The sequence below is a fragment of the Schistocerca nitens genome, chromosome 6 (genome assembly GCF_023898315.1).
Source record: "Schistocerca nitens isolate TAMUIC-IGC-003100 chromosome 6, iqSchNite1.1, whole genome shotgun sequence".
In the NCBI taxonomy this organism is placed as follows: Eukaryota; Metazoa; Arthropoda; class Insecta; order Orthoptera; family Acrididae; genus Schistocerca; species Schistocerca nitens.
This window is the reverse complement of record NC_064619.1, coordinates 680,456,363-680,528,451: the sequence shown is the minus strand read 5'-3', so window position 1 is coordinate 680,528,451 and position 72,089 is coordinate 680,456,363.

Below are 72,089 nucleotides of genomic sequence, written 5' to 3'. Positions count from 1 at the left end.
ATGGACTAATTTACAGACTACTGGACTGCAATATCTTATTTCCAGAATGCCAATAGTTTGCACAGCTGTTGTGAGGGCCAATGGTGGAATTTTGAAGAGGCCGAAATTTAAACCATACTGTAGTGTAGCTAATGGGAGAAAGAAAATATTTCTTTTGTTCGTCTGTTTAGTTTTTACGATGTGTTTGCACATTGAAATAAAGTATATAGTTTGGTCATGGGTTTTCGAAAACCTTTGATGGGTAGCGTACATGCTATGTCCACCAGCGGTACGACACTCAGACATACAGAGATGGGGGCGAGTTGCACGCCACTCAGGAGGCAACGAGTCAACGATAGCGTCCAGAGACTCGTTTCATGTGTCGGTAAAACGTGACTCAGATGTAGCACGTAAGTGGGCACCCAACTGCCAAACGGAGATAGAAGTGGGCGCTCAATTCTCTCATCAGTCAGTATTCGCCAAGTGTCAGCAATAGTGTCAACAATATCCTAAGATACCACGTCTGCCGTTGTTTTTTTTTTTTTTGCCTTTATTGAATTTCTATTGCCCCTGAAGGGTGTGGGCTGACAGCAGCTTATTACGCTGCTCTGCAGCCTACAGATTTTTTAAAACGTAAGAAGAAGGTAAGAAACAATAAAAAAAGGCGATAAAACAGTGACTTAAATTGTAAAACGGCGGAAAATTGGGGAAAGTTAAAACATACAGCAAAGGGTTGGCAAAGCTAATAAAAGACACAGGAAGCAGACAGGTAATATAGTAGACAGACAATTAAAACACATGGCGACAATCTGGTTTCTGTTCGCAAGAGATATAAAAATCACACCCAGCGACAGAATGATGTCCGTTCGCAACACTTCGAAAAGACACACAACACTGAACACTCACTGTAAACACTGCACTAAAATGTCAGCACAAAGATGACGCACCATAGCCAAGGGCAGGGGGGGAGGGGGGTCGGGGGACCTGAACAGATGAGTGGGAGGGGGAAAACAAGGAGGGAGGAGAGGAAAAACGAAAGGGGCGGGGGAACCAAAGGAGGTAGAGGACTCATAAGGGGGGGGGAGGATCAGGGCAGACGCGAGAGGGAATGGGAAAAGGCAGAGGAGGGAAATGCAAAAGGACTTGGGGAAGAGAAGGGGGAGCTGAGAGAGGGTAGGTGGGGAAAAAAGAGGATGGAAGTGGGGGAGCGAGCCCAGGAAAGGATGGAGGAAAGTAGAGGGGGGTGAGGATCAAAGTTAATAGGATAAATGGAGGGAGAGAGGGCATCACCTGGGAGGGGGAGTTGATGGAAGCCACCTTGGGAAAGAAGATGTAGGGTGTAGAGATGGAGCGTTGGGGGAACACAACAGTGAAGGCGTGGCAAGGGGCGGGGATGGGAGAGGAGAGGAGAGGAGCAACCAGGGGGTGTCTGCAGTTGTCGGCAGTAAGAGCCAAAGTGAATGTTCTACAAATGGACGAGACGAGTGCGTAAAACAAATCAGCGCTAGTGAACACTGAATTGTTGCCATAAACTGTATGTATACATACTAGGCGGAAACTGACTCTATTTCGAATGTTACACTGTGGTCTGTATACACTGCAGGACGTTAAACATTAATCGGTGCGCTCGCATAGTATCCTGAAAAAAAAAGTGATACTTCTACTTTCCGCCGCCAGGTGAAAATATGGCGCTGTTCGGCAGAATGTGAAATGTTTCCTGTTTTGACGTCAGTATCCTGTTTGCCGCTTGGCGCCGAATGCTGATTTCTTTTGTGAAGAGACTGTTGGTGTAAAGGCTTAAGATGGCTGAACTTTTATGTATGAAATGCAAAGATGTTGAGAAGAAAGACAGTGTACTCCCAGTAAAGTTGTTTTATGAGAACGGCAGCAACAGCAACGCTATATTGTGGAAATATCGTAGTGTGGAACAGATGGGGAGAGAGAGCATTTCAATGAACGGGCTAAAGAGTACGCCATTCCTATGACAGTTGTTAAAGTCGCTATCTATAGCCGACCGTGCAGCACAAGCCTCAAATTCTGCAGCCACTGATCGAGCTGTGTCACGATCGTTGTCTCTCCCACGGTTAACAGTTCAAAAGATTTTGCGGTGCATGCTGCGCTGGTATCCCTGCAAGGTTTATATCGTGCACTAAATCCCTACAAGATTTATATCGTGCACTAAATGAAGCCCAGAGATATGCTACAACGCCGTGACTTTACCCTAAGTTTTATGGCTCGCATGGATAGGGAGGACATGTAGCCAGGGAATGTTCTTTGGATAGGTGAAGCACATATTACTCTGCATGGTGCTGTGAATGCATATGGACTCTACTCCGCAACACGTGCAGGAACATACACCACGAACAGCTTACGTGACTGTGCAGTGCGCTTTTGCAAGCTCCTCGGTCCTTTTTCCTTCGAGGAGATGACACCACTAGGCCGGCCGGGGTGGCCGAGCGGTTCTAGACACTACAGTCTGGAACCGCGCGACCGCTACGGTCGCAGGTTCGAATCCTTCCTCGGGGATGGATGTGTGTGATGTCCTTAGGTTAGTTAGGTTTAAGTAGTTCTAAGTTCTAGGCGACTGATGACCTCAGAAGTTAAGTCGCATAGTGCTCAGAGCCATTAGATAACACCACTTGGGCCCGTTGGTGGACAGCGACATCTGCACGTTTTAAACCTCCTTGTGCAACAAGAAGAGAAAGAACGCAACTGTGTCCACACTACTATTTTCATGCAAGATGGTGCTACACCACACGTCACTTGGCAGGTGAAAGATTTGCTTCACGTACCTTTCGGTAACGGTCGCTTCATCTCTAAGCAATTTCAGATGTCTTACCGTCCAGATCCCCCGACGTAAATCAATGTGGCTTCTGGTGTTGGGGATATCTGAAAGATCCTGTGCATCAGGTTTGCATCCGGACTCTTCCTGATCTGAAGGACAGCATATGACGACATATCGCATACACCGGATATGCTGCGCGCAGTTGTCCGCCATTTCGTGTTTAGGGTGGAACATGTTGCTGAGTCGGGAGACGATACTGAAGACGTGTTGTAACTTGTGACCGTATCCTAATAAACGTGGCACAACAATCGTTATCGCGTGTTCGATCGTTCCTCTCCTTTTCATGCACCAACACCACATTCTGTCTACTTACATTGCCATATTTTCACCTGCTGGCAGAAAGTGGAACTATTATTTCTTCAGCGTATTCCGCGAGAGCACTGATTAATGAACATACCTACGACGTTTCAGCGTCGGAAACTGCAGCTCTCGGAATGCCAGCAATTTAAATATAACCACCCAGTACTAAAGTTGTGCAATATTTCTGTTAATACATTATTGCGAACTGTTTCTTATCTGTGTTGTCATCAGTTTCCGGTAGCTGTTACCAAAACCTGTTTGAACCTGTGACGACACTCTGCAGTTGCTGTGTACAACCAAGTGGCTTGGGCTGTTTTCCTGTCAAACTTTATTGCTTTAGACCAAGAGTACCTGAGACACGTATAAACTCAGACATTTTATTTACAGTATGTGAAGTTAATCGGAAAACAGTTTTTTAGAATCTTCGTATTGTAAAGATTTAAATTTTCAAGTTACGGAAAGTACAAGGTTCCGTTCAATTAAAAAACAGTTTCTGCTACAACATAATACATTAATACAGTCTACTGAACAGTAAGGTGGTTTATAAGGACGTAGCTAATTACATGAAAAGTAAGTTAGTTAGTGAAAATGAATATTAAATGAAACAAGATGCATCAAGGGAATACGTAAGTCCAAAACTATAAAAATTTCAGTTTTTAGGCGACAGAGTAAAATTAATTTTTAAAAACAGCATCGGAGATACTTTGCTTAAAGTACGAAACCTAATGCATGAAATCTATTCGCAGTTGCGTGTATGGACAACCACCAGCTTCATAATAGAATGACGACGGCGTAAACTAACAAGTAGAAAATGTATAACCAAAGAAACATATGAACGAGGATCTGCTTAATACCCAATAGTGATGATCACTGTCAATTTGATTGGTAATTGTAGGGGAGAGAAGATTTCGTGTGCATAGTTGAAGGAAGCAACAACCTAAGTCTTTTCTAACAGGTAGTTTCCTATCACGAAGGACAGTGACACTGAATATATATATACACGACAACTGCCTGTGAAGAGCAGTGCATTCTCAGCCATTTATTACCTTTATTCAAATCTATTTGAAATTTCGGTTTGACGGTAAACGTCAAAACAGATAGAACAAGAAATTGGATTAATGCTGTATAAGCTCAGATCTTACACAGACGTATCTCGTACTCAATAGTCAAAGCCACCAACCAAAATATAGAAACTGGAGTACGTGCAGTAGTGTCACAGTGAAGCGATATGAACCACCGTGTCTAAAATGTCACTCCCTTCTGCCCTACCATGGGAAACTTGAATTACGGAAATCTTCAAATTCGTGAAAGAAGTACTTGAGTGCCGGTACTCCACTTTTGTGTGCGCACAAGGCAAAATAATTTCAGCTCATCATGTAACAGGAATCTGCGAAACAGCATCAAGTTTCGGCCTAATGGAACTTGGGAGTTCAAATTTCAGACCTTCACTGGACCAAGTCCGCCCGAGTGACATTAATGATTCAGCTGCCAAGACCTTGAGCTGAAAGATGTCCCGCAACATGTTTTACTGTTACGCAGTGTAATTACGTTTCGTGCTCCATGCAACGGCATACGCTGAAACATGTCCGCTTTGGACCGTAATTTACTTTCCCAGTTCCTACTCCACAATTAGAACTAAATGTACCACGCGACAATGAGTGTCCCACCATTGAATGCAATTTGCATGGCCGACTGTACCACGCGCAGGCATTCTCACATCGAGAGCAGTGAAGGAAGGAACGTAGAATAACGATCATATATGTCGCGATGGCATTAACTGCGTAACGTTTGTCACCGATAGTTGGTTTCACAGAAAACAGATATTATTCGGAACAGAATAAACGTCAGTATATTTCAGACAGTGAAATCTTTTTCGATACGGCTGTTTAAGTTTCCATCCGTTCGATTTCATTTCGATATTCCTTGAATACACTTGGTTTCTTTGCATAAGACCTGCCGGCATCCTTCTGTCACTGAATCAGCGTTCAGATCTGAATTATTTCGAGCAATGTAAAACCTTATGTTCTGAAATAAAGGGAGAACAAATCAGAATTTTAATAATGGTCGGTAACATTACACGATCCTAAGACTGGAAAAACAAATAACTTAGTACTTTTGCAGCCTGCCACTCTTTACGAGGTGTCAGTATGGAGAAGAGTTTGTACCTCTTTAATTCTGGCGAATTTTACATGAGGACTAGACATGCACGCGACCCCTCCCTTACCTACCACCTAATTAATGGTGAAAGGAACTGATGGTGGACCCTGCTAGTTGAAAAAATATATAATTTAATAAAAATCGTAATATGCTGAGTAAAAGAAGGGAATTTTATCATAATAAGCGACAGGAAAGGGATTCTGCATCTATCCACGAAATGATATGCGGATTAAATATTACAATGAGATAATTAGAACACAAAGGTACTTGATCGTCTACAAAAACAGTAGGCTAAAGGACAGGGTATACGGAACTGTTATCAGAATAAGAGTTGGCTCGAGAACAAGGGGCTCCTACTCTCTGTGATCCAATAGATTGACGATAACTACTGGAGGTCGTAACGAATCAAATATCGATCCCTCGACTATAATGCTGTATCGCAGTTAGTAATGAGAGCTCAAATGGGAACACATGCAGAAACAAACAAGGTGGACTTGTAGCAAAGCGAGTGCGTGTGCTGCTGAGGACTTCCGTATAAAAATGATAGGTCCTGCAATGCCGGAGTCCTGAAACATGCAACATGTCGTCGGTAGGTAGCGTTCTGATGATGTAGGCGCCGACTCTTGCTGTGCACCAACTCTGTTTCGACCCGTGGCCTCGAATGCTGTCCGAGAATCCTAAGTTCTGCCCATGTGGCCGAAGCAGAGAAACTCCTGGATTAACGAGGATGTATCTCTAGGAAGAGACACAGCCAAACCCTGTGGGTAGAGCTGCGAAAACGCAAAGTAAGAATCTGGGTCTTAAGTAATACACTCCTGGAAATGGAAAAAAGAACACATTGACACCGGTGTGTCAGACCCACCATACTTGCTCCGAACACTGCGAGAGGGCTGTACAAGCAATGATCACACGCACGGCACAGCGGACACACCAGGAACCGCGATGTTGGCCGTCGAATGGCGCTAGCTGCGCAGCATTTGTGCACCGCCGCCGTCAGTGTCAGCCAGTTTGCCGTGGCATACGGAGCTCCATCGCAGTCTTTAACACTGGTAGCATGCCGCGACAGCGTGGACGTGAACCGTATGTGCAGTTGACGGACTTTGAGCGAGGGCGTATAGTGGGCATGCGGGAGGCTGGGTGGACGTACCGCCGAATTGCTCAACACGTGGGGCGTGAGGTCTCCACAGTACATCGATGTTGTCGCCAGTGGTCGGCGGAAGGTGCACGTGCCCGTCGACCTGGGACCGGACCGCAGCGACGCACGGATGCACGCCAAGACCGTAGGATCCTACGCAGTGCCGTAGGGGACCGCACCGCCACTTCCCAGCAAATTAGAGACACTGTTGCTCCTGGGGTATCGGCGAGGACCATTCGCAACCGTCTCCATGAAGCTGGGCTACGGTCCCGCACACCGTTAGGCCGTCTTCCGCTCACGCCCCAACATCGTGCAGCCCGCCTCCAGTGGTGTCGCGACAGGCGTGAATGGAGGGACGAATGGAGACGTGTCGTCTTCAGCGATGAGAGTCGCTTCTGCCTTGGTGCCAATGACGGTCGTATGCGTGTTTGGCGCCGTGCAGGTGAGCGCCACAATCAGGACTGCATACGACCGAGGCACACAGGGCCAACACCCGGCATCATGGTGTGGGGAGCGATCTCCTACACTGGCCGTACACCACCGGTGATCGTCGAGGGGACACTGAATAGTGCACGGTACATCCAAACCGTCATCGAACCCATCGTTCTACCATTCCTAGACCGGCAAGGGAACTTGCTGTTCCAACAGGACAATGCACGTCCGCATGTATCCCGTGCCACCCAACGTGCTCTAGAAGGTGTAAGTCAACTACCCTGGCCAGCAAGATCTCCGGATCTGTCCCCCATTGAGCATGTTTGGGACTGGATGAAGCGTCGTCTCAAACGGTCTGCACGTCCAGCACGAACGCTGGTCCAACTGAGGCGCCAGGTAGAAATGGCATGGCAAGCCGTTCCACAGGACTACATCCAGCATCTCTACGATCGTCTCCATGGGAGAATAGCAGCCTGCATTGCTGCGAAAGGTGGATATACACTGTACTAGTGCCGACATTGTGCATGCTCTGTTGCCTGTGTCTATGTGCCTGTGGTTCTGTCAGTGTGATCATGTGATGTATCTGACCCCAGGAATGTGTCAATAAAGTTCCCCCTTCCTGGGACAATGAATTCACGGTGTTCTTATTTCAATTTCCAGGAGTGTAGAATGAAACGGTAGGAAGACCGAAGTCATGCTCCACAAAGATTCCGAAAAACTGCGACTAAGTCGCAAGGCCGTCCGATTCTGACAAAGATCAGATCCAGAATCCACCTACTCCCGCGCGACGCACGAGCGAAGCCAACGTTATTCAGCTGCCCTCTACCCTCGAAAAGCTGCGAATCATCATTCAGCGCTGATTCCAAAATTCCCAAATTCGCCAATAGCGACTGTTCCCTCCACTTCCGTGCAGAGCTTTATGACGTCAGCTAGCCTCAGTTTAAGTTGACCAGTCATGCCTCTGATATTTATCTGGGGGCACTAAACTTGCTGTTTGACTGGCTACGAAAACAGCATGCCAAGAGCACCGGCCATTTGGCGCCAGACAGTCGGACCAAGCAGGGCATCATCCACAAGAATTCCCAAAATCATGAAGACAGTCAGTCGGCGCCAGCAGTCTTCGTTCAAGACGCACTAGAACGGTAAACACATAAGCTGTGTTGACACTCAGAAGGCTCGCAGGTCGTTTCGCCGTGCATACAACAGGCGAAACCCGACCGAGGTCAGTCACCCTATCAGGCACTAAAGCCCATTGTGTACGACCCTCTCTGTATTCGTGGAAGTGTAGAACCCCCCCTCCCCCACGAAAACGCAATGTGTCGCTTTCTCCAGTGCTCGCCTCGTAACAAGCCCCACAAAGAAGTAACAGAGAAAACTAAAAGCAAGAACACATACAGTTCCCAACGTGAATATCAATCAAGTGAAAAGTAATCTTAACTCTCAGTACAATTACTCCCGTCAGAATAACTTTATTCGGCTAGTTACCACCGTAAATTGATATAAAAAATTAATAAAACTGATGAAAATGAAAGGCTACGTGCAAAAAAGGCATGCACCCTCTCATCTTTACTTGCATAATTAATTAAAGTACTGTATCTCACATGTAAATCACACGCAACAAGTATTTATATTATTCACTATGACGTAAATTAAGTATGGGGATTCAATATCAGAACAAAGAACTTACGAAAACGAGATAGCATGGACTTCCCAGGATCTGATTTGCTCTGTACAGCGCAGAAATAAATTTGCGCTTTTCGAATACAGCCAAGAAACCATCCAAACCAGGAAAAGAGTAAAAATGTAGATTTCAAAAGCCAAATAGTGACGGCTGGTACCACTCCTTCTTTGTTACAATATTTCGCTTGTAATAACTTACCACAAGAAGCACATAATGGACTATGCATTTATAGCCGCAGCTGTGAATCTAGCATTGCAAGAGGCAGAAGACGTGCATCCAACGAATGCACGCAGTGATCATTCCCCGGTGGCTACGGAGAACGAAATTTGTGACGGAGAAATTTTCAGTCGGCGAACATCAGACACGTCCAGTGCGTTGTCCCCTAGAAACACCTTTCATTCTGTTAGGCTATAAGGAGGCAGAAGTGTTGGCTTTGTCTGCATATTTTCTCTATTTCTTCACATATAGAATTACCTGCTGGTGGATGTTGAAGAATGGACAGAGCTTATGGTGACAGAAGACTGGCGGCGCTCACCAATATCCAGCCTGGGGAACCTGAGTTCACCAAACACGTACCCAGCAAATGAATGCTCATCCTCCTGAGGGGAAGAGGACTGATCAATGGTTCAGGATCTTGTAGTTGACCCTGATCCTAATATAGCATGCTGCACATACACAGGAAAAGAAAGCCACTACTACACCACTGACAGGAAACTGCAAAAATCTTGGAGTAACTATCTAGAGCGACCTTAAGTGAAGTGACCACATAAAACAAATAGTAGAAAAGCAGATGCCAGACTGGGATTCATAGAAAGAATCTTAAGGAAATATAACGCATCCGTGAAGGAAGTGGCTTACAAGACGCTTGTTCGACAAATTCTTGAGTATTGTTCCTTGGTCTGGGACACTTGCCAGATAGGACTGACAGAGGAGATAGAAAATATCCAAAGATGTTCAATAAACGCCAGTGGCAGATGTTACAAGAGAGGCATTGTGCATCATGGAGAGGTTTACTCTGGAAATATTGAGTGGCCCAATCTGGGAAGAGTCGGACAACATAGAACTTCCTTCTAATTATATCTAGCGGAATAACGATGGATAAATACGAGAGTAATTCAAAAACTAATAGCAAACTGTAAGTATTAAATGCAATTAACACGTCAGGCATTTCGAACTCCCGAGAAGTGAAGATGCGAGCTTTGAAAAGTTCTGCCATATACTGAAAGATGGCATAACAAGCTGAATAGGAAAAGCAGTTGAAACAAAATGACCATGTCCCTGGCTGTGAGCACCAGACAAGAATGGCGAGCATAATGCGACTTTTGCGGTCCCAGGGCGTAAAACCTCTACACACAGCAGTTTGTTGGAAAGGTATGGAGACAGCTGCATTAGTGAGAGAAGAGTGTATGAGTGGGTAGGTCCCTTTACAACTAGACATACGTCAGTCACAGATGAGCAACGCTCTGGTCGTCGCAGCACAGCCGTTACTGGCGAGGATGTGGGATGTGCTAACGTCATGATTCATGATAATCGACGTATTTCTGTAGAAGTCTTCTCTTTGTCACTGTAGTGGAATTCTCCATGGTCTTTAGTATGGATAGGGACTATGACTGCTGTGTGCAGACGCGAGCTGAGTTGGTAACACCCCAGCTCCAGGCTGTGATGACTTCGGTTACACAGCTTGCATCTGCTGTGGATGGGCATGACGGTTGTGGGCCAGCCAAGGGGATCCAATGGACGCCCAGCACAACTCACGACTCCGCAGTTCGTTCACTCCAGGCGCCAGTCCAATTACTGATCGCACTGGCGTTGATCTCCCACCTGTGATTGGGACTTGACAGGCGGCCACACGTAAGGCCTCCCCAGTTCGTCTGACAGGTTCCAGTTGCTGTCTGTGGCTGACACTATAGCTCAGCCAGATGCAGTCACCTGTCCTGTTTCAGATGAAACCTCTCAGCCTGCAAGATCCTGGCAATCACAAAGGGTGCGATTATTGATAGGTGGGAACTCAAATATTAGGGGAATTATGCGGCCCTTGGGAACGTGGCTGCCAAGAAGGGGAAGATAGCCAATGCGCACTCTATGTCCATATGGGGTGGAGCCATTCCATACGTGAAACGGGCCCTTCCGGATGCCATGAAGAGCACAGGGAGCAACCAATTCCAGGTGGTGACTCACGGTGGTACCAGTGATGTATGTCGCTTTGGATAGGAAGAGATTCTCACTTGTTTCGAGAGCCTAGCAGAAGTGGTAAAGGCTGCCAGTCTTGCTTTGGAGATGAAAGCAGAGCTCACCATTTGCAGCATAGTCGACAGGACCGATTGCAGACCTCTGCTATACACCCGACTGGAGGCCCAGATGATTCTGCAGCCATGTAGGCTGCAGGTTCTTCGACTTGCGCATAGGATGGTTGGGTTTCAGGGAATAGATCACCAGTCCACTACACGCAGGGATCGGCTACACCGATAGCATGGGCTGTGTGGCGTGGACTGGGCGGTTTTTTTAGCTTAGAGGGTCTCAGGGAAACACAGGAAAGGTTTCAGTCTCAAAGGGTTCAGGTCGAACTCAGAAAGAATGTAGTTCCAGGAATCGTCGGTATACCAGTTGTAAGTTGTCGTAGCTGTGTTGGGAATGTACCAGAGCTCCAAGCGCTAATAGAGAGCACTGATACTCGTTATAGGCACTAAAAGCAGGAGATAATTTCAGCTGAAATTTTTGCGAGGGACCTAACGGTGTTCAGAGAGGATAAGCTAAACACAGTTGGCGGTGGCGTGATTGTTGCTGTTACGAGTAGTTTATCTTGTAGCAAAATTGAAGTAGATAGAACCTGTGGGTTAGTATGGGTAGAGGTCAGTCTGCAGAAACTTGAGTCTAATGTCAGACATGTACCTCACTCATACAATTATAGTTGGTAGTGACTTCAATTTACCCTCGACGTGTTGGCGAAAATACGTGTTTAAATCCAGAGGTACGCATGAGACACCGTCCGAAATTGTGCCAAACGCATTTCCTGAAAATTATTTCGAGCATTTAGTTCATGAGCCCACTCTAATAGTAAACGGTTGCGGAAACACACTTAACCTCTTAGCAAACTAATAATCCTTCAGCGAACAAGCGAACGAGCATCGAAACAGATACAGGGATTAGTGAGCACAGGGTTGTCGTAGCGAGACTGAATATTGTATCTCCAAAATCTTCCAAAAGTAAACGAAAAATTTACCTATTCATCTCGTTTGACGACTTCCTGAGAGACAATCTTCAGATCTTCCAAATGAACGATATAAGTGCAGACCAGATATGGCTTGAATTCAGAGAAATAATATCGACTGCAACTAAAAGATTTATACCAAATAAATTAACAAACGATGGAGATCAATCCCCCTTGGTACACAAAACGTGTCAGAACACAGTTGCAGAAACAACCAAAGCATGGCAAATTTAAACGGATGTAAAATATCCAAGATTGGCGATATTTTACAGAAGCTCGAAATTAAGCGTGGACTTCAATGTGAGATGCTTACAATAGATGCTACAGCGAAACCTTGTCTCCAAACCTGGCAGAAAGTCCAAAGAGTATGTAAAATACGTAGACGGCAAGACACAGACAATGCCTTCTCTGCGCGATAGAAATGGTAATACTATCGATGGCACTGCTGCCAAAGCAGAGTTACCACACCTAGCCTTCCGAAATTCCTTCACCAAAGATGACGAAGTAAGTATTCCAGATTTCGGATCAAGAACAGCTACCAACATGAGTAACTTAGAAGCACATATCCACGGAGTAATGAAGCACCTTAGATCACTTATTGAAAGCAGGTCTTCCGGTCTAGACTGCATTCCAATCTGGTTTCTTTCAGAGTATCCTGCTGAAATAGCTCCTTACACAATAATCATATATAACCACTCGCTCGACAAAAGATCCGTACCCAAAGACTGGAAAGTTGTACAGGACACACCAATATTCAAGAAAAGTGGTAACAGTAACCCAGTAAATTACAGTCCCAAATCATTAACATCGATATTTAGCGGGATTTTGGAACATATATTGTGTCCAAACATTATGAATTACCTGTAAGTGAACGGTCTATTGACACACAGGCAATGCGGACTTAGAAAATATCGTTTTTGTGATACACAACTAGCTCTTTACTCACACGAAGTGTTGGGTGCTACCGACAAGGGATTTCGAATTAATTCCGTATTTCTACATTCCCAGAAGGCTTTTGACTCCGCACCTCACAAGCGGTTTGTTGTCAAATTGCGTGCTTGTTATGTGACTGGATTCGTGATTTCCTGTCGGAGAGGTCACAGTTCGTAGCAACTGACGGATAGTAATCGAGTAAAAGAGAAGTGATTTCTGGCGTTCCCCAAGGTAGTGTAATAGGCCCTTTGCTGTACCTTATCTATATACACGATTTAGGAGACATTCTGAGCAGCCTCTTAGGTTGTTTGCAGATGACGCTGTCGTCTTTCGTCTAGTAAATCCATCAGAATATCACAACAAATTGCAAAACGATTTAGAAAAGATATTTGCATTGTGCAAGAATAGACAGATGACCCTAAATAATGAAAAGTGTGAGGTCATCCGCATGAGTGCGAGAAGGAATCCGTTAAGCTTCGACTACACTGTAAATTAGTCGAATCTAAAGGCCGTAAATTCCACAAAATATCTAGGGAATTCGGTTACCAACTACTGAAATTGGAAAGATGACACAGAAAATGTTGTGGGAATGTGAACCAAAAGACTTTCATTGGCAGAAAACCTAGAAGATCTACTAAAGAGACTACCTACATACAGCTTGTCCGTCATCTATTGGCGTATTTCTGCGCGGTGTGGGGTCCTTACCAGATAGGATTAAAGGAGTACATCGAGAAAGTTCAAAGAAGATAAGCGCTTTTTGTATCATCGAGAAACAGGGAAGCGAGTGTCACACATATGATACAGGGTTTCGGGTAGGCATCATTAGAACAAAGATGTTTCTCGCTGTAGCGGGATCTTCTCACGAAATTTCGAACACAAACTTTCTCCTCCGAATGAGAAAATATTTTGCTGACGGCAACCTATATAGGGAGAAACGATCATCATGATAAATTAAGGGAAATGAGAGCCCGCACGGAAAGATATAGCTGTTCGATTTTCCCGCACGCTGTTCGAGATTGGAATAATTGAGAATTATGGTGAAGGTTGTTCGATGAACCCTCTGCCAGGCACTTAAGTGGTATTTGCAGATTATGCATGTAGATGCAGATGAAGCTTTAGCCAGGAATCTGAGTATGTGTCGGATCCGCTCATATCATTACTAGTGAGGTTATCAAGTACTGTTTTTTGTGTGCACGTATAGCGCCTGGGATAACCGCTGGTGAGCATAAGATGATTCGTGCTCATGTTGCCACATCATTTCTGGCGCGATAGAACACTGAAGGACACGACTTCCCAATACGTATCGTCACAGGAAATACAGCCAGGGACCGTCACTTTTGACCAGAAAGAAAAAGACATTCTCAGAACGGCGATAAACAGCTTCTCCACCCAAGAAGAAGTTCAAGTCTCAGGTGTCAGCCGGAAAGGTCATTTTTCACCCTCTTCTGGATTATGAAATGGTCGGTTTTGGAGCACTATCGGCAAAGCCCGCCCGGCTAGCCGCGCTGCTTCCTTAGCGGGAAGGCGTACCAGTCCCCGGCACGAATCCGCCCGTCGGATTAGTGTCCCGGCCAGCCTGTTGATGGTTCTTCAGGTGGTTTTCCATCTACCTCGGTGAATGCGGGCTGTTTCCCCCTATTCCGCCTCTGTTACACTATGTTTCCACGGGAGCGTACACCATAATTACCAAGCAATGATTTGGGGTTACACTTTTCTGGAATAAGATGTTCCCGGTGGAGGCCCACCGGGGGCTCAACAGCACAATAACCCTAGGATCGGTGTGGGGCGGCGGTGGCGTGGGTGGACTGCTGTGGCCTGTTGTTGGGTTGTGAACCACTGAAGGCTACACCTACATCTACATCCGTACTCCGCAAGCCACCTGACGGTGTGTGGCAGAGGGTACTCTGAGTACCTCTATCGGTTCCCCCTTCTATTCCAGTCTCGTATTGTTTGTGGAAAGAAACATTGTCGGTATGCCTCTGTGTGGGCTCTAATCTCTCTGATTTTATACTCATGGTCTCTTTGCGAGATATACGTGGGAGGGAGCAATATACTGCCTGACTCCTCGGTGAAGGTATGTCCTCGAAACTTCAACAAAAGCCCGTACCGAGCTACTGAGCGTCTCTCCTGCAAAGTCTTCCACTGGAGTTTCTCTATCATCTCCCTAACGCTTTCGCGATTACTAAATGATCCTGTAACAAAGCGCGCTGCTCTCTGTTGGATCTTCTCTATCTCTTCTATCAACTCTATCTAGTACGGATCCCACACTGGTGAGCAATATTCAAACAGTGGGCGTACTCGTGTACTGTAACCTACTTCCTTTTTTTCGGATTGCAGTTCCTTAGGATTCTTCCAATGAATCTCAGTCTGGCATCTGCTTTACCGACGATCAACTTTATATGACCATTCCATTTCAAATCACTCTTAATGCCTATTCCCAGATAATTTATGGAATTAACTGCTTCCAGTTGCTGACCTGCTATATTGTAGCTATATGATAAAGGATCTTTCTTTCTATGTATTCGCAACACATTACACTTGTCTACATATAGATTCAATTGCCATTCCCTACACCATGCGTCAATTCGTTGCAGATCCTCCTGCATTTCTGTACAATTTTCCCTTGTTACAACTGATGTGTCGGCAGCTGGGCCAACACCTTGTAGATGAGGTGGCTTAATGCACGCTAGACTAACGCAGACGGGCGTGAAGTACTGGAACAGGATACGTAATTAATGCTATGAAGAAAAGTACGTAGCTGGTGTAATACTTATCTTTTAATGAATCATTGTGGTACATCGCACAAAGGAGACTTTAATTACAATCACTGTAAGGCTAATGGCGCCTTGCTAGTTCGTAGCCATTAACTTAGCTGAAGGCTATTCTGTCTCTCGGCTAATGAGAGAGAAAGGCTTCGTACGTCTAGTCGCTAGCTCTGTCGTCCGTACAACTGGGGTGAGTTCGAGTCAGTCTCTCGAGACCTGCCTTGTGGTGGCGCTAGGTTTGCGATCACACAGTGGCGACACGCGGGTCCGACATGTACTACAGGACCGCGGCCGATTTAAGCTACCACCTAGGACGTGTGGTGTCTGGCTGTGACACCACATTCCTCCCACGCAAATCGGCGAACGGTCGTGAGATAAGGCTTCCGCCCGCCGTGGGGAGGACCCCATGTTGACGTATGCGATGAGGTGGGGAGCCTAACAACAGGCGAGGCTGTGCCACCCGCACCCGGCCATTCGGTCCGAGGGGAGCTAGGAAACGCCTGAAAACCTAGTCCAGGGTGCACGTCAACATGCAGTGTATGCGCCCGTAAAGAGACAGGAGGGGCCGAAGAGTCGACCTCCATGTGGTCGGAGAATCCGACGCGCGATGACGACATCTGGTCCGGAGCGGGCAAGAGTTCCATGGCGGAGGACGGCTGGTCACGGGAAGCGATCGGCGGCGCGTGACCCAGGGAGGTGCGTGGTGGCTGCAGCGAAGCGTCCACCGCGGGCGGCGACGGAGGCGGCTGCGGCGGCTGCGGCGGCGGCGCGACGCCATGAGGCAAAATGGAAGGCAGCGTCGGTAACACCTGGGGATGAGGCGAGCCAGTAGATGGGTCCCCAGGGTGCTGACCTGACGGCTCCGTCGCTGAAAGCAGACGGGGAGTGGCAGAACCCGTGCGACGACAGAGGCGCAGCTGATTGAGATGCTGACGCACCTCACCAGAGGCCCCCAAAACCAAATACATCGCGCGGCCGAGGCAGCGAAGAATGCGCCCTGCGAGCCAACGCCGTGAACCGCGATAGGTGCGATAGAAGACAACGTCGCCAGGAGCAAAAGCAGGAGTCTGCCGCTGCACAGGAACCTGATGCGGCGGATGCAGCAAAGACATCAAGGTTCGATGAGAACGACCATGGAGAAACTGAGCCGGCGAGCGACCATCGCGGGGCTGAGAGCGATACGAGGACAAAAAGAGCAATAATGCGCCCTCCCGAGAATGCGACTCTTTCAATTTCAACATCTGTGACTTGAAAGTCCGGACCAATCGTTCCGCGGCACCGTTTGACTGAGGCGAAAACGGCGCGGACGTCAGATGTTGAAGACCATTGGCCTTGCAGAAGGACTGAAATTCTGCGGACATGAATTGTGGGCCATTGTCGGAAACAATAGTCTGCGGAAGACCTTCAATGCAAAAGATAGCAGACAAGGCTTGGATTGTGGCAGAAGACGTCGTGGAAGACATCCGGACAACAAAAGGAAAATTACTGAAAGCATCGACCACAACCAACCAACGAGCATTCCAGAATGGACCAGCAAAATCGATGTGCAAGCGTTGCCAAGGGGAAGTGGCTATCGGCCATGCAAAGAATTTCCGCGGCGGTGCGGATTGTTGTTCGGCACACGCCACGCAAGAGGAGCACAGAATCGTAATCGCAGCATCGATTCCGAACCAAGTACAGTGCAGACGAGCAAGTTGTTTCGTGCGCACTATACCCCAATGTCCTTGGTGAAGAAGCCGTAAGACAGAGGACTGTAACGAACGTGGGACCACGACTCGGGACTGATCATTATCAGAACGCAACAACAAAACACCACGTCGTACAAAAAGTCTCTCCTTGTGAGCAAAAAATCGGCGAACCAACGGATCCGCGATCCGTGACTTTGACAAGGGCCATTGCGTAGCAACAAAACGCAAAACAGTAGCAAGGACAGGGTCAGCAGCTGTGGCTGTAGCGACACGACGAAAATCAATCGGAAACGATTCGACCATGTCATCGGTTTCCGCATCAATGAACATGCAAGCAAGTTCGGAAGAATCGAATGCTTTATCCTCAGCAACAGGCAAACGGGACAACGCATCAGCGTTGCCGTGCTTAGCAGTGGACCGATACAAGATATCGTAGCGGTACTGCGAGAGGAAAAGAGACCAGCGAATGAATTTCTGCGCCGTACGCGGAGGTACCGGCTTGTTCGGATGAAAAAGCGATGTCAAAGGTTTGTGGTCCGTGATGATGGTAAAGTGACGACCAAACAAGAAATCGTGAAACTTAGTAACACCAAACACGAGAGCTAAAGCCTCTTTCTCTATCTGTGAATAATTTCGTTGCGCAGATGAGAGCAATTTTGACGCAAAGGCAATAGGGCGATCATGCGATCCTTCTTTGTGCGCAAGCACAGCACCGATCCCGAAATCCGATGCATCTACCATCAACAAAAGGGGTTTCTGGGGATCGAACGGCGTAAGGCAAGTATTTGAAAGTAACGCCGATTTCAACTGGCAAAAGGCGCGTTCGCATTCCGTCGTCCAGACGAACGGAACACCTTTACGGCATAAGCGATGAAGCGGAGCTGAAATGGAAGAAGCATTGCGCAGAAATGTATGATAATAATTTATTTTACCCAGCACACTCTGTAGTTGTTTCAAGTTCTGCGGTGACGGCAAATCCTGTATGGCACGGAGGTGCTCTGGACTCGGATGGATGCCCTGGGCATTTATTACATGGCCCAGGTAGGGTAAATCCCGAGCAAAAAACACACATTTGTCATTCCTCAAGCGAAGACCATTTTGTCGTAAGACCTGAAATAATGTTCGGAGATTTTGCAAATGTTCGGCTTCTGTCTTTCCGGAGATCACAATATCGTCCAGATAGTTCGCAGCAGTAGGGACCGTCGCACAAATAGTTTGTAAATATTGCTGGAACAATGCAGGTGTGGACGCACACCCGAATGCCAGTCTTTTGAAGCGATACAAACCAAGATGCGTGTTTACCACCAAGATGCGCTGGGATTCTTCGTCCACAGGTATTTGCAAGTACGCATCTGCTAGGTCCAACTTTGAAAAATATTTTCCCGGGCACAGTTTGTCAAAAAGATCTTCCGGGCGGGGCAAAGGAAAAGTAGCAGTCACTAGTTGTGGATTCACAGTTGCTTTGAAGTCCACACAAAGTCTCAATTTTCCGGAAGGTTTTGGCAAAATTACTAAGGGTGAGGCCCAGAGAGAAGCCTGCACACGTTCAATTACACCTTGAGATTCTAAATCGTTTAATGTTCTTGCGACCTCATCACGCAATGCGTGGGGAACATTGCGCGCTCTGAAAAACTTCGGTTGCGCGTTTGCTTTCAGTTCCAAAAGGGCTTCATAGTTCTTAGCGCAACCAAGGCCCGGTGCAAAAATGTCCGCAAATTCTTCACATAGACTAGAAACACTGGCGGAAGGCACAGTCGGAATCACTGAGAGGACCTGATTTACTATAGACAAATTAAACAATTGAAATAAATCTAAACCAAACAAGTTCACTGCAGTAGAAGAACGAAGAACGTAAAATGACACAAGTTTTGTTTGTCCCTTGTATGTTGCAAGAAGGCTGCACTGTCCTAACACTGGTACTTTCTGGCCTGAGTAACTATTGAGCTGAACATTTGCGGCACGCAACGGAGGTTTGCCCAGTTGGTTGTACGTGTCGTGATTGAGCAATGAAACTGCAGCTCCGGTATCGAGCTGGAATGGTATCACTTTGCCTGCAAAGTCTAAGTCTACAAAAAGTTTATTGTCCCGCTGACGACAAAAGCGACTGTTTTGTGCAACTGGAACAGACACTGGGACAGAATCACGTGCGACGTGACGGGACTTCCGTCGACGTCGACGCACACTTTTTGTGGAATGAACACTGTCACCGGACGGGGTGGAATGAACTACATTAACATCCATGGGCGAAGGTTCACGAGCCTGAGTTTCCTTGGTTCGATTCCGGCGCGAAGCAAAGGGCCTGGAATGGGCGTGAGTGTCTGATCTGAGCTTTTTCTGGCAAACACTTTGGACATGTCCTTTCTTATGACAGTAAAAGCAAATAGCTTGGCGTGACGGGCAATTGTCACGCGAATGTCTAGTTGCACACCGCGGGCATGATTTCACTGCATTAGCTTGCTTACGCGGCGCACGTGTTTGCGAGCTAGGCTGCCGCTGCGCTGACGGGCGCGAGGGCTGCTGAGCGTCCCGTGCAGCGGGCCCGGCGGGCCGGTTAATGTGACACACTGCCGGCGAAGTTGCAAATGAGTCCTGAGCAAAGTCAAGTGTGTCTTGCCTATCCAATATGTCTATCACTTGTTGAAGGGAGGGATTAACTAGTTTCAAAATCTGTTCCCGTATGCGAACATTAGAAACGTTCTGTGCTATTGCATCACGCACCATAGTATCTGAATAAGGAAGTCCACATTCGCATTCAAACGCACACTCCCTAGTAAGTCCTTGCAATGTCGCAACCCACTCCCTATTAGTCTGACCGGCCGTACGTTTTGTACAAAAGAACGTATACCTTTTTGCAACGACATCTACTGTTTCCTTGAAATAGGCATCTAAAGCAGACAAAAGTTCTTCGTAGGACAGAGTTGCTACGTTGCGCCGGGGAAACAACTTCACTATCACTCGGTAGGTGGACACACCAACACAAGAAAGCAAAAACGGCTGCCGCTCATTACCTTGAATTCTGTAGGCTGCTAGGTGGAAGTCGAACTGGCGAGACCATTCTTGCCAGGTCTCTTGGGTTGCATCAAAGGGTCTAAATTGAGGTGCAACAGCATGTTGTGGCGGCGGTAGCGATGAAGCGGCGGCGGCCGCATCGTTTTGCAGCGCACGTTGACCCTGGACGAGCTGTCCAAGAGCATCCAATAACGCCTGCGTCTGCTGATTCTGCAAGCGATAAAATTCGGACAATACATCTGGCGAATCCATGACACAAGTAAATGTAAGCAATCAGAAAGAACACTTTTCCCTCGTCGCCATGTGATGTGTCGGCAGCTGGGCCAACACCTTGTAGATAGAGGTGGCTTAATGCACGCTAGACTAACGCAGACGGGCGTGAAGTACTGGAACAGGATACGTAATTAATGCTATGAAGAAAAGTACGTAGCTGGTGTAATACTTATCTTTTAATGAATCATTGTGGTACATCGCACAAAGGAGACTTTAATTACAATCACTGTAAGGCTAATGGCGCCTTGCTAGTTCGTAGCCATTAACTTAGCTGAAGGCTATTCTGTCTCTCGGCTAATGAGAGAGAAAAGCTTCGTACGTCTAGTCGCTAGCTCTGTCGTCCGTACAACTGGGGTGAGTTCGAGTCAGTCTCTCGAGACCTGCCTTGTGGTGGCGCTAGGTTTGCGATCACACAGTGGCGACACGCGGGTCCGACATGTACTACAGGACCGCGGCCGATTTAAGCTACCACCTAGGACGTGTGGTGTCTGGCTGTGACACCACAACAACCTCTCGATATACTACTGCATCATCCGCAAAAAGCCTCAGTGAACTTCCGATGTTATCCACAAGGTCATTTATGTGTATTGTGAATAGCAACGGTTCTACGACACTCCCATGCGGCACACCTGAAATCACTCTTACTTCCGAAGACTTCTCTCCATTGAGAATGACATGCTGCGTTCTATTATCTATAACTTGTAAGTAGGCTGTTTCTGTTTTCTTATTGGTAACGCCACGTAGCTCTCTGTATGAAAATCACTGGCTGTGCTGTGTGCAGTCTGTGGCTAGTTTGCATTGTTGTCTGCCATTGTAGTGTTGGGCTGTTGGCTGTTAACAGACTGCGTTGCGCAGTTGGAGGTGAGCCGCCAGCAGTGGTGGATGTGGGGAGAGAGATGGCGGAGTTTTGAAATTTGTAATACTGGATATCATGAAGTGCTATATATATTATGACTATTAAGGTAAATACATTGTTTGTTCTCTATCAAAATCTTTCATTTGCTAACTATGCCTATCAGTAGTTAGTGCCTTTCATAGTTTGAATCTTTTATTTAGCTGGCAGTAGTGGCGCTCGCTGTATTGCAGTAGTTCGAGTAACGAAGATTTTTGTGAGGTAAGTGATTTGTGAAAGGTATAGGTTAATGTTAGTCAGGGCCATTCTTTTGTAGGGATTTTTGAAAGTCAGATTGCGTTGCGCTAAAAATATTGTGTGTTAGTTTAAATACAGTCATGTATAATTTTTCTAAGGGGAAGTTTCAAACTCTTCATTCCAATTACCCAATTGGTCTGATAGTCCATATGCTCTTACTTTGTTCATTAAACTACTGTGAGGAAATGTATCGAACACCTTGCGGAAGTCAAGAAACACGACATCTACCTGGGAAACCGTGTCTATAGTCTCGTGGACGAATAGCGTGAGCTGGGTTTCACACGATCGTCTTTTTCGAAACCCATGCTGATTCCTACAGAATAGATTTTTAGTCTCCAGAAAAGTCATTATACTCGAATATAATACGTGTTCCAAAATTCTACAACTGATCGACGTTAGAAACATAGGTCTATAGTTCTGCACATCTGTTCGACGTCCCTTCTTGAAAACGGGGATGACCTGTGCCCTTTTCCACTCCTATGGAACACTATGCTCTTCTAGAGACCTACGGTACACCGCTGCAAGAAGGGGGACAAGTTCCTTCACGTATTCTGTGTAAAATCGAACTGGTGTCCCATCAGGTCCAGCGGCCTTTCCTCTTTTGAGCGATTTTAATTGTTTTTCTATCCCTCTGTCATCTATTTCGATATCTACCATTTTGTCATCGGTGCGACAGTCTAGAGAAGGAACTACAGTGCAGTCTTTCTCTACGGCGGGACGAACACTCTTCGTGGTTTCTATGCCCCGGTTTAATACATACATACATACTATAGGCAAAGGCGTTAGACAGTGAACAGTGCCCGGTACAACGTCATGTTGGAGAATGGGCCAAAGCTGGTAATACGAGCAGTCGCAGAGGACAGCCTATCTAGGGACGTTCCTACCCTTCATGAAAACGGGGGCCCCCACACAGCCGCTGCAACTCTCGCCGTGATTCGGAGACTGAGATTCCAGGTGGTACGGCATCTCCCACACACTCTTGCCTGCGCTCCTGAGGATTACCACGTGTTTGGACCCCATGAAGAACGCTTTCAGTGGACGACGATTTGAAAGTGGTAACGAGGTTAAAAAAGCGATACACTCTTGGTTGCTGGCACAAACGAAAACCATTTATTCGAATGGAATAGAAAAGTTGGTGCAACGGTATGAGAAGTGTATCGAAAATGAGGGGAGTTATGGTGAAAAAATGACATCTTGCTTGTATCTGTAAGTGAAATATATGCTTCGCAAAAAGTTTTTTGCTGTTACTTTTTCAATAATCTTTCTTAAAAGGTATAGTTGCCGCTGACTGTATAAAATATTTATTGTTACTATTGCAATTTCGGCCTTATGGCCACTTTAAAGTAACACGGCAAAGTTACCTAAACACAAAAATACAAAAGTGAAGCACAGGGTGTATATACATAACTAAGCAAACATTGGGACTCGCACAGTCAAAAGGCTGCATTTTGACGACTACATGTACTCATGTCAGATAGTTTTATATTCTGTCAGAATGTAAGTAATGTACATTTATCTCCAATTTTTATAATTGAGCTACTTTCTTAATGAATTTTTTGCTTAATTATGTATATACACCCTGTGCTTCACTTTTGTATTTTTGTGTTTAGGTAACTTTGCAGTGTTACTTGAAAATGGCGATAAGGCCGAAATTGCAATAGTAACAATAAATATTTTATACAGTCAACGGCGACTATGATGCCTCTTAAGAAATATTATATGACTGTGAATCCCAACCATGAGAAGTTTTTCAATAATCGTCGTACGAGAAATTAGACCGAATACAGAGACCTACCGACAATCATGCTTCTCTCGCGCTGTTCCCAAGTGGAACAGGTAAGGGGGATCAGGCAGTGGTTGGGTTGGGTTGATTGTGGGAAGAGACCAAACTGCGAGGTCATCGGTCTCGTCGGATCATGGAAGGACGTGGAAGGAAGTTGGCCGTGCCCTTTCAGAGGAACCATACCGGCATTTGCCTGGAGCAATTTAGGAAAATCACGGAAAACCTAAATCATGATGGCCGGACGCGGGACTGAACCGCCGTCAGGCAGTGGTACCGCCACACACCATTGCTGCGTGTGATGTAGACATGGGTGTGTAATCGGGTCTTCAACACACCGGAGTCTTTTGACGCTCCTTCTCGGTTTCGTTAGCTCGCTCTGTGAATCGTCACGGGCACGCTCACAACGTGCGTAGTGAAAGAGCACAGGGGGAGAGCAAAGTTGCACAGGGGCAGGCGATGCGCAGACCGGGCCTTCAGTCGGGTAACGTGTACGCGCAGACGCAGGCAGCGTCGGACGCGGCGTCTCGGCGTCTGTGTCTTATCAGGGGCCGGACCGCCGAGAAAAAGTGGCGGTTCCGTGTGCGGAACGGAACAACGGCCGCACCGTAATTGAAAAACGTGTCGGAGGGCCAGCGCGGCGGCGGCTGCGAATACCGGCGCCAGATGGCAGCACGCGCCACTGCCCAGCCAGCGCACGGGCCGACCGTCCATTGTCTCGCGTAACAACGTGGCGGCAGAGGCAGTGGCGGCGGGGCAGAGTGTAGCCGCTAGCCGCTGCCCCTCAGATTAAACCGAGCCGCGGCTGGCTTATTGGAAGCCCCAGATTAAATCTGCCGCCAGTGGCAGCCCATCCGCGGCCGTAGCTGTAGGTGTTCTCTCTTCATAATGCCCGCCCACACGGCACGCGGCGAGACCGTCCAGTACAGGCGTGCCAGGGACACATAAGATGTTCTCTCTCCCTCCATCCCCCCCTCTCCCTCCCTCCCTCCCACCCTCCCTGTCACTCTCTCTCTCTCTCCTTTTTCTTCTTTCGACACTTTGAAAGACGGCGAAGGCGAAACTGACCGTTTCGTCGACTTTCACGTTATCGGTGTTTGAGATGCACATGTAGATCGAATTAATCTGATTTGAAAACAGCGTATTCCTTTCTTTTTGTTAACGGTTATGCGATAGTAATTGCCAATGCATGGAGTACTTGCAGGCGTTTTATTTCTCGAGAATTATTTCACAGACAGCAGCTGTAGCTGTTTCTGTTCTTTGGAGAGGGACACCTTTCGATAGCTTTAAACTTCTCAGGGTCCTTCTCTATCCCTTCTGTGGCAATAATGTGACCCCAAAAATTTGATTTCTTTTCTATCTAGTTCACATTTCTTAAACTTCAATGTCATTCTTCCTTTCTGTAATGCAACAAATACGTGTTCCAATAAATCACAATGTCCCCTCCATTCTTCAGTAACTGTCAACAAATCGTCCACATAAATTGTGAATCGACAGCTTAGTTCCCTTCCTATCACCCAGTCTAAAGCACGTATGAACACAGAACCACCCGCACAGTCCATGACTGCAGCGCCTCAGACCGCTCAGCTAATTCCGCGCGGCATTGCTTACACCCAGAACCTTTATAGCGTACCATATAGACTATTGAAGCATTTGTTTGAAAAATATCCAGTGCCAAATATGAAGTATGGCACATCGAATGAAAGCAGAGCTCGTATCACTTTCATTGAATACCAAACATAAGCTAACAACCTTGCAACGTGCATTAACACAGAAGTTTTACGTGTGTAAAAAATCACACGCAGTTGACGAACCAGTTCGTAAATGTGAATACGTGATAAACGGCACTGCACGGAAGCAAAACGCAGAACGTGACGCACAAAAAATTATGAGCATTAGAAATATACTGAAGGAGTCTGACCTAAAAAACTGTGTTATTTGTTAGGTGCCAGCTCAAAACGAGCTCGGAAATACATGCGACGTTCGGAGAGTGCAGAAAATTTCTGTCCGAAGAAGTAACAGATTTGTGTCAGTGAGGTATTCAGGATTAGGACTCTTTGGTTGATTTGGGGGTGGGGAGCAAGCGATTTAGGCAAATCACGGAAAACCTAAATCAGGCGCGGATCTGAACCGTCGCACTCCCGTATGCGAGTCGAGTGTGCTAACCATTGTGCCACCTCGCTCGGCCAGGATTAGGACATCACAATGAATAGGGTAGCAGAGGGCGAAATCGTAGAATCGAACTAAAAATATGAAAACTCCCGTCTGTTGTAACTGCTAAGCAAGTAACATCATTTACAATCTTGTACTGAACAAGGTAGCTGCACTGTCTGTCATCGGGTTCCCCTACATGTCAGGCAGCACCGCATAACAGCCACGCTACGAGGGAAACAAACCAACAGCCAAACAGGCGAAGACATCAGGTAAACACGCCGAAGATTCCAGTCGATTAATAGGAACCTTTCCTTACAGAGGTCGCCGCGACATATCCGGCCACGGATTCCTACGCCGAGTTTCTATTGTCTCCAGCTCACTATATAGGCCCGGCCGGTCGAAGGCAGACCAGTCTTCGTCCGCTGCTAATGGCAACCGCTATAGCAGAGTCTCCGAGAAGATATCAACCAAAGTCGCTGTACTGCACCGCCGATCGAAGTACCAGCCGACCGAGAGGAACCACATCTCCCGCTAGATCAACGGACGTCTACATCTATTGTACAGCCAGCTATTGTGTTGTAGAAGAAGTTACGTTCAATAAACTGTTGGAGAACACAACAGTAGCTTAGTTGGTAAGGGGAAGAGACGCGTTCGGGAGGAGCATGATTCAGCTCCTCGTCGTGCCATAAAGCCGTAAGTTCGCCGCGCTTTCACCAAATCGTTAAGACGAATGCCGCGATTGTTTCATTGAAAAGAATGTAACCAGTTTCCGTTCCTGCAGGAAGTTCGTTTCCCCCCATCTCTAGCAACCTCCCCATCGACCAAACGTTAAAAGCACATCTCTCTGCTTCCTACTCATGTGCTTCATTTAAATGATCGTGATATACACTGTACAATGATGATATTGCTTCGAGCTATTGACTAATGGAACCAAAGGTATACCAACAGTTCTAACGCCTTGTTACCTCGCCATTTGAGCTGCATCACGATTTTTGCGTATGATACACATAGTAAGTTTCTTATTTAAAGGATGCGCGTCCCAAACTGACGAAGCTCCATACGTGTTCAGAAGGACCGGCAAGAAGAGCGTGTGCTTGGCGTGTCCGTACATCTGCCGCCCCCGGCAACTGCGCTGGTGCTCCTTCCGCTGGATCGCCGACAGAGGGGAAATTGAAAGCGCGGCGCAGTTTCCACCTGCCATAGCGACAAACAAGCATCTGTCCATCCCTGGCGCCAATTTCCTCTGCACGCGTTCCAGCACCAGCGTACGAAGCGTAGGCGACAAATCGTACCTGTCAGCAGCACATTCCGAACCATGTAACCCCGTTCGCGCAACACGGTGATTATTTTACGATTACGGTGGCAGTAATTTATTGTTATTTATAAACAATGTACGGCAATATTCAGCCGATGTATTCACACAATGACATCGGATCATATAGACCTGTTCTACGTTCCAAATCGCCGAAACAGACTAGTAGGATTTTATTCACACATCAACACTGAAGTTTCAGTAGTATTTTATTGAAAACGATTTTCGATATGGTTAACCCACTGTTCGCTAAACAAACTATTGGAGCAATGCTAGCAGAATCGAATTTAATCTCTGTTAATCAGCTAGAGGCAGATCATCGCCACTAACAACCACTGCCTGATTAGGCCTGTCTGATCCTAACAGACAAATTTCTGCGTTTTCCAAGTAATTATCCAAGTTAGTTAACTGTTAGTGGCTGACGCAACATAACGAGTATTTCCCACAGTATTAATTGCTCTTGTTCAATGCCTCTCTTGTCTAAAATTCGTCCAAAATATATAAAATATACTCCCTATAGTCATTCATCATATGAATGCTCTTCTTACAAAAAGTACAGAAAACTGAGCACATTGTTCTGGCACAGAATAGTAAGGGGTATAAATTGGAAACCTTTTATTAAAACTCATTTATACAGCCACAGGCAAACTCACGTCAAGCCAGAGACGGACGCAGAAACAGGATCTGGGTTGGGTTGTTTGGGGGAAGAGACCAAACAGCGAGGTCATCGGTCTCATCGGATTAGGGAAGGACGGGGAAGGAAGTCGGCCGTGCCCTTTCAAAGGAGCCATCCCGGCATTTGCCTGGAGCGATTTAGGGAAATCACGGAAAACCTAAATCAGGATGGCCGGACGCGGGATTGAACCGTCGTCCTCCCGAATGCGAGTCCAGGCAGAAACAGGAAGCGAGCCAGTATGTCTGAAGTGGGTCAGGTCATTAACATATTGCGACACCCATCTGTTGAGTGAGGACACGCATTTAGCAGAAAGGAGACTGTAACAGAAAAGAAAAGGAAGCGAGACAAACATATTCGTTAGTTATTGTGATCGCTTCTCAGTTTTGGTTATTGATAACTTGATACCAGTGTCTGAGTTTAATTTGTACACCACAACACTGAAGATGATCACTATGTGATCGAAAATCGATTCTGCTATCAATAAAACATCAATATTACGGCCAACGCTGACCTTTCTTTTAATCTAGTAAGATATGTTGTAAGAAACGCTCTCTCTTTCACAAGAACACATAGAAGGAATTGACGCAGCAGTTAACAGCCTGTTAAATTCAAATGTGTGTGAAATCTTATGGGACTTAACTGCTAAGGTCATCAGTCCCTAAGCTTACACACTACATAACCTAAATTATCCTAAGGACAAACACACACACTTATGCCGGAGGGAGGACTCGAACCTCTGCTGGGACCAGCCGCACAGTCCATGACTGCAGCGCCTAAGACAGCTCGGCTAATCCCTCGCGGCCCTTTAAACCCCACAGCCACTTTAATGCCTTCACACGATGAACATGGAGCTCACCATCTGTCGTATACTGATGGAGGAACTGGCTGTTTAATACTGATGGAGAAACTGGCCGCCTACTGACAACACCACGCCGTCGGGTGCTGCCAGTACTGAACTTCACTGCAGAAGCCAGCAACGGAGCCTCTAGGGGTCAAGATTTCTGCTCAACACTTCGGTGCCTCTGGGGCTGAAACTTACCAGGTGAAGGGAGGAGATCAACTGACCACACAACTACCAATACCAGGTACATCGCAGGTGGGTCAGAATTCATCGCAGAATTCGGAGTGGAACTAAGGACACTCCACCGGAGCGCCTGAGGTCTCTGTTTGCTTGGCAACGGCCGCGCCTACTAGAAAGGGGAGCAGCTACGAAGGCGAGTGCGTCGCGCGTTCTGCGCAGAGACAGAGGGAAGATAAGTTGCGACGCGGCCGATTTCCTTCCGTCAGTTCACTCACTGAGACAGCTGACGGCGCGCTAGCATAAACATCGTTCCACAGTGAACTTTAAGAACTCCATTCTTAGGAACGATAATCCTTAAACGTGCGTACACACAACCTTGCACATAGAATTAATTAATGTTGGACTCAATCACAAGATTCTCAGTCGTATAAAATATCGAGATAAATAATTTCTCTACATTAACTTCTATGTGGTTGATGATGACAGACTCTGAAAGTAAAACAGCTGTAAAGAAAAACATAAAAAGCCAGGAAAACCACAGCATGTGGTAACAAGGTATATATGCAAAACTTTATGCTGTTTTCATACTTGTAAAATTGTTCTTAAAAACTCTATATAAATGTAAGTAATAACGAATACTTTTCCTATTGTCTAACAGAAAGCAAAATGAAAGCCCAACGACGATTCTGGAACTTCAACGAAACGACTCTGTCTGACAGTACAAAAAGGAACAATTGTGTTTTGCTCAAGGCGGATCCTTTCCAAAAGACCAGTCTATTTGTAAAGCAAACACAGACGGAATAGCTTCAATCTCAAGACAGTACACATACTATCTTTAAATACTGTCAATGTTTAATATTCCGTCTTTTGAACGACAGCAATTTTTTTCGTTAGTCAAACGAGTTTTTGTATTGCTACATTAGGCACCCACAGTGATCGAATACATTTAAAGCGTTTTCAAGTTTTAATAATTTGTGACCATAAGGATATCAGAAATATATTGTTTAATGTGTTACTGAAAGCTAACTTTCTTTCATTGTGCATCCTGCTACGGCGTTGTAGTATGTGTACATAATCGAATGAAATATGTTTTATGAAGAAAATAGCATTGTTACGAGGTCAAAGATGAATCTTGAGCTAATAAAAATTTTTTATCCTGTTGCAGCCACAGTCACACAAATAAAGTCATAAGTAGCAGTAATTGGTACTTACATACTTCACAGCAAGAAATCTATTCCATCGCCTTTCTGCTGGACGGAGATGAATCAGACTCAGCAAGATTTATAACGAATGGTTCCATATCCGTATCCCTGCCAATTTCCCTGTTGTAATCTTCAACTCGCAGCCTTTCTGCGTGTCTTACGAAGCTGCCCATGCAGATGTTGAGATGCTGTCTATTGCCTCATGTGTAAGTCTCTCAACATCTGCAATTTTGAATGTATTGTTCTTTTCCGCAATATATGCATCCACCTGAGCCCATACCAGCTCAATTGGGTTGTAATGGGAATGGTATGGGGATAGTCTAACGATACGGTGTCCATACTGCTTTGCAATTCCGCATATCTCATAAACTCTGTATGCAGGCATGTGTTGATTGACAAGAACCAGCAATTCTGCTCTGGTATGCGACGAGTTATGAGGTATTCCGTTAGATGACAGCCATGCAATAATGCCTCCCTTTTTGGAGTTCGTATTTGGAGTTTTTGTTCACTTACATTGAGTGTGTGCTCGCATTGTCCATGACTATAACTGAAGACGCACGAATGTGTGGCAATAATTGTTGTGTGAACGACCTTTTGAAGACGCTGTACGTCATTTCAGAGTCGTAATCTTCAGAATTCTTAGCTTTTGATGCCTTAAAAATCCGCGTGTCCTGGGGAATAAAGCCAGTATCTGCTGATCCACCGTGAAGCACTATAATTCTGTTACCCTTATCAACCGTACCCATCCCTCATTTTCCACCACTTAGCCTTTGCGTCGTTCTGATTAGCGAAAGTGTCATCTAAATAATAAATTCGAGATCTGCGAGCTTCTCTGATCCCCTACAGTGTACTCAAAAACACAGTCCTTGCAGCTTTAATATCGCTTCGTTTCATTCATAATTTACTACCATCGTCCGTTTTCTGATATCTGAACCCTATGTCTTTCAGTATCCCCAACATGGTCCATTTTCTTCCGTTTAAATTTTCTGTCTGTCTGTCTGTCTGTGGTGATAGGAACTCCACAGAGGAAGTGCGATTCGGAAACTTTCAGCGACATGACACAGAGATATGGCTGGGGAAGATTATCAGTTGACATCAAGGAAAAATTCACGAATATACCTTAATTTATTATACATCCTACCAACATATATTGGAGGGAGTTGCTCGCAGGTCGTAGACGGGCAAAAAGGTGACCTGCCGCGCAGGGTAGCCGAGCGGTCTTGGGCGTCTTGTCACGGTCCACGCGGCTTCCCTCATCGGAGGTTCGAGTCCTCCCTCGGGCATGGGTGTGTGTGTCGTCCTTAGCGTAAATTAATACAATTAATGTAGGTTAATTCTTACAGAGAAGAAAACAGTAACCAGCCACTATTAATACTGCTATTTATTTAGGTAAATAGCGCCGTTACCGGTTTCGAACTGGCAAGTTCATCATCAGACGGATGTTCACATGATTTTAAAGATACACTTTACATTATCGTCCGTTTTCGATTTTTATTATTCCACTATGGCGAAGTATTTTTGGTGTGTTGTTGCCGTCGAAAATTCCGCGCGATTTTGTTGCGAAGTTACAGGTTTGTATTTTTCGCATATTCCTCAATATATCCAGCACTTACGTAACTTGTACATCACCATATTCTGCAAAGCACCACACACACACACACACACACACACACACACACACACACACACACACACTCCAAAAAGAAATTGCCACATGTGAAGTGATCACAGAGATTGCCGATTTACAAACTCAACAGATGAGCCGGTCTCAAAAGAAACACAAAAAGCGAAGGCTCACACCCAGAGATGCTGAGCAGACGTTGACCTCATGACGCAAGAAAGAAAAACAAAAATGGTTCGAATGGCTCTGAGCACTACGGAACTTAACATCTGAGGTCATCAGTCCCGTAGAACTAATAACTATTTAAACCTATCTAACCTAAGGACATCACACACATCCATGTCCGAGGCATGATTCGAACCTGCGACCGTAGGAGTCGCGCGATTCCGGACTGAAGCACCTAGATCCGCTCGGCCACCACGGCCGGCAAGGAAAAACAAGTCAGTACTAAATAAGTGGGATACAACTGGAAAACTCAGTTCAAAATCCGTCTTTATCAGGTCAAGTACCTGTCGGCAACATGTTGGCTACTTTCGTGGTTCCAAAACGAGAGCCAGTTGTACCTGGTACCGTACGGCAAAGAAAGAGATAGTGAAGGGACTTAGGTGTGTAATATAAATCCCTTCCATCGAAAATGTCCTTCCTTCATACCTCCTCTGTGTTACCACAGATGACGTGTCACTGATCTCACTTGTACTAAAATTGTAGCACACGAGAGGTGCCTAAATAATATTCACCAGCTTGCAGTCTTGTACAGTTGTCCCCTGCGCAGGAAACAGCACGTAGGTCGTTAATCTGTTATCTTGAGCCGGCAAAAAACTGTTTGCGAGGAACTGGTGTTGTATAAATCATTAGATTTTGAAATGGATTGTTTAAAGTGGATGCCGCTCGCTTTTTATTAGCAGAATACCAGAAACTGCACAGTTATCGTCCACTTTATAAATCACAAATAATTTCCACTTTTCACAATTTCACAGAAAATAACCAAAATAATGAGTCTGCATAATTACTATCAAACTAGTTCTGAATTGCATGTCCAAAAACCAGAATTTGCTAATTACGTTCTTAACTAATACTGATTGCGGCAGAAAACATGTCTGTCCTCCTAGACTGCCGATAGAGCTCTAGTCTGAAAGCCAAACCACCTAGTCCAACATCCATGTTAGATTACCGAGCGAAGTGGTGCAGTGGTTAGCGCACTGGACTCACAATCGGGAGGACGACGACTCAAACGTAAGTCTGCGTCCGGCCATCCTGGTTTAGGTTTTTCGCTTCGGGCAAATGTCGGGATGGTTCCTTTGAAAGGGCACGGCCGACTTCCTTCTACATCTTTCCCTGATGTGATGGGACTGATGACGTCGCTGTTTGATCCCCTCCCCCAAACCAACCAACCAACCAACCATGCTAGGCTAAGGAGGCCAATCGTCCCGGATTCCGCGGCACTGGCCCACAACGGTACTCGTAATCCCGCACTGGAAGAATTAACAAGGAAGTCCCTCAAAACGCCTAATACGTCCAGCATTCCGGTATTTTTCACGTGACTATGTCCAATAGTGTTCGTCGTCGAGCACAAATGAAATATGCGGAAATATAGCATAAGAATATTTTAGGGAAGATGAAAAATCGCCAGTACAGCTCCCGTGCAATGGCGGCCGATTTGTCTGTTACCCGTGGGATGTGAAGGGGAAGTTATCCGGTTTTGCTTGATGCGGGAATGTGGGACGGAAAAAGCTGGCACTGGCGCCAGCAACTTATGTTTGCGCGTGCCTCGTACCAGGCAGCGACTATCGAGTAAATTTGACACAGAAGTAACATGTATTCTTGAAAAGGAATATTAAAGCCTTCATCTTGAAAAGAGGTACTTATTTGTAGAAAAGAAAATGAAACTGAATTAAGGGTGTTGTAATACAATGCAAGTAACATAACAAAAATACCGAACAGTGTTAGATAAGGCTGGCTGCTACCTGAAAAACAGGACCTTCGACGCGAAGCGATGGTTTGGGGTTAAAATTAGTCCGCGCAGTGATACGATATTGTTAACTTTTGTCTGTCTGTCTCGTGCACTTTCGGGAAGTAATCTGTCTGTTCTACTTAGTACCAAGAACTTACAAGAACCGATTGTTCGTGGGTCTTCCATCTGGTAAATCACAAAGTCTTAGATCGATGGAGAGGACTTCTAAAACCATTCAAAAATTATTTGAAAAGAAGTTTCGCTGCGGGAAGACTAAATGCGAGGCAATTTTAAAGAGTGCCATTGTGCCGTATTCTTTAGACACCCTAAAGATGTACACCCTCCCCCCCCCCCCCCCGTTTCAAACCATAAAGACGTCAAAATTCTAGTGCAATACTACTGCAACTGGAATTAACGTCAAGATATTTGATATGCTGAAATTATCTGGCGAAACTGCAGTCATTATGTACGATTCTTTAATGGATGGTCTTGAAATGCGAACCCTTAAAAAGAAAGTGACTGGAAATTATGCTCATAAGGCCAATACAAACTTTTATGGAGTTCAACGTGAAGGACAATGTAAAATTTGCTTCAGTCTTCACGAGGGATTAGATAGAAAAATAGTTTGTGTGGTGTGCGCAGCACAAATTGCGTACAACGCTATACACCGATCAGCCAGAGCATTATGACCGCCGACCTACTGTAGATATAAATCCGTTCCGGCGACAGCAGCGTCAGCTGGCGGGGAAAGACTGCTAGTCAGACAGAAGCACTGTGCATGTAGTATCAGTGAGCGTGCTGCCCGTGACGTGTAGAATGGGGAAGGCGTGCGATCTGAGTTTGGTCGAGGGCATATTATGGTGGCTGGAAGGCTGGACACGAGCACTTCAGAAACTGCACGAACCGCGCGGGATTGGCCGAGCGGTCGGGGCGCTGCAGTCATGGACTGTGCGGCAGGTCCCGGCGGAGTATCGAGTCCTCCCGCGGGCATGGTTTTGTGTGTTTGTCCTTAGGATAATTTAGGTTGTGTGTAAAGCTTATACACTCCTGGAAATGGAAAAAAGAACACATTGACACCGGTGTGTCAGACCCACCATACTTGCTCCGGACACTGCGAGAGGGCTGTACAAGCAATGATCACACGCACGGCACAGCGGACACACCAGGAACCGCGGTGTTGGCCGTCGAATGGCGCTAGCTGCGCAGCATTTGTGCACCGCCGCCGTCAGTGTCAGCCAGTTTGCCGTGGCATACGGAGGTCCATCGCAGTCTTTAACACTGGTAGCATGCCGCGACAGCGTGGACGTGAACCGTATGTGCAGTTGACGGACTTTGAGCGAGGGCGTATAGTGGGCATGCGGGAGGCCGGGTGGACGTACCGCCGAATTGCTCAACACGTGGGGCGTGAGGTCTCCACAGTACATCGATGTTGTCGCCAGTGGTCGGCGGAAGGTGCACGTGCCCGTCGACCTGGGACCGGACCGCAGCGACGCACAGATGCACGCCAAGACCGTAGGATCCTACGCAGTGCCGTAGGGGACCGCACCGCCACTTCCCAGCAAATTAGGGACACTGTTGCTCCTGGGGTATCGGCGAGGACCATTCGCAACCGTCTCCATGAAGCTGGGCTACGGTCCCGCACACCGTTAGGCCGTCTTCCGCTCACGCCCCAACATCGTGCAGCCCGCCCCCAGTGGTGTCGCGACAGGCGTGAATGGAGGGACGAATGGAGACGTGTCGTCTTCAGCGATGAGAGTCGCTTCTGCCTTGGTGCCAATGATGGTCGTATGCGTGTTTGGCGCCGTGCAGGTGAGCGCCACAATCAGGACTGCATACGACCGAGGCACACAGGGCCAACACCCGGCATCATGGTGTGGGGAGCGATCTCCTACACTGGCCGTACACCACTGGTGATCGTCGAGGGGACACTGAATAGTGCACGGTACATCCAAACCGTCATCGAACCCATCGTTCTACCATTCCTAGACCAGCAAGGGAACTTGCTGTTCCAACAGGACAATGCACGTCCGCATGTATCCCGTGCCACCCAACGTGCTCTAGTAGGTGTAAGTCAACTACCCTGGCCAGCAAGATCTCCGGATCTGTCCCCCATTGAGCATGTTTGGGACTGGATGAAGCGTCGTCTCACGCGGTCTGCACGTCCAGCACGAACGCTGGTCCAACTGAGGCGCCAGGTGGAAATGGCATGGCAAGCCGTTCCACAGGACTACATCCAGCATCTCTACGATCGTCTCCATGGGAGAATAGCAGCCTGCATTGCTGCGAAAGGTGGATATACACAGTACTAGTGCCGACATTGTGCATGCTCTGTTGCCTGTGTCTATGTGCCTGTGGTTCTGTCAGTGTGATCATGTGATGTATCTGACCCCAGGAATGTGTCAATAAAGTTTCCCCTTCCTGTGAGAATGAATTCACGGTGTTCTTATTTCAATTTCCAGGAGTGTAGATTGATGACCTTAGCAGTTAAGTCATATAATATTCCACATACATTTGAACATTTTTGAACAAACTGCACGACTTGTCTGGTGTTCGAGGAGATCTGTGGCGAGTGTCTCTACCACGTTCGGTTGGGCAGCCACCCCTCACTGCAGTTGCGGCACATCACAGACGGACAGATCGGTAAAACAGGACAGGGGGCGAACTGTGGCGGAACTAATATAAGACTTTAATGGTGGAAAGAGTAAAAGTGTGTCTGAACACACAGTGCACCGAACACTCGCAACGCTGGGTCTCCAAAGCCGAGTCGTTACACTGTTCGCTGGCTGGTTATAGTTCACAGTTGTCGCTAATAAAATGTAGCCTCATAATTCCAAAGCACTTTGACTCCTAATATATTCCCACGAGGGATGCTATATAAGACAGATGAACTACAGGGAGCATGATAAACCATTTCCCTGAAAAGTTTCCGCCCTTCTCATTACCCCTGTGTAACCACAGATGACGTGTCACTGATATCATTTGTACTAAAATTGCAGTACACGCGACGTGCCTAGTTGTTTCCACCGCTCCGAGTGGAAAGCATAAATTCTGAATAATGATGACCAATCTGCAGTCTGCTATAGTTGTTGTCCCCTGCGCATAAAACAGCATGTAGGTCGTGATTCCGTTATCTCGAGCATATAAAAAACTGTTGCTGAGGAACTGGTGTTTTACAAATGATTAAATTTTGAACTGGTTTGTTTAATCGGGCTGCCATTCTCTTTTTATTGGCACAATACGAGAAAGTGCACAATTGCAGTTCACTTTACGAATCAAAAATAATTTCAATTCTTCTGATTTTCTGAAAGAATAAACAAAATAATGAACTGATTATTTGCATAATTACTTTCAAACTAGTTCCCAGTTACATGTCCGAAAACCAGAGATTACTAATAAGATCTTAACTAATATCGACCGCTACAGACCATATGTTTGTTCTCCCTAACTGCCGATCGAGCTCTTACATTTACAAACAATAGACTGCTGATACAGCTCTTATCTGACAGCCGAACAACGTCGTCCGCCAGTCAAGGTAGGCACGACTCGAAGATCTGCGGAGTGCTTCGTCTACATTTTCATTTAGCAATTGTTTGCTATTCTGCTGGTAGTTAACGCTTTGGAATGATGGCTTTCTATTGAGAGATGCTGTTACATGAAATGCAAGCAAATTCACTGTTTGGTTTTTCTGATATTATAACAGAAGTTTGTCATTTTGACGTGCTACTTCCGAACACATCTGCCATTCGCAGAGAAGGACCACAATATGGGCGGTCTTTCTAATGACATATTTGCCGAATAAACCATCTGTCATCGGTACTTCGCATCACATTACATCTCCCCATTGCTGCCTCCTCAAATGCTCTAAGAAGCGCTTCTTGTTGCTGAATATGATGGCTCTAAAGCCAGAAATATTACAACCGCAATCATAGCTGATATATAAAGTAAAATAGCGAAAGACAATCGCAATACTGTTTCTCAAAAGTCTTGGACTGATGAAGTGGACGAAACCACAGTTTTGTCAGATCACTGGATAAGAAGTGGTTATGGTCCGGACATTCTCGAACTTCAAGAAAAGTACTCTAGAACCTAATAACAGTGGCGATTACGAACTGTTTAGAATCAAATAGAATAGTGACATTGAACGTTAGCAGTATTGGTAATTCCTTAAACTCGCGTAAGTTGAAAGACTTATTATATACTGCAGACACTGAAATTCTTTTAATGCAGGAAGTGACAAATATTAAGTAAGATGACATCGGTGGTTGTAATGTTACAGTAAATCCAGTAGTAGGAAGAGAATTGAGGACCGCGATACTCACTAAAGAGCGGGTTGTTGTCAGCCAAGTGGAAACACTCCCAAACTGCAGGGGTATTTCTGCCACAATTTGCAACACCAGGGTTTTCAACATTTATACGCCATCAGGAATCAGTTAAAGGAGCTTAGCTATAAAAAAAAAGACAGATTGTTCCGCACTTTAGGAGTGCACAACGAAAATTTGTTTATAGCAGGAGTTCACTATGACTCAAATGCTAAAGAATACAGAGGGAATAAAAAGTGCTCTTAATCTAACACCAACAGACATTCTGCAAAACTCAGATCTTGCAATTCTAGCAGAAACCTTCCTGACAGACAACTGGCAACATAAAGATTTCAAAAAATTTTCACCTAATGGCAAAAAAGGGGACGACCCATGGGAGGAATATCTATCCTACTGCAATCCTGGATGACCTCCCCAAAAAAAATCATAAAACAAGAAAATAGTATGCTAGTAAAAGCATCAAACATAAGTATAATTGCAGCCTATTTCCAACTGCACACAAATTCAGTAGAAATAATTGACGAAGTAGTCGCACTCATCAAACAATGCGACAGCAAACCCACCACTATTGCACGCGATCTCAGCTGCAGAATAGGCTCGAACAGCTATAAAACTAGACCAGTCATTGAAGCCCAAGAAGAAGACGATTTCACCCTACTGAACGATAGACAAATACCTACATATATGTGCCATAACGGAAAAAGCACCATTGATATAGCATTAACAGGAGGAGAAATAAAAGGAAGTATTCAACCAATATGACATGACCCTATCATTCCTGTATGAAAGCATTGTCCAATAAAGATAAACACACCAAATCACACAAAGAAAAATAGATAAGGAAAAAATAACAAACCAACCATGTAAGTAGGCTGTTTAGGTATTCTTATTGGTAACGCCACGTAGCGCTCTGTATGAAAATCACTGGCTGTGCTGTTTGCAGTCTGTGGCTAGTTTGCATTGTTGTCTGCCATTGTAGTGTTGGGCAGCTGGATGTTAACAGCGCGTAGCGTTGCACAGTTGGAGGTGAGCCGCCAGCAGTGGTGGATGTGGGGAAGTGAGATGGCGGATTTTTGAGAGCAGATGATCTGGACGTGTGTCCATCAGAAACAGTACATTTGTAAGAATGGGTGTCATGAACTGCTATATGTATTATGACTTTTGAACACTATTAAGGTAAATACATTGTTTGTTCTCTATCAAAATCTTTCATTTGCTAACTATGCCTATCAGTAGTTAGTGCCTTCAGTAGTTTGAATCTTTTATTTAGCTGGCAGTAGTGGCGCTCGCTGTATTGCAGTAGTTCGAGTAACGAAGATTTTTGTGAGGTAAGTGATTTGTGAAACTTATAGGTCAATGTTAGTCAGGGCCATTCTTTTGTAGGGATTTTTGAAAGTCAGATTGCGTTGCGCCAAAAATATTGTGTGTAAGTTTCATCACAGTCAATCATAAATTTTTCTAAGTGGACGTTTCAACCAGAACAAATAACACAAATAGAAACTCTAATAGAGGAAGGAGACCTTGAAAAGACAACATAGAAGACCTCATAAAAAATTCATTGACACAAACAAACCCAAAAACAAGGACGGCAAAAACATGGTTCGGTGCTGAATGCTGTAGCAAAAGGAACACTGTTCTAAGAATACTCCACAGATTAAGAAACCAGCACGACAAGGAAAGATGGAAACTATAGGCAGAAGAGAGGAAAATCTACAAAAAATTAATGGAAGAGAAGAAAAAAGAATACATAGAAAAAGAGGCAAAAGGAGAAGCGGATGAAGCAGCGAAAGACCCATACATTGCAGTAAGAACAAGTAGACAGACTCATACACGAAATATAGATCTGAAAGAATGGGAAGACCACTTCAGTAAGATACCAAACAAACGAGGAAGCAAAACACCCACAAATAATGAGAAACAACAAGGAAAAAGACGTTGTATGGGACCCTCTAAATGAAGAAGATCTAAAAGAAGTAATAAAAACTCTGAAGTACAAGAAAGCAGCAGGACCCGATAATATATATAATCAACATATACAAGATACGAAAGGGGCTCTCCGACACATATGGATGAAACTATTCAACAAATGCCTGGAACATGGAAGAATTCTGACCCAATGGAGACAGTCGGTAATAATAGTTCTCTACAAAGGTAGAGACGACCCAACGAACGCAAACAAGTACGGAGGCATAGGCCTAGAAAATACTCATTTCAAGATAGTTCAAAAGATAATTATACGAAAAATCAAAGCTTGCGTGCAGTCACCTCCCAGAACCACAAATGGGCTACAGATCTGGAAGATCAACACTTACAGCAGACAGGCTTCTTCTAAACATCATCAACGAAGCGCTAAAAAAGAAACAAATGTTCTACACATTGTTCATAGACTTTACCAAAGCCTTTGACACTGGGAGAAGATAGCGTCTGGGCAAGAATAATCAAGTCAATCATCGAATACAACTTAATCACAATTTCAGGCAACCTGTCTTTTTCGAACCCTATTTTGCAATCGAATGGAGTCTTACAGGGTGACTCAGTGAGCCCTTTGCTGTACACTCTTGCCACTGAAGAAAGTACTGTGAATTGGAGAGAATGATGACGTTGTACACATATACGTATGCGGTGACGACATAGCCGTTGGTTCAACTGATATACAGAAGCTGCAGAAAATCATTCAGAAAATAGATAAATGGTGCAGTGAGCACAAACTACACATAAACATAACAAAGACCGACATGGTGATTTTCAGAAAAGGAGGTAAAACACCCAAGAATGCGGAAATCAACATCAGAGGACAAAAAATAAAAATCTCATCAGAATTAAAATACCTGGGGTGACATTGCAACTAACAGCCAAATGATTCGCAGAACATGCAAAAGAACGTGCAGCCCAAGCAATAATAGCAATGCAGGACATCAAAAACATCCACCTACTCAGTCTAGAAACGGCCATGAAATTATTCAACACAAACATCTTGCCAATCCTAGCCTACAGGATGGAGGTTATGTGGGACCACCTGACAGAGAAAAATGTAGAAACACTAGAGAAGGTAAAATCGACTTGTCTAACAAGAGCACTGGATCTCTCAACGATAGCAAGATCTAGACTAGTGTACCTGCTAGCGAGAGAGATATTCCTAAGTGAAGACACCAAACTTCGATATATGATGCGACACACCAAGGCTTCAAGAAATCAACTGAAGATCATGGAGGATAAACGCGAAAAAGTATGGCCGGAGTTTTATGGCATCGAAGCGATGATCCATGGCACCGAAGCAATGACGAACCGCTCATGGACAGCACCAAACTTCAAACTGCGACATGTCGTAACTAGATTATCTATTCACCGCTTTCATCATCTAATTTGCAAAAACAGAATTTATCACGACCCAACCATGGGTGTGTGAACTGTGCAACGAAGCCTGTGAACGATATCACATAGAACCGTGCAGTAAAAGAGTGAAATCTATGAATGAACATGCAAAAATGTAAAATGAAAATGTAAAATGTTAAGCAAAGTAACTTTATGTGCCTATTTGGCTTCAATTTAATTAAATAAATAAGATGGTAAAGATCAAATCCCCGATTTTAACACGTTACCAGAAATTTCCCAGTTAATCAAGGTGATGAATCACACAGACACGTGGGAACATAAGTAAGTAAGGTAAAGTGCCTGGTTTACTCTTATCACGGACACGTGTGCAAGTCGGCTGGATAGAATTTGTGTCTCTAACAAGTTGAAGAAACGAATCTTACAAACTGAAGTGTGGGCCACTAGCTTCACGGGTCATACCTGTACATTAAACATGCAAAAACAAAAAAAAACTATCGAGGAAAAGGAGCCGGCCAGTGTGGCCGAGCGGTTCTAGGCGCTACAGTCTGGAACCGCGCGACCGCTACGGTCGCAGGTTCGAATCCTGCCTCGGGCATGGATGTGTGTGATGTTCTTAGTTAGGTTTAAGTAGTTCTAAGTTCTAGGGGACTGATAACCTCAGATGTTAAGTCCCATAGTGCTCAGAGCCATTTGAACCATTTGAGGAAAAGGAAAGTAGAAACTGAACGTCGCACGTTTACAAGATGACGGATGCCGTGAATCATTCAGACAGATATGGGCTGAATGCGATCGAAAATGTGCATCGTATAATTCTGCAATAACTTGTTGGCTCAAACGCGCCAAGCACAAAATACGTTAAATTCTAATTAATTATTCTAGTGAAAAAAATTCTGGTAAAAGAAAACGAGTGAATTTTACTTCGAATGTCTTCGAGATCCTTATAGTTTAGACGCCTCAGTTATCGGGAATTACAGAAAATAAAATCTAAAGTTTGCGCACTGAAGCGAAAACATTTAGATGCATAAAAAAACGGGCGTGAATGCATGATTATCTACACCATGAAGGAACCTCAAGATGTCACGATATACGCGAAAGCAAGAGTGCGAAAGGAAAATATATACAGAAATTAAATCGAAATATGAGACAGCACTAGATACATAGCGTGAAATAAGAGAAGACATCAACAGTCATTTCTCTAATTTGATGTCGAGTGGACCAATCGATAATAATGCACAGGAGACCCTCTTAAAAAAATCTTCATAGAAAACTCAACAACATCGATTCTGAAGATCTCACGTCGGAAATTGATGAAGAGTTGGAAGCACCAAAACAATGTTCAAATGTGTGCGAAATGTTATGGGACTTAACTGCTAAGGTCATCAGTCCCTAAGCTTACACACTACTTAACCTAAATTATCCTAAGGACAAACACACACACCCATGCCCGAGGGACGACTCGAACCTCCGCCAGGACCAGCCGCACAGTCCATGACTGTAGCGCCTAAGACCGCTCGGCTAAGCCCGCGCGGCTTCGAGGCATCATTAGAACATAGTCTTAAAAATAAACCACCATGCCCTGACGGAATGCTAGTAGAGTTTTATCAGATTTTCCGAGAATGAATTAAAACCAAATAGCTGTGCATATACGTTGAACTAATGAACACTGACGCAGAAATTCGAAGTGACTTTGTGCAAGGAATTGTGGTTTTAGTTCCAATAAACCCACAGAGTGTGTACATCGAAAACCTTAAACCCATAACTTTTCTGAACAGTGACTGTAAGATCATGGCACGTATACTAACTCAGACTCATGAATGTAATTCATATAGTAAACGGTCCTTAACAAACCAGAGTGGGTAATGATAGAACGATTATACAGATCGTGTGTGACTATAGAGATATAATAGCCATAGCAGATGTTCTCAAATTAAAATGCAGTATAATGTCACTAGAGTTCCAAAAAGCCTTTGACAAAGTAAACCATCACTATGTATCCGAAACGATGAAGGTAATGGGTCTTCCACAACATTTTATCAAATTAATATCGAGAATACTAAGCCAAGGTTCATACAGAGACCTAATAAATGGTCAGCTGGGGAGAACATCTAACTGAAATATTTCGCTAAGGCAAAGATGACCAATGTCGATGGCACTATTCGCCATTGCATTAGAACCTCTGCTATACTGTGTTCACCAGAAGAACGAACCTGATGTAAACATTACACCACGCTGTCTACTCTTCCGCGTTTGCTTGAATCTCACTGGATTTCGTTTCACGTGTCCAGTACAGTTAAGTAGTATCATACCGACACGTTTTATGCTGTGTTACAGGCACACAGATTGAATGATAATGTGGGACACCAGCTTTACCGGTGCATTTAACCTGGACAGGACTGGTCAGCCAGCTGATCCAACTAAGCAGCAAGGATGTGAGCAGTTGCAGCTCAGACGTGAAAAAAGACGAGCAGAGAAACAATATAGCTTCGACTGTCATTTAAGTTTTAAATAGAGTGAAATAATATTCGGCAAAACTCCAGCACTACCGCAGGCTTCTTAGGTGACCACACGGAAAGCATAAAATGCTCTCGTTCTCATGTAACACAGTGTTCTATTTACAAACAAGAGTGGTTATAACTCCTAACTTAAACACAGGGTAATTTTTCTGAGCGAGCTATGTGTGATCGAAAGCATCTTGCAGGGATTTCACGTATCGTTGAATACTGAAGCTACTGAAAGTAGTTAATCTTTTAGCTCCCTCCTTACTCGTATCCGAGAAACACATTTCAGTTCTGGAACTGTCATCTGCTAGGTTGACAACGAGTCGATCAGCAACAGAAGCCGCGAAGCCACCCAGGCGCTGCATTTTCTCCTCTTCTTTTATGACGTGCTATTCTATATTCCGCCAGCTTTCAGCAGATACACGTGAAAAAGCTCCTTGTGTTAGTTTCAGTACGTCTGGCTGCCTAACAGTCTCGTTCTTTCTGGCGGCAAATCTGTTAACTTGGCTCCAGATCAGTTCTGTTGCGTTCATATTGTTATGGTACAGTGGAAAACATAAAAATGCAGCATTTGTATGGTGTACTCGATGCTGTGAAAATGATTGTTATTTATGTTTGCACGACACTCATCACTCTGGTTCGTGTGAGACTACATCTGTGGCACAAAACAATGGACGTATTCGAAATAAAGAGTATTTGGTTTTTTCGTTGTTAGGTCTTCTTAATTTAAATAATCTTTATTAACAATCTTTCATAAAATATCGATAATTAAGGTATTAAGATTATTTTTGTTAATGAAAACAGACATTTCGCTTGCAGAATGTAATTAGAAACAAGAAGACGAGAATTATTCATAAAAATTGATGATGCATTTTACAGATACGAGATGTAAGTTGAAGGAAAAAAAGAAAAAGGATCACCAAGGAGAGTCTTGAATCAGCTATCCGTCAACTGCGATACAGTGCCAGTCTACTACGCTACCGATTCCGCTATACGTCCAATGTGAATTTGTATTTCAAGTGTATCAAATACAGTCCCTCGGAAAACTTCAAAGCCGATTTTTTCTGTAAATTTATGAAAAACATTTAGAACAACCTATTTCTAGCCACGTTTTAACGGTGTTCTACATGCGTGTTTCAGTACAGAGCTGGAAGCTGTCTCAGTCATTTTCATACTGCATATTAACAGCGCGACAATCAGAGCACAACAGTACAGAGACTGTCACTGTACACGATTTTTGAGGTAAAACGTGCATAGCTGAAGCATGATTAAGAAAAACAATGATGGCTGTTAATACATTAGAATGTCTTAAAGTTTCATTTAACGTAACTCAGTAATAAGATATCTAATACATACGTAGGACCTACTTCAAAGAGCATAATAACAGCAGTGGACATGTGCAACAGATTCTGACCAACCATCACGATTGTGCTTGTGTAAAACTTTATTCTTATGACGAACAGGGTGTAGTCATTCTGGAACAACATCTTGGAGGACTAAACATAAATGCTTAACTATCATATGTAGGGCATAGACTGATGACATAGGCCTCGTGATTACCAATGAAAATAATTTAGAGAAGGTCCTACAAATCATTGGTCAGTACGAACTGGCGTCAGGAGCAAAGGCCTTCTCTCGTATTAAAATATTAAGTATAGACTACGGATCCAACAAAAAACACACCATTGCTGCTAATTGTAAAAAAAATATTCTCATGCGTACGAGCAAGTGTACAACAGCATAACATGAGGAAACTCGAAGAATTTTAGAGGGCACCCCTGGCAAATATATGTATCGCTGCAAAAATCAGCTATGTGGCGCAAGTGATGCCCGTCCCTCGAGACACGGTTACTAGAATTATGTAGACCTTAGGTCAATTTGTAACCTGTGAAAACATATTCAGAGTTAAATTCTCCCTACGGAAAGCGGTGGAATAAATCTTGTGGATGTTAGCATAAAATCTAAATCCCTATTTGTATGTACAACGTACAAATTATGGAAAAGATCATTCAACAGCTTACCATCCCACTTCCTCAACGAAATCAATGTAAACTCGCCTATAAACGTGCAACGGGTTATGATCATCTGAAACAATTTTTAATCGTGTTCAGTTCTGTACAGGTAAACATTCCGGCGAAGAATATGGTGAAGGTAAAGGAAATATGTCTTAAATTGATAAAAAACCAAAGTAAAACTGCGACCGAATTAAATTTTCCTGCCTATGAGTGGACAGCCAACTGGCAAATATCAGCTGTCGGATAATCATCTAGATGTTGAAGCTCTTTTTTCTGTGTTCGCTTTAACAATAACATATGTTTTTGAATGGGCTCCTCAAAAACGTGTCATTACGATTTAGAAACTAATATTTGTATGTATTTAAATAATAAAGAACATTCCTTATCTTTAACACCCATGACATTAAAAAAACCACTAATGATTCTGCAACTGCAGTGAAACATGTCTGGGACAAAAAACAAAATTGTGTTTCGCTAAAGGCGGACCCCCACTCAAAAATATATGTTATCAGCTGTCGGAATCTACCATAGAATGTGAAGGCAACCTGGTATAAAGCAATTAACAGAAAATTATCGATCAACTCAAGACTTCATGATGTCTACCAACAGACTCACCCTCGTGTCCACCTTGTAATTTAATCGACAGCGAAGAACACAGATTTGTGTGTAAAATAGTAACTGAAATTTATTAGGCTGTCAAGCAGAAGCTAGCAAGTATAAAAAGAACAGCTCCAAAATACGCCAGCAGATTTCTAAAGCCAGATAATGATCCGTACCCAACCATAAAACGCAAAGCTGTAAACTGGATCAAACATATAATACACTACATTCTGACAAAACAATATAAAAGCAAGGAATATTTCTGCCTGTATATCACTACAGAGAATCACAAACCAAGCAAAAGTACGCAAATTTTTTAAAATTTTAATTACATAACAAAAAGAGGTAACCTACTGAAATCGACTGGGAGAAAAAGAAAATTAAATAAAAGTTAATTGGAAAGTTTCAACAGATATTCGGAAATCTGACAGTCCGTCACCAGTGGATGTACATTAAAAGTTGAAGACATTTTATATGCACGGATCCCGATGGAACAGAAAGGTTAGGTTAGGTTAGTGTTGTTTAACGTCCCGTCGACAACGAGGTCATTAGAGACGGAGCGCAAGCTCGGGTTTGGGAAGGATGGGGAAGGAAATCGGCCGTGCCCTTTCAAAGGAACCATCCCGGCATTTGCCTGAAACGATTTAGGGAAATCACGGAAAACCTAAATCAGGATGGCTGGAGACGGGATTGAACCGTCGTCCTCCCGAATGCGAGTCCAGTGTGCTAACCACTGCGCCACCTCGCTCGGTGGAACAGAAAGGTATTTTTCCACAGCTATCCTACTTAGGATGAGAGGGTTCCGATATGGTTCGCTTTGACAGCGAAGTTTCCCGGGTTCTGATAACCGGAATGCCATACCGCATAGTTTGCGAATTTTCGTGGATGTGTCAGAACATTACAGTTGCCACACCACACCGCTCCTTATCCACACCCCGTCGTTTTCTGCTGCCGCCTGAATCAAGGTGAAAGGGTAAAACACTGCTGCACCGGTGTAGGTGTAAGGTGTCAGGCAAATCCAACACGTTCCATGAAAACCCTGACATGATAAGCAAATCCAGTTGTATGTCACATAGCTCCGAATGAATCGTGACATTAAATTAACCAAAGTAATACGAGTAACGAGTGAGCAAATGGAATACCACAGACTAACACAAGAATGCCTAAATGCATGTCATATCTTCCCACCGTGAGACAGACGCAGTTCCGAGGGGAGAAACGAGAACAGAAGCCGAAAGCAGAAACGTGTTAAGTTAGAAGGCCCTACGATGGTTGTACCCGTGGTCTAGGGGTAGCGACTTCGGTCCCGGGTTCGATCCCCGCCACTGTCTAAATTTTGATAAATAGTCAGCATTGGCGGCCGAAGACTTCCGGCATAAGAAGTCAGCCCCATTCTGCCAACGGCCTTGCTAAAGAGGGCGGGGAGCGGATAGAGGTTCACGGCACTCTCTTGTCCTAGGGGTGGGAAATTGCTCCTAAAGGCGGAAGAATCAGCAATGATCAACGACATGAGGATGCAGAAGGCAATGGAAACCACTGCATTAAAGACACGTAACGTGTATCCACAGGACATGTGGCTGTAATTGAAGAAGTGTCATGATGATCTCTCCATTGGCAAAAGATTCCGGAAAAGTCCCCCATTCGGATCTCCAGGAGGGGACTGCCAAGGGGGAGGTTACCATGAGAAAAAGATTGAATAATCAACGAAATGATAACGTTCTACGAGCCGGCTCGTAAAATGTCAGAAGCTTGAACCTGGTAGGGAAACTAGAAAATCTGAAAAGGGAAATGCAAAGGTTCCATTTAGATATAGTAGGGGTCAGTCAAGTGAAGTGGAAGGAAGACAAGGATTTCTGGTCAGATGAGTATCGGGTAATATCAACAGCAGCAGAAAATGGTATAACAGGTGTAGGATTCGTTATGAATAGGAAGGTAGGGCAGAGGGTGTGTTACTGTGAACAGTTCAGTGACCGGGTTGTTCTAATCAGAATCGACAGCAGACCAACACCGACAACGATAGTTCAGGTATACATGCCGACGTCGCAAGCTGAAGATGAACAGATAGAGAAAGTGTATGAGGATATTGAAAGGGTAATGCAGTGTTTAAAGGGGACGAAAATCTAATAGTCATGGGCGACTGGAATGCAGTTGTAGGGGAAGGAGTAGAAGAAAAGGTTACAGGAGAATATGGGCTTGGGACGAGGAATGAAAGAGGAGAAAGACTAATTGAGTTCTGTGACAAGTTTCAGCTAGTAATAGCGAATACCCTGTTCAAGAATCACAAGAGGAAGAGGTATACTTGGAAAAGGCCGGGAGATACGGGAAGATTTCAATTAGATTACATCATGGTCAGACAGAGATTCCGAAATCAGATACTGGATTGTAAGGCCTACCCAGGAACAGATATAGACTCAGATCACAACATAGTAGTGATGTAGAGTAGGCTGAAGTTCAAGACATTAGTCAGGAAGAATCAATACGCAAAGAAGTGGGATACGGAAGTATTACGGAATGACGAGATACGTTTGAAGTTCTCTAACGCTATAGATACAGCAATAAGGAATAGCGCAGTAGGCAGTACAGTTGAAGTTGGGAAGGAAAACATAGGTACAAAGAAGGTAGCTGCGAAGAAACCATGGGTAACAGAAGATATACTTCAGTTGATTGATGAAAGGAGGAAGTGCAAACATGTTCCGGGAAAATCAGGACTACAGAAATACAAGTCGCTGAGGAATGAAATAAACAGGAAGTGCAGGGAAGCTAAGACGAAATGGCTGCAGGAAAAATGTGAAGACATCGAAAAAGATATGATTGTCGGAAGGACAGACTCAGCATACAGGAAAGTCAAAACAATCTTTGGTGACATTAAAAGCAACGGTGATAACATTAAGAGTGCATCGGGAATTCCACTGTTAAATGCAGAGGAGAGAGCACATAGGTGGAAAGAATACATTGAAAGCCTCTATGAGGGTGAAGATTTGTCTGATGTGATAGAAGAAGAAACAGGAGTCGATTTAGAAGAGATAGGGGATCCAGTATTAGAATCGGAATTTAAAAGAGCTTTGGAGGACTTACGGTCAAATAAGGCAGAAGGAATAGATAACATTCCATAATTTCTAAAACCATTGGGGGAAGTGGCAACAAAACGACTATTCGCGTTGGTGTGTAGAATATATGAGTCTGGTGATATACCATCTGACTTTCGGAAAAGCATCATCCACACAATTCCGAAGACGGCAAGAGCTGACAAGTGCGAGAATTATCGCACAATCAGCTTAACAGCTCATGCATCGAAGATGCTTACAAGAATAATATACAGAAGAATGGAAAAGAAAATTGAGAATGCGCTAGGTGACGATCAGTTTGGCTTTAGGAAAAGTAAAGGGACGAGAGAGGCAACTCTGACGTTACGGCTAGTAATGGAAGCAAGGCTAAAGAAAAATCAAGACACTTTCATAGGATTTGTCTACCCGGAAAAAGCGTTCGACAATATAAAATGGTGCAAGCTGTTCGAGATTCTGAAAAAAGTAGGGGTAAGCTATAGGGAGAGACGCGTCATATACAATATGTACAACAACCAAGAGGGAATAATAAGAGTGGACGATCAAGAACGAAGTGCTCGTATTAAGACAAGGCTGTAGCCTTTCGCCCCTACTCTTTAATCTGTACATCGAGGAAGCAATGATGGAAATAAAAGAAAGGTTCAGGAGTGGAATTAAAATACAAGGTGAAAGGATATCAATGATACGATTCGCTGTTGACATTGCTATCCTGAGTGAAAGTGAAGAAGAATTAAATGATCTGCTGAACGGAATGAACAGTCTAATGAGTACACAGTATGGTTTGAGAGTAAATCGGAGAAAGACGAAGGTAATGAGAAGTAGTAGAAATGTGAACAGCGAGAAACTTAACATCAGGATTGATGGTCACGAAGTCAATGAAGTTAAGGAATTCTGCTACCTAGGCAGTAAAATAACCAATGACGGACGGAGCAAGGAGGACATCAAAAGCAGACTCGCTATGGCAAAAAAGGCATTTCTGGCCAAGAGAAGTCTACTAATATCAAATACCGGCCTTAATTTGAGGAAGAAATTTCTGAGGATGTACGTCTGGAGTACAGCATTGTATGGTAGTGAAACATGGACTGTGGGAAAACCGGAATAGAAGAGAATCGAAGCATTTGAGATGTGGTGCTATAGACGAATGTTGAAAATTAGGTGGACTGATTAGGTAAGGAATGAGGAGGTTCTACGAAGAATCGGAGAGGAAAGGAATATGTGGAAAACACTGATAAGGAGAAGGGACAGGATGATAGGACATCTGCTAAGACATGAGGGAGTGACTTCCATGGTACTAGAGGGAGCTGTAGAGGGCAAAAACTGTAGAGGAAGCAGAGACTGGAATACGTCAAGCAAATAATTGAGGACGTAAGTTGCCAGTGCTACTCTCAGATGAAGAGGTTAGCACAGGAAAGGAATTCGTGGCGGGCCGCATCAAACCAATCAGTAGTCTGATGACGAAAAAAAAACGATAAGGGACGGACACCCACGTTTCCAGCTAACCGTTAGGACCACCCCCCAGCCCACGTTAAAAGCTAGAGCCTTAGCGTGAGACTTCTTCGCGTCTCTGTTACGTTAGGACAACCCCACAGCCCATGTTAAAAGCTAGAGCCCTCCAGAAGAATAGTATAGATCTTATGATAACACAAAATGGGCCACACCACCCGCAAGTTTTTAGCGTGAGACTTTTTCGCGTCTCTGTTACGTTGAAAACTTTAAAAACTGCCCCACCACGAATAGTATAACGTTTCTCATTGGATGGACAGAACTTTTGTAGGCGTAGCTTAAGGTTAACATTAGACCCTGATTGGTCAGATGAAAACACAGCCAGATAGTTTTTTTAAATCAACTTCGGTAAATTGTAGTAAGGAGAAGTTAGGACAGAGTTGCTTCCGAGACGGCGAGGTGAGCGGAGCTGTGCTGTTCGCCGCCCCCTGACGAACACCAACTAGGTAATGAACGCACGCGATGCCGCAATTTTGAGCGCATAAAGCTTCACTCACAACTGCAGAAGTCTCATCTGTTACATCCCTTTTACGTAATACTAGTGTTGATTGTCAGTTAAAGCTCATGGTGTTCACATTTGCCACTTGAACCAAAAATCTGAAACGCGATGATTTTTCTGTTATATAGTTATTGAGAAGCCACATCAGCCACTGTAATTTACGACAAGTTAGATAAGTAATTAAAGATAATTGCGGGTCACTGTAGACCATTTTGATTGTTTTCTCTTTTGTGAAACTTAGTTAAAACCTAGATTATAGATGTGATATGGCATAGGTCATCCTTCGATCCATTGTAGAACTTGGAAACCCATTCAGGGAATATTCGTTCACATTTTTGTAGAACGCAGTTGGTTTTTACCATCCTGTATTAAAACATTTCCTTTTATCAATAGTGCAATTTATAAACAATGTTTTGTGAGTAGAATAAAATTTCCAATGGTAAACTTAACTGCTTTTTCGACGTTATTTTACCAGCTAACTAAAAATAGGAAAGCCTTGAACCCCTTCCACTAAATTTAGTTAGTATTAAGATTCTTTTACAGGGAGTGCAGTGGAGCTGACGCTGAAATCATTAAGTATTTGTTTATATCATCGCTAGTCTCACTGAACTCTTCTGAATTGTACATGTCATGTGTGGTCTGGCGTCTCCTTACCAGCAACAGGTCCCAGGTTGAAACTAGTCAATTCCCTAAAAAACATGCTCAGAGCGTCGTTGTGCGAAAGCAGTAGGGAGACACGATATAGAACAAACAGACACCATGCAGAATGTTAGATCGGGTTGTTAAATGATATTCACAGCTTCTGGTTCTTAGGTGCACCTTAGTTTCTGGTATACTTGGTCGTAGCTGATTTCTTTTGAATAGAGCTGGGACTCACAATGGATTCATCTAAGCAAAGTGTGATTGCGATGTAAAAGTGATTAATTTAGGGGAGAGCTTGTGTAGCTTCCACCCCAATGTATTCTTTGCCAATGAAGCACCATTGCTTTTCTGATTTATGTTTGTCATTTTATGTAAGATTTATCAGCTAGTTGTGGTTACAAAATAATTAATAAAACTTGTTTTTTTGTAAGCTTAAATACGCTACTATTCTCATTCATACTCCCTCAACTGTTCACTGCTTTTATTTTATTGTGGTGCTACATGAGTACACCAACTATTTAAAGTTCATATTAAATTAATTAATTTTATTATTAATTTGAGCTCTGAAAGTGACTGCAGGCATAGGTAACAAAAGTGCCATGAGTAAATTCACTAATTCATGCATAAAAATTAAGTAGCTCAAGATATGAAGGTTACTGAGAAGATAATACTTTTCTTCGTGTAAAAGTAATAATCAGACATATATTTGTGATTAAAGCAACTGACCGCTTGCAATGTTTCAAGTGTGACATGTTGTAATGATGCAGAAAAATTCATAAACTAATGGTTTTGTTCATATTTTACTGTGCCGTACTTGTGTAAAGTTATTTTCTTGAATAAAGTTTTGTAAGAAAAGATAAAAAAGACCAGAAATATTCCTAGTAAGCAGGACACTCGTGTTCGAATCCTGGCGCTGGTACAAATTTTAATTCATTGCTTCATCGTATATCATTATTGTTGACATTGGCTGAACTCCATTTCTCGTACGAACATGAAATCTATATGAACAATTCATTTGTTTTCTGAATTTGAATCGCCTAGCACCTGAGAACGAAATGTACACAGAGAAAGTGCAGGGTAAGTGCACATTCTACAGACATACATTTTGTTTTGCGTCATTAATCTCCTCACTGGTTTGATCTGGACCGCCACGAATGCCTCTCCTGTGCCAACCTTTTCCTCTCAGAGTAGCACTTACAGCCTACGATCTCACCTGCTGCTGGGTGTATCCCAATCTCTGTCTTCCTGTACTGTTTTTACCCTCTACAACTATAGTACCGCGGAAGTTATTTCCTGATGTCTTAACACATACCCTTTAATTCTGTCTCTTCTTGTTGTTGGTGTTTTGCATATATTCCTTTTCTCGTCGATTCCGCGGAAAACCTACTAATTTCTTATTTTATCGGTCCAGAAACTTAAACTGGGTGAAACACGGTTATGTGCTTGGTCTTTTGTTGTCAGGAACTCTTGAAAAAAATGGTTCAAATGCCTATCAGCACTATGGGACTTAACATCTGAGGTCATCAGTTCCCTAGAACTTAGAACTACTTAAACCTAACTAACCTAAGGACATCACACACATCCGTGCCCGAGGCTGGATTCGAACCGGCGACAGTAGCGGTCGCGCAGTTCCAGACAGAAGCGCCTAGAACCGCTCGGCCACTGCGGACGGCCCCTTGATCCAAATGGCTTGTCATGGAGTAGTTTGTTTCACCCCAACTACCTTTGCATCAGAAATACGAGTTCACTGAAATGAGAACACCTGCACATCTGTGCACCTCTATATGGAATCGGCATGAGGACGTAGCTAGCCCTTCCTCCATGGACGTGTCTACAATTCGCAGATGTATTACACTGGTCTCGTAATGTACACGTTCAGAAAAAGATTCTTTTAAATAACGAAATAATTATGTACATTGGCTGCATATACCTTGGTTTCTTTCCAGAATCGAAGGCCGATATTTTATCGTTAACATCGATGTTGATATGTTCCAAGCATTTCACTATCGATATTGAAATAATGTTGCTTAAACTACGAACTTCCATTTTTGTAATTACCGATTGTCGTAGGACATGCCTGTGAGGATTCCTTCCTTCCTTTGGTTAGGTAGTACGCAGACGGGTCAGCCCCTGCCATCGCTCAAACAGGAACTGTTACACTGCTCGTACGGTATGAGGGTATTCCCCGTGCCTCGTATACCTTACATACCAGGTGGAATAGTTCTGACATGGCTGGTTCTCCCAAACATTTAAGCAGTTCTGAGCGAACGACATCTACTCTGGAGCCTTGTTCCGACTCAGGTCGTTCACTAATCGGTCAAATTTTTCCGCAGAATCGTGCTCCCCATGCTATCATAATCTTCTTCTTCTATTTCTGTAATATTGCTCACATGTTTGTTTCCATTATAAAGACGCTCTATATATTCCTTTCACTTTTCTACCTTCCCATCTTTGCTTAGTACAGTTCGCCATGGGAGCTTTATACAGGATGACCCAGATAGAAAGGGATAACTGTAGAACTTGCAAATATATTCCTAAATGAAAGCAACATTTTTCTCATGTAATTTTCTACCTGCCTGATACGTCACATACACTACTGGCCATTAACACCACGAAGATGACATACTATAGACGCGAAATTTAACCGACAAGAAAAAGATTCTGTGAAATGCAAATGATTCTTTTCAAAGAATTCGGACAAGGTTGGCGCCGGTGGCGACACCTACAACGTGCTGACATGAGGAAAGTTTCCAACCGATTTCTCATACACAAACAGCTGTGAACAGGCATTGCCTGGTGAAACGTTGCTGTGATGCCACGTGTAAGGAGGAGAAATGCGTACCATGACGTTTCTGACTTTGATAAAGGTCGGATTGTAGCCTATCGCGATTGCGGTTTATCGTATCGCGACATTGCTGCTCGCGTTGGTCGAGATCCCACGACTATTTTCAGAATATGGAATCGGTGGGTTCAGGAGGGTAATAAGGAACGCCGTGCTAGATCCCAACGGCCTCGTATCACTAGCAATCGAGATGACAAGCATCTTATCCGCATGGCTGTAATGGATCGTGCTGCCACGTTTCGATCCCCGAGTCAACAGATGGGGACGCTTGCAAGACAACAACCATCTGAACGAACAGTTCGACGACTTTTGCAGCAGCGTGGACTATCAGCTCGGAGACCATGGCTGCGGTTACCCTTGACGCTGCATCACAGTCAGGAGCGCCTGCGATGGTGTACTCATCGACGAACCTGGGTGCACGAATGGCAAAAAGTCATGTTTTCGGATGAATCCAGGTTCAGTTTACAGCATCATGATGGTCGCATCAGTGTTTGGCGACATCTCAGTGAACGCACATTGGAAGCGTGTACTCGTCATCGCCATACTGGCGTATCACCCGGCGTGATGGTATTGGATGCCATTCCTGGCACGTCTCGGTCACCTCTTGTTCGCAATGAAGGGACTTTGAACAGTGGACGTTACATTTCAGATGTGTTGCGACTTGTGGTTCTATCCTTCATTCGATCTCTGCGAAACCCTACATTTCAGCAAAATAATGCACGACCGGATGTTGCAGGTCCTGTACGGCCCTTTCTGGGTACAGAAAATGTTCGACTGCTGCCCTGGCCAGCACATTATCCAGATCTCTCACCAATTGAAAACGTCTTGTCAATGGTGGCCGAGCAACTGGCTCGTCGCAATACGGCACTCACTACTCTTGATGAACTGTGGTATCGTGTTGAAGCTGCATGGGCAGTTGTACCTGTACACGCCATCCAAGTTATGATTGACTCAATGCCCAGGCGTATCAAGGCCGTTATCACAGCCAAAGGTGGTTCTCTGGGTACTGATTTCTCACGATCTATGCACCCAAATCGCGTGAAAATGTAATCACATATCGGCTCTATTATAATATATCTGTTCAATGAATGCCCGTTTGTTGATGTTGTGTTCTTCAGTCCTGAGACTGGTTTGATGCAGCTCTCCATGCTGCTCTATCCTGTGTAAGCTTCTTCATCTCCCAGTACCTACAGCAACCTACATCCTTCTGAATCTGCTTAGTGTATTCATCTCTTGGTCTCCCTCTACGATTTTTACCCTCCACGCTGCCCTACAATACTAAATTGGTGATCCCTTGATGCCTCAGAACATGTCCTACAAACCGATCCCTTCTTCTAGTCAAGTTGTGCCACAAACTTCTCTTCTCCCCAATCCTATTCATTACCTCCTCATTAGTTATATGATCTACCCATCTAATTTTCAGCATTCTTCTGTAGCACCACATTTCGAAAGCATCTATTCTCTTCTTGTCCAAACTAGTTATCGTCCATGTTTCACTTTCATACATGGCTACACTCCATACAAATACTTTCAGAAACGATTTCCTGACACTTAAATCTATACTCAAAGTTAACAAATTTCTCTTCTTCAGAAACGCTTTCCTTGCCATTGCCAGTCCGCATTTTATATCCTCTCTACTTCGACCACCATCAGTTATTTTTCTCCCCAAATAGCAAAACTCCTTTACTACTTTAAGTGTCTCATTCCCTTATCTGATTCCCGCAGCATCACCCGACTTAATTCGACTACATTCCATCATCTTCGTTTTGCTTTTGTTGATTTTCATCTTATATCCTCCTTTCAAGACACTATCCATTCCGTTCAACTGCTCATCTAAGTCCTTTGCTGTCTCTCACAGAATTACAATGTCATCGGCGAACCTCAAAGCTTTTATTTCTTCTCCATGGATTTTAATACCTACTCCGAATTTTTCTTTTGTTTCCTTCAATGCTTGCCCAATATACAGATTGAATAACATCGGGGAGAGGCTAAAACCCTGTCACACTCCCTTCCCAACCTCTGCTTCCCTTTCGTGTCCCTCGACCCTTATAACTGCCATCTGGTTTCTGTACAAATTGTAAATAGCCTTTCGCTCCCTGTATTTTACCCCTGCCACCTTCAGAATTTGAAAGAGAGTATTCCAGTCAACATCGTCAAAAGCTTTCTCTAAGTCTACAAATGTTAGGTTTGCCTTTCCTTAAACCTTACATTGAAGCTGCATGCCCTCGGGAAAAATTACGGCTGTAGTTTCCCCTTGCTTTCAGCCGTTCGCAGTACCAGCACAGCAAGGCTGTGTTGGCTAGTGTTACAAGGCCAGATCAGTCATTCATCCAGACTGTTGCCCCTGCAACTACTGAAAAAACTGCTGCCCCTCTTCAGGAACCACACGTTTGTCTGGCCTCTCAACAGATACCCCTCCGTTATGGTTGCACCTGTGGTACGGCTATCTGTATCGCTGAGGCACGCAAGCCTCCTCACCAACGGCAAGGCCCATATTTCTTATCATCTGCATCTCTTCTTGGTGTAGCAATTTTAATGACCAGTAGTGTAATTCGCCTCTCCTTCCCTTCCCCCACCTCACCACCAACCGTTCGAAAATTACGAGTTGCACTCAAGTTGTATCACAGGTTCCCACAACCCTTGTATCCCATCTGGTACTACTTGGCTGTAAATATTTATACGTATGTTTTCGGTTTTGAACGGCCGTTGCACAGGACTGACCACTCTGTACACGGATCCTCAATTCCCATTCGTTGACCATACAAGTTCAAAGAAAGCGGCCAATAAATACAGCGCCAGAGGCATTGCAGCACGGCGTTAATTCCTTTCGATGTACGTAACAGACGGACTCACCACAGCGGTAAACGGGGGTTCGCCGAAACGTGCGCTGGCCCGCTGACCGCAGAATAAGTGCGCAGCCCTCACATCCCTCTCGACCCCCCTATATAAATTTCTACAGGAGCGGTAATTAAATTTCGCCCTCCTGCGGCGGAGAGGTAAAAACTCCCCAAAACTCGGCTCCGTGCGCCGAGGCGTCGCGACGCCGGAGACCCCGGCCGAAATCAAATTTGTGTACTCGATGCTGGAATGGGATATGGAAATGCGTATCGTTATTCTCGATAAATTTGAATAAGCGGATGTCACGCTGGAAATCGCTTTAAAGCCAACGTCCCAACAGCTCGCCGGCCGGTGAAGGGAGGGAAGGGGGAGCCGGCGGGTGGAAAGTCTTCGCAGTTTATCGAAGTTCTCCTTTAACCGCCGACTCCCGTACTCCGATTCAGACCTGCCCCGTTTATTAAACCCGGTTTTCATTTATTCCATCTTTACATTTCGGAAATTCTATAAATTACTGCCAGTTCCTTATTTGAGCCGCGGAAGAATGACGTACGGAGAGCAAGAATTCGTTCACGTGTTTAAGTGCGCTATTTAGAAACTTTTAGTGCTGCCCCGACGGAATCGATACTAATTTAGTCCGTCGAGTTTTCGATGGCTGATTTAATTAACGTCGTTTATGTTCAGTAACGGTTTCTTCTGCCCGAAAGGACGGTCTTCATTACGAGTGAAATATAGATGACTCCGTGGGGGGATAAAAATCCCAGGTTTTTCCACGTTACAAGAACGATTTCGTGATGACACTCAGTGCCATCACCTGAGTTTTCTGCAAACTTGCAGACTTCACCTGCTCTTTTCGGCACAAACTACGTTCTCAACGAAAGTAGAATTTCAGATTTCAAACAGCTCACAAAATGTACGAAACTGTTAAGGCCTTGTGGCCACTAGTTGACCAACTGCCTGATGCCTTCTGTCTCTGGTTCTTCAGCCAACGTTTGTTTGATGCAAACACGGCGTGAAGACTGTTTACATACCGAAAAAGAATACCAAAGAGTATCTCAGATCGGCAAAGGAGGAAAGGTATTCATTTGCAACGTTGCAAATATACCGCATACCTCGCACATGTGTAAAAGTCTCCGTTGGAATGACTGGACGTCGGTCGACATCAGGATCACAGAACATAAGCGGCATTGTAGGTTGGGGCAAAACGGAAAAAGAATACGAAAGAGTGTCTCAGATCGGCAAAGGCGGAAAGGTATCCGTTTGCAACGTTGCGAATATACTGCATACCTTGTATATGTGGAAAAGTCTGCGTTAGAATGACTGGACGTCAGTCGACACCAGGATTACAGAACATAAGCGGCATTGTAGGTTGGGGCAGGTAGAGAAATCGGCAGTGGCGGAACACACGCTGTGTGAGAGCGACCACGTAATAAAATTCGCCGATACGGAATGCTCCGTTTGTTCACGGACGATATAGAAATGCGCAGACATGACAATGGCTTCAACAAAAAAGAATAAAGCTTCAATGCGAATGGATACTGGATTCCCGAGCTGCAGCGAACGACCGTTGCAGGTAGCAAGGGGAGAACCGCACAGGAAATGACCACGGAAAAGCCCTTGGACTTTGGCGCACCAGGCATATGTATTTTGACCGCGACAGTCCACCACCAGCAAGGGAGGATGGAGCTTAGACAGTGCCAGCCATTCGTGCTCGCGAAACGTCAGAAAAATCTCATCAGACAAACGTCGGGCGAACAACCTGACACAGAAGCCAATAGGCGCTGTCAGGAGTTGCAATAACGTAAGTATGCTTCTCCCAATCAACAGCAAAAACTCTAAATCACAGTAAGACTCACTTTTTGCAGTTTCTGACACACAATTTCCGGCCGCTGTGGCCGAGCCGTTCTAGGCGCTTCAGTCCGGAATCGCGTTGCTGCTACGGCCGCAGGATCGAATCCTGCCTCGGACATGGTTGTGTGTGATGTCCTTAGGTTAGTTAGGTTTAAGTAGTTCTAAGTCTATGGGACTGATGACCTCAAATGTTAAGTCCCGTAGTGCTTAGAGCCATTTGAACCATCTGACATACAATTCATCTATAAATAACATTCTGATTTTACAGAATGGGCCTATGATTAGTTTGTCTGAACTTTCGCATTTCCTTTGTACTCAAATGGATCGCAAGCCGACATAGGGATCCCTTGTTCAGAGCCTTGTTCAAAAACTGAATGCTGCTACGTCCACCATTGGAACTGTATCTGCAGTAACTGAAAATCCAATACGAAAATTAGTCTATTTTACTCATTTTTATACGCTTCCGACGTTAGGCATCATATTCTGGGGTAACTCTTCCCATTCGCAAAGGGTATTTCTGGCTGATGAACTGGCAGGTCGATCAGTATGTGGTGTAAATTCACGAACATCATGGTGGCCCCTGTTCAGGAGTTTGGGAATGTTGACATTGTCCTCTCAACATATATTTCCTTTAATGTTGTTTGTTTTCTACAATGCAGACTTATTCCCAAGAATTAGCAGCTTTCACTCAGTTAATACTTGGCAGAAATCCAGTCTGCATTTGGATCGCATCTCTTTGCCTCTTGTGCAGAAATGTATTCTGCTGCATGCATTTTCAATAAGCTATCACAAGAATTAAACATCTTAGCAGAACTTTCAACTCTCAGCTGAAGAATTTACTCATGGTTGATTCCCTCTGTCCTGTTGGGGAGTTCCTCGAAAAAAAAAAACATTAAGCATATTTCTGTGTTATTTTGTTTATTATCTGCGCTACTATACAAAGACAAGTCATTGTTTAACGATGTTACCAAAAATCTCTAAAAATACTTCTCTAGTTTACTTCAGATTTACTCTCTTGAACATTCAGACGGGCATAGGCCGTATATATTTTTAATATATAAATACGTTTGTAATGTATAAAAGGGAGATGTTGTTACCAAAAATTTCGAGAAGTTCTCGACCGATTTAATTCAAACTTTTACACGATATTCTAATCAACATTAGAACGGACATAGGTTGAATATTTTTAATATATACAGTATGTAGATATATATCTGACACACAAATGGGAAATAATGTTACTGAAAATCTGAGAAAGTTCTTTGATTTCCTTCAGATTTTTACACCATACTCTAGTAAACACTCGGACGGACTAGACTATACTGTTTAATATCTATAATACTGAAATATATGTGTAGTATGTCAAGGAATATCGTGGTCAACAAAAATACTGAGAAATTCTTGACCGATTTATTTCAAAAATTTTTCACCATACACTAATAAAGATTCAGGCCAACATAGACTGCATATTTTTTAAACTATAATGAACAGGTTTCTTATTAAAACCTACAATATGAGAGAAAATGCCAAGCTATGCTGTGAGAAGCTGCAATATCGTTTTCCTTCTTGCAGTAAGTTTCAACTACGATAGCGTGACATATAGGACAGGAGACAAACTGTTTGCCACATATCTATTCTTTCTCGTTAATATAGCATAATTTCAAACAAAAATTGTATACGCAAGAATGTGTTGTTTTGTGTTTTTTCTTGGCGTCGGTTTTACAGAAAACAGGAAATGTCTATTTATGGTTTATCAGCTGATGATTGGAATGCTACTACGGAATCTGAATCGTCCGAAATTTTGTACTCCTGTCCTTTCCCTGAATAAGACAGTGCGAAATACTTTCATTAAAGTTACTAGTCTCACAGTTCCAGCAGCCGGAGAGGTCTCTTATATATCCCATACACCAATGATTCCAACCGATTTCCATTCATTTTAGACAAATTCAGTTTCCAAAGAAGCTTCCGTTTGCAACAAATATAAACAAAGCTTACGGTAAGAGAGAGACAGGTAAGGGGACAGAGACAGGAGGATAAGAAATAGACAGAGAGCGGGAGGAGTTGATATACGGAGACAGGAGAAGGAGGGGATACACAGAAAGAGAGAGGGGAGGGGTAGGAGATGAGAGGAGGTTATGGGAAAAGAGAGAGGGGATATATATACAATTCCCATACATGTTAAGCAATTGAGAAACATTGACGTATTCGCTAGCGCTTATATCTTGTGCTCAGCAGAAGGTCGCCTGCATAGAAGCGTAAATTTTATTTTATTTATTATTAATATGTCTGATACTAGTTTCGTGTACCGATTCGTTTCATGACCATGGAGATTTGCTCCTTAATTTTTTCCGACAGAACTAGACGCATAAAATAAAAAATTAAAAATTAAACAATCTATACTTCGTCTTCCAAGATGTTGTTTCCACTTTATTCCAGGGACGAGACATTGAGGGACCTGAAACACCAACTTCCCACAATGTTATCCGCTGCATTTAAATCTGAAACAAGATCTACAAACCTAACGGTGGGTGGCGGACGACACCTCTGGTCCAGCTAACTTTTATCCCCCTCCATGTTCCATTCGCGAACTGCACACTGGAAAAATTATTTTCGACGAACCTCCGTATTAGCTCTAATATTCCTGTTATTTCCGTTTAATTTATATTGTTAGATATGCAGGGGGACGCAAGATGAAGGCCTAATATTCTTCAAAAGTACTCTTGAAAGATGTGTGTGTGTGTGTGTGTGTGTGTAAGTGTAAGTGTGTGTCTTGCTTCGACATGGCAATCATGGGTTAACAGCCGTCTGAGGTATCTGTCCACGCGTGGAACTAGAGATACGATGAGCCCCTTAACCATAAAACTGTCTGTATTCTACTTCATTTCTGGTTTTCAGACATTATGACATGTGCATTAAATGACCCGAATTCAAATGTCCGCGGCTATTACGCGTCACACACGGAGAGACTACAACGCAGACACGAGTAGTAATTATTCATGGTAGTGATGTGCAAGCCCTTATATTATAGTGATATTCAAAAAGAAACTTATAGTCGCCATGAAATGATTTTAACGCCGTCTGGTTATGCTTCAAAAGTAGATACGCAGCACACGCTGTCAGATAATTGCGCGCAACGGGTAATAAAGGACTTGCATGTCTTTGTATAGATTCGAACACGCAAATGAGCATATACGTGAAAGCAGCAAGTGCCCTTAATTTGTGTTAGTTTCACGCTTTTAGCAAGCCGCAGTGCAACACGGCTGTTTCCCCAAGTATGTTCTTATCTTTCACTGTAAATGCAATATCTAAGCATCCGAAGAAGTATCATTCCATAGCATGTGAACACGCGTGAGTGAAAACTAGCGCGAGGAAGAATACAAAGTCGCGGCCTAACTAACCTCAAACGGTACCACGCAGTTCTGTTCAGTAATATAACTTGAAATTTTCCTCAGTAATTTTGTGTATCGTACATATCATTCAACATCATAGGTCTCCAACAGGCAAAAGTCCTTCGAACGCAGCTCCTAAACCAGCCACGTCTTGATGCTCCAAGCCTTGTACATGAAAGGTAATGCTACGCGAGCCAGAATGGAATGGAAGAAAATGGCTGATTTCGTTCGAACACACTCTGGCCGAGTGCGAACAGCTCACCAAAGTCAAGCTTTCCCATGCACTTGTTATGCAAGGAGTTCAAGAATGTAGCAGAATTAATATGTAATAAAGCTAACGGCTTAATATCTCAGAGATAGTTGTAAAATAAATATGATTGATCTTGAAGATAAAACAGGCGGTGAGAAATTGAAACAGCCATCATCAGGCACCTTGGCCGCTCTAGATTAAGCTTTTATTGATGTTCATTTTATAACCTCCTTCCAAGACATTATCCATTCCATTCAGTTGATCTGCCGAGGTCTTTGTCGTCTGTGACAGAACCACAGTGACATCGGAAAACCTCAAAGTTAATTTTTTTTTTCCTCTCAGTAAGCTTTAATTAACTATTCAAATTTCTTGCTCGTTTCCGTTACCACTTGCTCAATCTACACTGTAACTAACATCATGGAGAGGCTTACAATTCTGGTTTACTTCCTTCGCAACCACTGCTTCCCTTGCATATCTTTCGACTCTATAGCTGCGGTCTGGTTTCTGTACAAGTTTTGGATAATTATTCACTCTCTGTATTTTATGCCTGCTATCTTTATAATTTCAAAGATGTATTCTAGCCAATATTGACAAAAATTGCTGTATATCTAGAAATGTTATAAGTATAATTTTGCCTATGTCACTTCTCAGATATGACGTACTATAAGTATTGCCACGAATTTTTCTACATTTCTCATGAATCCATAACGATTTTCCCCCAGGTCAGTTTCAGCGAGTTTCTCCAGTCATGTGCAAAAATTCATGTTAGTATTTTTCTCCCATGAGTCATTAAACTAATGGTTCGGTAATTGAATTCTGGAGGAAGACGGTTGGGATCCCGTCCGGCCATCTATATAGGCCATCTATATAGGTTCTCCGTGACTTCCTTAAATCGTTTAAAGCGACTGCCGGGATGGTTCTTTTGATGGGGACACTGCCTGTCTCCTTCCCCATCCTTTCCTAATCCGAGTTTCTCTTCCATCTCCAATGACTTCGTCCTTAGACTCTCATCCTCCATCCTTCCTTTGGTTCGGTAATAAGCATTCATGTCAGCGCCGAGGGTATTTCGCGTGTCTCATATATCTTGCATACCAAGTGAAACAGTTTTGACATGGCCGGCTCTGCCAAGGGCCTCAACAATTCTGAGCGAATGTTGTCCACTCTGTAGCCTTGGTTGGACTCAGATCGTTCACTGCTAGGTCAAATTCTCCTCGCAGTATCATGTCTCCCATATGACCATCATCTACTTCCTATTCTCTCTCTATAATACTGTCTACAACGATATTTCCCTTTAAACACCCTCTCATAAACCCTCCACTTTTGTACATTCCAGTCTTTGCTTAGTATAGAATTGAGATTTGAGCTCCACTTAGGGCACCCAAGAGGAATACTCAACATTCAGTGATATGGCAAGTACGATCATTCGAAGCAAAAACGTCCGGGAAATATGGGTTCTAAAATGCATTCCCTAAGAGCTGGGAGCACTTCTTCATCTCCGATAGCCGGCCGAAGTGGCCGTGCGGTTAAAGGCGCTGCAGTCTGGAACCGCAAGACCGCTACGGTCGCAGGTTCGAATCCTGCCTCGGGCATGGATGTTTGTGATGTCCTTAGATTAGTTAGGTTTAACTAGTTCTAAGTTCTAGGGGACTAATGACCTCAGAAGTTGAGTCCCATAGTGCTCAGAGCCATTTGAACCATCTCCGATACTATGAAACGAATCTCTTCTACTGCAAGCTCTTTGCTTTCCATTCTTTGGGAGGAGGTAATATAGACAAAAACAAGAAAAAATTGTTTAGTAGACAAGGCCTCTAATGTACCTACCGTAACAGCTAAGTACATTCAGTAAAAGAGATGTGTCCCACAATAGCGAAGATATACCAGAGCTCATAGCTGCTAAGGTATGCACTTTAGACACCATGTTTACTGGACAGTTTTTTCTTGTTTTAGACCACCGTACCACCGCCCACAAAATATGGAAAGGAAAGAGCTTGCAGAAGAATGGATTCATTTCACAGAATTGAAGTTGAAGAATTGCTCATAACTCTTAAGCTGTGGATTTTACAATGCATGTTTACTAGACTTTTTTGCTTCGAATGATAGCTCCTGTCGTATCACTGAACACTGAAGATTCCTCCTTTGACACGGTGTATAATCGCACTGCTGTTTCACTATTCTCCCAAGACCTCTCCGCTTTTACCTGTAGGCGAGATCTGTCTTTCACCGGCCGGCCGCGGTGGTCTAGCGGTTCTAGGCGCTCAGTCCGGAACCGCGCGACTGCTACGGTCGCAGGTTCGAATCCTGCCTCGGGCACGGATGTGTGTGATGTCCTTAGGTTAGTTAGGTTTAAGTAGTTCTAAGTTCTAGGGGACTAATGACCTCAGAAGTTGACTCCCATAGTGCTCAGAGCCATTTGAACCATTTTTGTCTTTCACCTGGTCATGTATGCTTATGCAGCATTTCATTTGTCCTCTAATCATTCCTGCTTTTCCATATCGCAGTCTCATTCTTGAACCGCCTGTATTCCCTTTCGCCTGCTTCATTTTCTGCATTTGCGCATTTTCTCCTTTCGTCAATTAGATTCTGTGCCTATGCACCAACCAAAGATTTCTGCTGGCCTTGTCTTCTTGCCTATTTTATTCTCTGCTGCCTTCACTATTTCTTCTCTCAAAGCCACCCATTCGTTTTCTGTTATATTCCTCATAGCTCTTTCTGTCGATCGTTGCCTAGTGCTGCCTTTGGAACTCTCAACAAACTGGTTATTTCAGTTTGTTCAGGACCCATCTCCTTAATTTCCTACCCTTCTCCAGTTCTTTTAAATTTTTAATCAGTCTTCTATAACCAATAAATTATGGTCAGAGTCCACATCTACACCTGGAAACAGTTATAGTTTAATATCTGATTTCGAAAGTTCTATTTTGCGATTATACAATCTATCTGCGACCTTCTTGGCACTCCTGGCATATTTCACGTATACAATTTTCTTTCATGATTTTTGAACGAAGTACTTGCAGTGAGTAAACTGAGCCCTATGCAAACTTCCAACAGGCGGCTTCTCCTTTCCATCCTCTACTCATGCTTTCTCATCTCATCCTTTTCCAAGTACCAAGTTTCAGTTGTCTGTACTTATTAGTGCTAGACAGCAACAACTGCTGAACACCCATATCAAGCTGTACCAGTCTTCAGTCCGAACACTGGTTTCAAGCGGATCTATGGGCCAGTCCGTCCTATGCAGGTCTCTTCAGTTCTGCCTACGGACTCCTAGCATCTGCGCCATAGTACTCAGAGCCATTTGAACTATTTAGAATTTTCTCACTGCAGCGAACCTTTGGCTTCTGTCTGTAAGTTCCCTTCCCCCCTTCCCCCCCCCCCTCCCATCCCCCTATCACCGCCCGATACACATTTCAGTCCGTCACAAAATCGGCTATTTCTTGATACCTTTAGGCTGCATCCTATAAACCTGCCCTTTGTTTAATTAATATGTGCCATACGGCACTATCCCTCACACTCCGACGCAATATTTCCTCGTTAGGTACTCGATGTTACCATCTAACCTTTAACATTCTTCTGGAATACCACTATTCAAAATCTCCTCTTCTCATTTTGCATGTACTGATCATCATTCACGAATTACTTACAATCCAAACAAATACTCCCAGAAAGGGCATTGTACCACTGAAATTCTTATTCCATGTAAACAAATATCTCTTTTCCACAAACGCTTTTATTGCTATTGTCAATCTTTACGTCATATCCTCTTCACTTCTGCCATCATCAGTTACCAAATGTCCACATATTAAAACTTTTGTATTAGCTTTTATCCTTTGCCGTCTATGAAAAAATTACCATCCCATCAGAAAAACCAGTGTTTTTATTCCTTTCATCTGACTTTTCAACTGCACCCTCATCTACATCCATACGATAATTAAGTGCCTGACAAAGAGTTCGTCGAACCACCTCAAGCTACCTCTCCGTTCCAATCATGTCGAATCGAAAGACTTGCACCCGGCGAACGGTTTACCCGACGGGAGGCCCTAGTCACGCGACATTTACATTAACAGCCCGAGGGAAAACAAACATTCAAATATTTCTGTGTTTTGCACTGATTTCTCTTACTTTAATAGATGGTTACTTTCCATACGCAGATGACCGCCAAAAAATATTCTGAGAATAAAGAGCTAGTTGTGTTTCATGAGAGCGATGTTTCCGGATTTTGTGTTGGCTATATGGCAATATATCTCTTTATTTGAAGTAATTCGTAATGTTCGAACATAGTATATGTTCCAAAATCCAACAGCAAGTCAACGTCAGTATATGAGTCTGTAATTCAACGGATTACTCTCATTTCTTCTCCTGGGTTTTTGTGTGACTTGTGCAATTTTTCAGTTTTTAGGTACGTCTCGTTAGTCGAGCGACAGTTTATATACTACTGTTATGTATGGAGAATGTGACAAAATTCATGAAGAAAGACATAATGCCGGCCGGTGTGGCCGTGCGGTTAAAGGCGCTTCAGTCTGGAACCGCGTGACCGCTACGGTCGCAGGTTCGAATCCTGCCTCGGGCATGGATGTGTGTGATGTCCTTAGGTAGGTTTAATTAGTTCTAAGTTCTAGGCGGCTGATGACCTCAGAAGTGCTCAGAACCATTTGAACCATTATTTTTAAACATAATGCATGGTTAAAATTTCAAACACATAAGACAGAAGAAAATGCAACCAATCTAAAAAATATGAGGAAAAAGTTCACACAAATTATAAGGTAAACCAAGAGACAATCACAGAAAGATGTAATTGACTCAATAGAAGAAAATTACCATAAAACCAATTCCAGAGACTTTTACAAAATGTTTGGAAGACAATTTCAAAAATTAGCCCCTCCCACGTTAATGCTGAAAAGGGAACATGGAAAAATGGCACATAATGACAAGGAAAATGCCGAAATCATGGCCAAAGCATTTAGTAAATTTTTGAATTGTGAAGAACCCCAGGAACTTTTAGTAATTAATACCAGACACACCCATCAAGACTCCACCTGATCTCATAAATCCTACAACAATCCAAGAGGCGGAAACGACACTCGGCGAGAGAGATGAAAAATTATAAGGCATGCGGAAAAGACAATGTTTTTGCAGAAATGTGGAAATATGCCAGTGATGCAGTTCGAACATCCTTACACATAGCCCTAACAAAAATCTGGATAGCAGAAAAGTTTCCCCATCACTGGACCACAGCCATAATCCACCCACTCCACAAAAAGGAGATGAAAGCAACCCAGATAATTACAGAGGTATCTCTCTCTTAGACGGCGCATACAAGATTTTCTCCAGACTCCTACACAAGAGGATGAAAGAGCAACAAGAGGAGGAAATAGGTGAGTACCAAGGAGGCTTGTAACATTATGTGATAGCCTTATCATTTTAAATCATTCACTAATCGAGCAGTCGCTCGGCAACAGCTACAGTTAGCAAATAATTTTGCGAGAATGTAAAAGGTGAACGACCTGTGACGTAACTTGTTTATTGTCGAAGCACCGTCAGAGATGCACTGAGTTACTGACTTTGAAAACCGCGGCGCGAAAAATGGAAAGAAGAAGAACAATTTTACACATTTTATTGATGTACGAGATATTCTGGATGAACAGTTACTCATTTTTCTCTTGTCTCTTGTAACTTGTGTCGGACGAGCATGTCTTGCAGCCGTATTACTATCGTTAAAAATAATATTATTTTAGTGTAAAGTAAAAGTGCAATACTGAAAGTGCAATACTGCATAGCAGTAGATTTATTGTGCAACGTGTATGTGAAAACGTCAAAGGAATTATTTTCATTACGAGAAGGGAAGTGCCACTTAAAACGGCATCCATGTTAAATCCTTCATTGCAGTGTAAGTTCATCTATTAATTGCCATAAATTCAGAGTTAAATGGAACTGGTGTATCGACTATTTATTTATTATAGAATCTATGTCTCACTCCTTTATGAAGTTATTTAAGTATCTTTACGTTTCTGCCAAATAGAGAGTTAATAATCACGAATTCTTTCGTCGAAATCGGACGGAAGTTGCATGCGGCGAACTATTTTCTCCGCGCCATATTCTACTGGTAAATGCATGATAAACTACGGTCCCTTACGTAATTCATGTTGAGCTATCCAAAAATAATTATATTTTGAATAGGCATTTACTCTCCTCTTCAATGCAACTTGCGTCTGATCAGACGATCCAACAAGAAACAGCCGCACACGGTCGGCGTTCGCAAATATATTTCCACCGCTGATTGTAGCTATATGTTACAGCACAAAAGTAAACATATTGTTATAATTAGCGACTACGAACGGGGACATTTATAACTGTATGTTTATGTATACACATTACTTAAACATATCGTTATAGGCTTCAGACCTTGGAGAAGCTGTGCAGTACACACCATCACTTTAAAATTAGCCATAGCATATCACAAGAAACGAAATAAACCTCTTGTAATAATCTTCGTGGACTTTAGAAAACATTTCACTGTATCCATAGACCTTCAATGTTAAAAATCTTAAGAAATTTCGGGCTCCATACAAATTAATCAGATTGATAGAACTTACCTTAACCAACACTATATCAAAAGTCAAGTTCAGGGGGGAAACCTCTGAGCCATTCATCATAAAGACAGATTTAAGACAAGAAGATTGCTTGGCACCCCTGCTGTTCAACTGTGCTTTAGAATACATAATGAGGGAATGGTACAAGACTAACCGAAACAACATCCAAATTGGAAGACCCAAAGACAACATAAGTTTGAATTGTCTAGGATTTGCTGATGACCTTACTCTGTTGTCCAGCAGTATTCAGGAAACCAAACAACAAGTTATCTCACTACAGGAAATAGCACATAAAATTGGTCTTGGAATATCCTTTGAAAAAACAGTCATCAGGTTAACTGACCCACCACTCATAAACAAAGTTGCCATAGAAAACCAAGAAATCAAAATTGTAGATAAATTTAAATATCTAGGAGAAATTATAACACACAAACTCAATGAAAAGCCAACATGGCATAACAGAATAAACAAATTGAGTAGAGCACAATATATCACCAAGAACACCTACAGCAAAAAGAGCCTGTTAATAGCAGCAAAATTAGAACACTACAAACCAGTAACTCAACCAGAAATAACAAACGCAAGTGAAACCATCTTCAAAACACCTAACAGCGCACAAATAGACAAAATACTCAACATAGAGAGAAGAATCATCAGAACGTGCATCAGCAAATCGTAGCAGAAAGATGGACACTGCAGAGTAGCTACAAGTGAAACACTCTACAAGGAAATAGAACTGGTAATGAGTACAATCAGGAAGAAACGCATTTCATTTTTCTAACTTCTAATCAGGATACCAAAGAACAGGATCATCAGGAGGATAATAGAAAAATTGTGCAATAGTAAGTACAACATTGAGTGGATTACAGAAATCAAGGAAGATATGGATGAGCTAAAGATTACATTGAAAGACCTAGGAAACAAAACTGACAAATTCAGGAAACTCACGCACAAACAAAGCAGAATGCAAACGAGAATCCACAAACAGACAATACGAAGGGTGATTTCCGATGAAGAAAGGAGGATGAGATCCGAGAGAAGGAAGACGTACTGGGTCGACAGGAAACTGAAATATTCTTTGTATAAAGTTGGCTACAGTGGTCCAATGAAGGTCATGAAATGTAAATAATAATAATAATGGAGTTATTGTACGAGCATACTCTCAGAGGAACCTAATTGGTTTTAGCGTCTCATATTCTAAGATTCTGATCATCTGAGAGAACATGCCTTTATTAAGTCCTTCAAGCTGCTTCACTACGCCGAGGATGCCTACTTTTAAACTCCGTCCGATCAGGCCTTGGAAGGCCCAACGGTACCGACCGGTCGCCGTGTCATCCTCAGCCCACAGGCGTCACTGGATGCGGATACGGAGGGACTCTCCTGGCCGTATGTCAGTTTACATGTCTACTTTTAAGTTATATTGGCAGCTGTTCTTGACTCCAGTTCTGAAACATCTACTTTGACTTCTTCGGTCTTAATTCGTTTCCAAAATTTGCCTTTGGTTTCCTCAAGTACTTGTTTTATATACAAGCTGAATAACATTTGATAACGCACTCTCACTGGCTCCACAATTACTGTTAGAGTTTTATACGAGGGTACGACAATTGTTATCCGCGATTTAGTTATATTTTGTTTATTTTGGTAGTACTGTCGTTTTACGTTAATGACGCATGCTTTATTTATTTGTTATATTTTTGCAATTTTCAAGCTGCTAGGTTAGTTTCGTTATCGCTGCCGTGCTGTTAATCATGGGTGCTCCGCTGTCTATTTGGACCAAAGAAGGGCAACGTTCAGTGATCCGTTTTTTTGCGATCGGAAGGCGTATCAGGGGCCGGAATTCATCGAAGCGGTACAGTACGCCAACAGTGTTTTGCCACAACGGAGTTTGTACGAATGGATTGAAACATTCCTAAATGGTCGCACAAGTGTTACGCACGACGAAGAAGCCGGACGACCGTTTACCGCCACAAATGAAGAAACCATTGAGCGTTGACGTGAAATGATTCTCTTAGACAGACGGTCAACGATTGACGAAGTGGCGCATCGTCTGCAAATTTGTCACTGTTCTGCCTGAGAAATCATCCACAACAGACTTGGGTTTCATAAAGTTTGTGCACGATGGGTGTGGTGTCACTGCTAGACACCACACTTGCTAGGTGGTAACTTAAATCGGCCGCGGTCCTGTAGTACATGTCGGACCCGCGTGTCGCCACTGTGTAATCGCAAACCTAGCGCCACCACAGGGCAGGTCACAAGACACGGACTTGACCTCGCCCCAGTTGTACGGACGACATAGCTTGCGACAAGACGTATCACGTCTTCCTCTCATTTGCCGAGAGACAGATTAAATAGCCTTCAGCTAGTCCATCGCTTCTACCTAGCAAGGCGCCATGTGTATCATTGCTAATTGCTTACTACTATGCAAGAGATGTATTTCAACAAGAACAAGACTACATTAAAGTTAAGTATATTAAAATCTCTCTTCTTTTCTTTATAGTTTTTCATCCAGTCTCCTGTTTCAGAATTTACGCCCGTCTGCGTTAGTTTCGCGTGCACCTAGCCACTCATTGTGTCGAGACCTTAGGGAATCGACACAAC